At 46.0% G+C, this 71,817-nt stretch overlaps 3 protein-coding genes across 5 annotated transcripts; all 3 read right to left on the minus strand.

Annotated features, from left to right (window-relative positions):
• Positions 1–10,784: 10,784 nt before the first annotated feature.
• Positions 10,785–44,830, minus strand: crppa (CDP-L-ribitol pyrophosphorylase A). 2 transcript variants are annotated; one of them, XR_012963663.1, is made up of 11 exons: positions 44,504–44,830; positions 43,438–43,702; positions 41,100–41,249; positions 38,402–38,506; positions 38,083–38,128; positions 36,578–36,675; positions 32,363–32,440; positions 31,793–31,885; positions 28,571–28,702; positions 12,138–12,666; positions 10,785–12,058 (listed from the first exon to the last, which is right to left on the minus strand). XR_012963663.1 is itself a non-coding variant. In XM_076150262.1 (10 exons), exons 1-10 carry the CDS (start codon positions 44,752–44,754, stop codon positions 12,562–12,564), a joined length of 1,323 nt encoding a protein of 440 aa, XP_076006377.1. In that variant the 5' UTR covers positions 44,755–44,830; the 3' UTR covers positions 10,787–12,561. The 2 variants fall into 2 exon arrangements, 1 of the variants encoding a protein (XP_076006377.1); XM_076150262.1 differs by having other exon boundaries at positions 10,787–12,666.
• A 546-nt stretch (positions 44,831–45,376) lies between these two features.
• On the minus strand, positions 45,377–49,381 carry sostdc1a (sclerostin domain containing 1a). The gene is made up of 2 exons (XM_076150266.1): positions 49,086–49,381; positions 45,377–46,719 (listed from the first exon to the last, which is right to left on the minus strand). Exons 1-2 carry the CDS (start codon positions 49,294–49,296, stop codon positions 46,283–46,285), a joined length of 648 nt encoding a protein of 215 aa, XP_076006381.1. The 5' UTR covers positions 49,297–49,381; the 3' UTR covers positions 45,377–46,282.
• Positions 49,382–53,304: 3,923 nt separating this feature from the next.
• Positions 53,305–58,173, minus strand: ankmy2a (ankyrin repeat and MYND domain containing 2a). Of its 2 annotated transcripts, XM_076150502.1 has the most exons (10): positions 57,988–58,173; positions 57,349–57,413; positions 56,555–56,693; positions 56,364–56,462; positions 56,084–56,244; positions 55,722–55,936; positions 55,493–55,628; positions 55,169–55,297; positions 54,864–54,993; positions 53,305–54,206 (listed from the first exon to the last, which is right to left on the minus strand). In XM_076150502.1, exons 1-10 carry the CDS (start codon positions 58,052–58,054, stop codon positions 54,076–54,078), a joined length of 1,272 nt encoding a protein of 423 aa, XP_076006617.1. In that variant the 5' UTR covers positions 58,055–58,173; the 3' UTR covers positions 53,305–54,075. The 2 variants fall into 2 exon arrangements, with proteins under 2 accessions (XP_076006617.1, XP_076006618.1); XM_076150503.1 differs by lacking the exon at positions 57,349–57,413 and having other exon boundaries at positions 57,988–58,171.
• Between the last annotated feature and the right edge of the window lie 13,644 nt (positions 58,174–71,817).

A 71,817-nucleotide genomic window follows, 5' to 3' on the forward strand; every position in this document is an offset into this window, starting at 1 on the left:
TCTCTCTCTCTCTCTCTCTCTCTCTCTCTCTCTCCCTCTCTCTCTCTCTGCCCCTCTCTCCCTCCCTCTCTCTCTCTCCCCCTCTCTCTCTCTCTCTGTGGCCGTCTCCAGGACAGAGTCTCTCTCTCCCCTCCGGAAGAATTAGGCCCGCAGACATTACCACATGATATTTTGCGGTGCGTATCCTTTCAGAAGGGAGCCGGTCCTGGCTCCACCACGGTCTGAGTCCTGCGGGCCCCTCGGGCCTCTTTCCCTCACTCTCTAATTAGATTAGCCGGGTCCCCAATCTGGCAACCCAGCTTTCCAATCTGGCACTCCGGCTACCTTTGCGACGCCGCAGTATCTGGTCTCCAGCAGAGGAAATGAGCTTAATGTTGGTCAGTCTGGTATTCTGCTACACCCAATGGTGTGCTGACACGACGGCTCGGGTAATGAAGACGTGAGAGGCGGGCGAGCGAGAGAGGACGGAAAGAGAGAGGGAGGATTTACAGCCCAGCTCTAAAAGCGCCGGGCTCGACCCAGCGCCACAGGCTTGTGGTCGGGCAGCCATTTTAGGAGGAGAAGCTGGCAGCAGAGGGAGGTCGGGTCAGATCCATAACAGCCAATTAGGAGCTGAGGGGCTGTCGCAGATCAATAAACATCAGCCGAGCATATCAGTGCTGCTCAGAGACACGGAGACAGAGAGGGATGGAGACACAAAGGGACGGAGACACTTAGAGACCAGGAGATTATGAGTCTCTCTCTCTCTCTCTCTCTCTCTCCCCCTCTCCCTCTCTCTCTCTCTCTCCCCGTCTCTCGTGAGCGTCTGAGCAGAAGGCAGTAAAACATCACAGCTTCTTCCTTCGGGCTGGAGGTCGCCAAGTGAAGCAGCGAGCCAGCAGCAGAATTCAAAGCCAAAGTTTGGGAATAATTTAGGAGCGTCAGAGTCTTAACTGCGTGTCGTATTTCTGTCAGTGAAAATGCTAATTCACTGCCAAGGATGATAAAGAAACAGAAAGAAAACACAAAGCAAATCCCAGCAAACAAAGAGAGAAAAAAAAAAACAGGTCTTTGAGAGTGAGAGGAGTGGGTCAGCGTGGGGCAGAGAGTCCCGCAGTGAAACACATGTGTGGACCCACGCAGCACAGCACTAAATTCCACAGCCGGCCCTCTAGATGGGACGTGACAGTATAAAACAGAGGAGGACGTCTTGAGACTTCGCCGACAGGAAGTGTGCGCTGCGAGCCGTTCGGACTCATAAATCATTTTTTCGGGGCAGAGATGCGGGAAGCTTCCAAGACCTGAGGAGCCCATCCCTCAAAGAGCTGTGTGTGTGTGTGTGTGTGTGTGTGTGTGTGTGTGTGTGTGTGTGTGTGTGTGTGTGTGTGTGTGTGTGTGTGTGTGTGTGTGTGTGTGTGTGTGTGCGATGGCAGGTCGTGATGACGAACTGGCAGTTGTTGTGTTTGAGGTTTTTTCTTTTTTTTTTTCGTTTCATGGTTGTGGAGAAAATAGTTCCAATCCCTCCCGAGGCCCGGCGGGAGCCTGAAGCCGGAGCTCGGGACCTGACGGGGGAGAATCCTGACGCACACACGGAGACATGGGAACCATCAGCTGGGGATTGGTCTCCACGGTGCACTTAGCCCTGTGTGTTTGTGTGTGTGTGTGTGTGTGTGTGAGAGAGTCGGAGCGAGTTTGGAACTTTGTAGGCACTACTACAGAGGAAAGTAAATCATGTTTTGGTTTTCTGTTGTCGGCAAATTCATGCAAAAAAAAATGTGAAAAAACGTGATGAAGAGGAAGACGATGCAGTCATCTAATCTCAGAGAGGCGGGAATCAAACCGTCAACCTCAGTCCTATTTTGCCTGTTTCCTTTAAAGTAAATGGGCGGAATGAGGAGAGAGAGGTTCCATCCTCTTCCTCCTCCTGGTGTAAACATGTCCAGCAAATTCACTCTGAAGTGTTTGAGTTTGTGTCTGAAGGTGCTTTTCCCAGATGAAGGTCCAGCTTATATGTGCACTGGAGTCAGGAACGCCTCTGTAGGATGTAAGCGTTGCTCAGCAGCTCCAGGTGGCTGTGAAGGAGCCGCTCTGGCCGCTCTGGGATCTTAGTTTGGAGAATAACGACCCAGCCAGTATTTGTCTTTTCCTAAAGCAGTGAAAGCTGCTGACTGACGAGCCAGAAGAAAGCAGGACGTTCACACTCGCAGATCCCGGCTGAACGCCATCACAGGGAATTGTGGGAATGTTCCTCAGCAAGAAAGCTCCCGCAATTCCCACAATCCTCTGTAGATACTCTGTAGTCAGGACTTCACTCCTGTGTGGGAATATGAGGAGGAGCCCATTCACACTCACAGAGGCAAAGCAGCGATAGAGACCGCTGGTTTCCTTCTTACCTTTCCTTCCTTCCTTCCTATGGGGCCTTTTCCTCTGCTGCTGTCCTCAGCGTCGCTCGTTCTCTGTGACATCATGTCATGCTGATGCTCCCACTGTAGGTCAACAAAGAGAGGGAGAGCAAATCAGGAAACAAATAAGGATAAGGGTGTTGGACAGAGACGGACTCTGCAGAGGACAGAATGGACGCCTGAACGTCTCGTCCTCCACAGCGTCTGAGTGCAGATTTGTGCGTTTGGTTTCAGGTTGCAGGTTGAAATTGTCTCAGGCTGTGTTTCTCCTCTCCACCTACACACTGGATGTGTTTGTGTCCTGTGGTGCTCAGGTCCAAACACAAAGAGCCTGGATGGAGAGGCTGCTGCGCTCACAGCAGCAGGGCCCAGCACTACCTTCCCCACTGAGTCCAGACCGCTCATTAATGCTGTTTATCTCATTCAACCACTATCTGAAAATGATGTACGAGTCCATCAGAAAGACAGAGAGACACAGAGACAGAGAGACAGAGAGACAGCTTCCTGCCTTCCTTCCTTCCTTCTCTCTCTCTCCTATTGTAGATAAAAACATTATTTTTCTATCTATATACTGTATTTATATATATATATATATATATATATATATGCATATAAAATTAGTTATAAATAATACAATTAAAAAGTAAATAAAAACAAGTAAATTAAGTAAAATCTAAATTAGAAAAAAAAAAAATCTAAAACATTTATTTAGTGTATTTTGTGTGTGTGTGTGTGTGTGTGTGTGTGTGTGTGTGTGTGTGTGTGTGACATTGATGCTGTAGCAGAAGAATTTCCTGCACAGGATCAATCAGTATATTTAATCTAATCTGTGTTATTCTGCCTTTTGTATTGTTTTGTTTTTTTTGTTGGATTCTCATTAAATCATTCTTCACTGAAGCTTTCAGCTCGTTATCTGTTTGCCAATTTACTTTATACACAAAGAGGGACATCCTCATCTGCACACACACACACACACACACACACACACACACACACACACACACACACACACACACACACACACGGATGAGTCACTCTCCCCTGCTCTGCACCTATGATGGAGCACCCATCACCCTGAGCCTCCAAACACAAATAATCAGCGCTGATGAGAGCTGATCACCGCCGTGTCGTCCCAACGACTTGATTGAAGATAATTGTTGGATCTAATTTGGGCCGATTCAGGCTTTTTACCAAACTGAGCTCCATCTCATGCTGCCTTTGGCTCCAGCATGTGGAGACGGACAGCAGAAGCTTCATGGAGATCAGGATCACCACAAAACTACACATCTGGATCTGTGTGAATTAAATCCAATAAAATCCGAAATGTAATTATTTATATGTTTTAATCTGAGAGGCTTGGAAAAGCTTCATTACAACACACACACACACACACACACACACACACACACACACACACACACACACACACACACACACACACACACACACACACAGCAATAGACTTAATTTGATTTATTGATAGAATAAAGAAATGTTTAATCTTTTTCCACAGCTTCTAAATGTTTCAGCTTGTAGACTGTTGGAGGTCAAACACACACACACACACTCACTCACGTGGTGGCGGCAGGCAGAGGTCAAAGGCCGGGACTCGGGTGACAGAACCAAAGAGCTCAGCAAAGATCCATTGTCAGAGACCAGAACTCGGACTGGAACCCAACAATCAGAACCAAACAAGCAGAGCGGGAACGCTGGGTAACCTGGAGGAGACACACTGATGGGCTGACGGGAGGCAGGTGTGCAGGCCACGCCCACACACACACGGAGAGAGAGGATTTTCAGAACATCAGCAGGATTTAAGTCCAGATTTATCCTAACATCAACTCTTTTAGATTTCCTCTGATTTATGTATTATGATGTCATTAATAAATTCTCTGTGGGGTGAGATATTTCCCCTGATTGACGTCTTTATGTTTTGCTGCATTCTGACTTCATCTCACAGTTTTATCTTCAAATCTTCAAATGTTTTTCTCCGTCGGACGCCAACTCTTAAACATCTCAGGGTTTACAGGAGGAAACTTAACTTTCATATGGAAAATATAAACTCTGAATGTTGTAAACTCACACATGGCTTTTAAATATTAGAGAAAGAAAATCCTTAAAGCTTATTTATAAAAGTTTTCATCTTTTCTTTAATATATTGAACCTCAGTTTTATGGACTGTGGAGCAGAAGAAGTCTTCATTTGCTCTTCACTCGTTTTCACTCAGCAGCAGGTTGGCACACCGGGAGTCTGGGGGCCCCGCTGCATTCTGGGGGCCGACGGAGCTTCACACTGACTGACTGCCTGGCTCAAGGGTCGCCTGCCCGACTGCCTGCCTGAGTGAGTTTCAGATGCGGCTGTCAGCACGAGATCCCACGCCGACCGGGCCTCAGCTGTGTGTGTGTGTGTGTGTGTGTGTGTGTGAGTGTGTGTGTGTGTGTGAGGGGCGGGGGTGTGTGTGGAATTCATTTGGCCCTCAGGAGCGGTCAGCTTGTGGGGACGGAGGAAACATGCGGGGGTGTGGACGGAGGACTGGAGGACGGAGAAGACAGCACAACACAGAAACACAATGGAGTCCAAGCTGCCAGGTTTCTGCTGCAGTCTGGGATTTCAACCTGCATCACTGTGATCCAACACAGACGCTCACAGCTGAACACCAGCCGCCGGCCCACGCTGCTGCATTCAGGGCCCGCTGGAAACAACCACACTGCACTGTACACACACACACACACAAAAACTGCACTGTAAAAAAGAAAGAGTAGAGAGATTCTGGACGTTTCTGCACCACAGAAGAAGAACATTGATTTCTTATAGCTTTATTTATGATTATTATAATTATTAATTCTTGCTGTTTTGTATGTATAAATTGAGATTCAGTGTTTTAAGGATCTAAAAACCTTGAACGTTTGTTTTAAAAGCTTGAGTCACGCCACAAAGCGCACAGTTTGAGAACCACTGACAGACAGACAGACAGACAGACAGACAGACAGACATGATGGTTGGTTGTACAGTTTACATACATATGCGTGTCCTTTCAAACTCCTCTATCCATTCACCACAGGCCACTTTAACAACATGCCTTGCTCAAAGGCCTCGTACTCCTTCCCGCTCTCCTGTCCCTTCCTGGAGGCCCGGCTCAGGCTCGTAAACATAAACACTCTGATCTCAAGTCCATCTGTTCCTGCAGTTTGATGAATGGTTCGGGAAAAACCTAATCGGAATTTTATAGCACCAGAGATCAATTAGCTGATGTCAGCGGCGTTGCTGTAATTGTGGCTGTGAACACGACACACACACACACACACACACACACACACACACACACACACACACACACACTGATTACACATGGTGGTCACGGTGCTGATGGGAGTTTTTAACGACAGCCAGGATTTTTTTGTTTTATCCAGCAAATTAAAATCTCATTTCCACCAGATGGCACTGTTGTCCTCAGCCGCTGCTCCTCTGTGAGTTTGAGCTCCATGTGTTATTTGTTTGAGAGCTTTAATCCAGAAGTGCAAACATTTAGATTACATTTGTAACAACATTCTCAGCCTTGGTGGGAATCAAACCTCCAACCTCAGCAGCAACACAGGAATGCTTTCAACTACATGAAAAAAAAAGAAACCAGTGCCAATCCACTTGGTTTCAACCAGGCACAGTCACGTCAGAGCAAATTCTGAGCCTGATCACTAAGAAATCAGTCCAAGCCAAGTCAGTCCATGCCTCAGTCAGGTCACCCACTGACTCCTGTGATGCCGGGCTCAGAACTTATCAATCAACCGTTCTAAACTTCAAATAATTGTGTTAATTAATGAATAAAAAATAATAAATGTGTACATTTGCCGCAGCATTGTTCAGGTGCAAGCAGCACACATCTGTACAAATACACACACACACACACACACACACGTTTACACGACTATCACACCAAAACAAACAAATCCACAAGAGAAGAAGAAGAAGAAGAGACAATACACATGCAGTCAATGATGGATACAGAAAACGTTACAAGTCCATTTATGTCTCAAGTCTGAAGCAGAATTCTCCAAATAAAGACTTTGATTGGGTTGTGTGGCGTCCAAAGTGCTGTCACTTTTCTAACGTATGCATGTTTTACTAAACTTGACTGTCTGAGCTGGAAGAGTTACGGCCGCCAGCGCCGTCACCGCAGCATAACGCCGGCTTTAATGGAGGCTCTGTGCTCAGGCTGACACGATTTACGACTCGGGCCTCTGCTGAGGAGCGAGAGCAGAGAGGAGCTGCTTTACTGTCTGAAGGTGGCAGAGCTTCAGCATTTCAGCTCTCTTCTCTCTCTCTCTCTCTCTCTCTCTCTCTCTTTCTTTGTGTCCCATAAGCGTCTCTAATGTTCCACTCTCCTCTCCAGCTGATATCAGTTTATTGCAGTCAAGTCAAACCGAGCCGCGTTGCTCTCCGTCCTCACATTCCAGGACAGCAGATGTGATGTGAAGCTTCCCAGTGACTTCATGCCGTCACATTCCTGAGCACCTTCCCTCCTGGACTCCCGGCTGCATTGTTGAGCTTGGCACCCCGCCTCCCGCTGCTTCCTGACACGTCTGAAGTCCTCGGATTCTCCCGTCTGCCCTCCTGACCCTTCTGCTCTGTTTGTTTTTTAGTCTCCAGGAAGACGCCGCTCGCTTCTTGTGGCTTCTCTGCGCCTGTTGGGCTCCGCTGCCATCGACCTGCCACTCTGTGATCCAGACTCGGGGATCCTTTGGCCCCGGTGAACCCCAGAGTCGCATACGTGCACTTTCATTTCTTACCCATGCATGCATGCTGTAGAGTGCTGGCAGGCAAACACACACACACACACACACACACAGAAAACCTACAATTAATCTATGGAAAGGCCCAGTAACACACACACACACACACACGCCGCACACACCTACAGGGCCCAGGGGTGTGTTACGGTGCCAAGGCCATAATGGGAGCTGCGGTTGGTTGGCCGGCGTGACGACGTGCTGTCTGAGCCTGGCACAGTCGCACCGGCAGCCGCGGCGCTGTCGAAACAACGGGCATCAGCCAAGCCGCTGCTTAGCATTGAGCTAACGAGGCCCTGACAGAAAACATCGCAGCTGCTACGGCAACCACAGCCCAACGACGGGGAGGAGGAGGTTTCTCAACATAGGAGTAACATGGACACTGCAGCAGGTAAACATACATAAACAACAGAGCAGTCAGAGCCAAACCTCCCCCAAGGCTGAACATGCCTCACTATTACTAGTTTAGGAGCAATTAATGGAGATCAACCATCAATAATGTCTGCTCTGTTCTGGATGAAGCTCTGTAGCTGTCACAGATGAACGATGAATCACTTCTTCTGTTGATCTGCTGCCAAACACACACACACACACACACACACACACACACACACACACACTCACACACACACTTATCGATTCATTACAAAGGTTGAGTTCACATCATTGATCAGGATTTACTAATGAGATCTAAATCATGAGGATACTGAGGATCAAATCATGACGTCATCATTCATTCATCTTGGCCCAGAATTTAACATTTGTACATACAATATATTTTTGTATTATAGTTCGAGTTTAAACTCTCAGGTTGCAGCTGCAGCGTCGTAAGAAGCTTCTGCTCTTTGTGCGGGTTCTGATCCTGGTCCAATGACGCCCCCCAGTGGATGAGGAGCAACCACGCAACCAGGCCGTCACATGTGCTGCCGCCGGTGGCCACTAGGTGTCACTACAGTCACAGATATACAAGCATCTTCCTCACACTCACTGCTCACTACAGACTGATCAAAGCCTTCTGAGATGAGATGAGATGAGGAGACTACATTTACTAACTTTTACTAACTAAGTAAATATGAAATACTACATTTTAAAGTATGATTAAATAAATAAAACAAAGCAAACTATGGGCAAAATATTCTAAAAAATCGTAGCGTTGTTAAACAATGGAAATATTAACGAATACAGCAAAAAATAACACAGAATAAACCAATAAATGAAAAAATACAAAACTAAATAAGAAATAAAAAAGAATACAAGATAAATAAAGCAAAATGAAATGAAATTCAGTTGACAACAAACATAAACCTAATTTAATCTATCAAGGACTGAAACATCTTCCAAAGCAATGAGACCAAGATAGATGCAAGATGAAGCCTGGATCATTCTGGGGTCGCTTCTCTTCTTCACCATCAGACTGCTGTGGGTTTGACCTGTTCCCTGTTAGTCTCTCTTCTAATGGGGTTGATCATGTATCACCCTGGGAAGCACTTAAAGTTGTGGCTGGTTAGAGGAATCTGAGGGTGGAGACCCTGGTGGACCTCCAGTAGCCCGAGGCTCCGTGTCGACAGCTGGAACTCCTCTGGGTGGCAGAGGACGCCGACGTGCAGGAAACTGGAGAAGCCCTGGAAGTGAGAGAGAGGCGAACACAAAGCACCAAGGCCTGTGCGGAGATCTCAGGAATGCTCCGGCATCCTCACTTTAAAAGACTCTTTGATGTGTGAGGCTGATTTCTTCCCGCTCGTGTGACAAATCTGTGATCCTGAGGGACGAACCTGCTCACCTACATCAGCCAGCTCGCAGAGTTAAGAGTAGCTCCCCAGACCATTTTCATAAATTTCCATATAATATAATAATGGAGAGTGGAAGCTAATGAAATCTGCAGTGCTGGCATGAATTCACCCAGAGGAAGAATGTTCACGTCTCACACCTCATGCACGTTCACTCTTCTGCTGAAGTCACAGAAATGAGAACCAGTCGCGTCTTTGAAGGCGGGAAATCTATCTGCTTTGGAAAACGTCCAGCAAAGTGTAAACTAATGTTTACACGGGAGGCAGTAGCTCAGTGGGTAGAGCTTCCGCTTGGGTAGAGCTTCCGCTTGGGAACTGGAGGGTCGCCGGTTCGAGCCCCTGCCGAGCCCCTGCCGAGGTGCCCCTGAGCAAGGCACCGAACCCTCAATTGCTCCCCCCTCTGCGAAGGGTGGTAATGAAATGTAATGTAAGTCGCTTTGGATAAAAGCGTCTGCCAAATGAACGTAATGTAATGTAATGTAATGTGTGTGCCCTTCCTGTGTGTGTGTCGTTAGAGGGCGGAGTCATGCTAACGGCTCGTCTCGTGTCATTCAAGACGCAGAGAATCAGAGACCAGATACAGACGAAGTGTTTCTAACTCATGTCACCACTGAAGCCTGGAGGGAATAGTTCTTGTTCTACGGAATTAGACTTTTCTGCCCACAGGGAGGGACTTCTTCTAGGTTAGGACAGTAACTATCCCCCCTTTAATTTGCCCAGTGTTACAGCGCCACTCAGTGGACAGTCTGGGTCTTTGTGGACAAATTAGTTTTATGATGTTTAGGTTTGGGCTTAAATTTGACCGCATCAGAGAAAGTTTTTTGTTTTCACTCAGTGTGCACAGCTCCGAAACAGATCAATGCAGGTTGTTGTTTGCACATTAAAGCATTGCGCAGCTACGTTTAGATAAGAATGGAAATCTGAACCAAGCCAACAGCACTGCCCCGCCTGAGGCGTAACTCCAGGAGAAAGACCTCCCAGCTGTGGTCACCACGAATGTCGGCCAAGTCAAAAAGCAACAATCTGGGAACGCTTTACCTAAGAGGAGGATCAGCTCTGCCCCTGAAACCTCCTTTGAATCCCAAACTCTGGGATAAAGCAGATAACCTCTAATGACAAAGCCTCTCTGTGGGTTTGACAGTTGTGGACGTGACGCACGCCTGCCGAGGCTCCACCGCTGCTACCGAGACGTCAGAACCTGGCTGCAGGGTCCGCTGGTATTAGAGCAAGTTTACTGGAGGAAACAAGAGCCTCCTGAGGGCTAAGCTCCTTCATTAAGGGCTCCAGCCACACACGGGGGCCACAGACAGACGATCAGACCTGCACCTAAACTCCAGCAACTCTAGAGCACTTCAATCGACTCCACAGAACTGCACCATGATCCGGAATTACACCTTCATCCCTCTGACAGCAGGTTACAGTCACATTCTTTCATCTCCTCAATTTTGTTTCATTCTCTTTACTGTATGTGTCCTTGTATTTGTCATATTATGCTTTGTGTAAAACACACTGAATGATCTTATCTGCAGGAAGTTTGTAGGTCAAGAAGTCGTCAAGAACTCAAGACCCAGTTTGTCCCCAAAAGCAGAGTTCCTAATGAGACCAAGGGTGCAGATCTCTGAGGAGATAAACCCGATTAAAGACCAAACTTTAGGTTTGACGAAGAGGCAAACCACTGCATCGCCTCCTACTGGTCATTCAGGGCAGCTGCACACAAAAAGGAGGGAAATGAGCTCAGGGAGAGAAAAATATGAAAGTATGTTTTTATTCCATCACTTTTTAAGTGAAGAAGTCAAACGAGTTCCAAAAATACAGGTTCCATCTCATCACATTAGATAAGCAGTCAGTGATACGGCTCAAATGACAAGACAGCATTAACACAACACCCCCCACCGCACACACACACACATACTGGTGCTCGCCAACCACAGTCTCACCAAACAGACTCCAGGAGAAGAAGAGGGGGAGGTTTGAATCCTCTCCCCCGCAGGTTCAGAACCGTAGTTTCTTTAACGTTCCCCTCCAGCTGCTCTCGCCTCGTCACAGTCAGATCCTGGACGTTTGGATCTCCGGTGGCGGCGACTTGAACCTGCTTCTGCAAAGAAAACACTGTGGCTAACGTTTAATCTGTGAATGTGCAAGTAAACACAAACACACTACAGACACACACTGGTTATACTGCATGATACTGTCTGTGCCACAGATCTTAAACCTGCACGTTGGTTTGGATGAAGGGTTGGTGATGAAGGTCACATGACAGAGGCCAAGAAACAAGCTGCATCATGGGAGAAACATTTCAGCGACACGCTTGTAAAAAGTAGTTTTATATTTTGCTACGATTCGCAACGTTTCCATGTGACTTCCTGCAAGAGGCTTCACAAGGAGCAAACACACACACACACACACACACACACACAAACACACACGCACACACGCTGACACTTGAGTTGAGTTAAAACAGCCTCGTTTCCATTTTTAAGTCAAAGAATTTGTGAATGAAAAAAATGGAGAAAAGTTTGAGTTTGACATTTTTGGATGTAGAAGTTCCAGTTTTCCAAGTTTTCATTGATCCACATCTAATAGAGGCCAAACAGTTTGAGTTTTAGAGTGGATGTATTGACAGATGGACCATCATCATCGTTTCAACGTCTTCATTCATGACACAACTCCAGTTTGCATCTTGTTCTGCTCAAACTGCATGTGTGTCTCATGACATCATAACAACATAAACCTTTCCTTTCATCGTTTAACACAATAAACCGTCAAAATCATTATGATATCTTCAAATCGTTGCGGTGGAACAACAGACTGCCGCGGCCTCTGTGTCTGCAGCCGACGGCTCCCATGCGTCGGACTGTCAGCGGCCCCTTCTTCTAAATAAAGACCACGTGTCCCCGTTAACCGTGTGAGGCCCCATTGTTCCGTGTCCCTTTAAAGACGAGCACCGACACACTGGGAACCATTCCTCTGTCAGCCGCTCACCGCCGAGACCATCTGCCGTGGGCTAAGGACCTTCTCTGTTGTCTGTCTGTGCCTTCAGCCAATCCCAGAGGTCCTTGTTTTCCCAGCGGGTCGCCTCTTTAAACACTCAAAGACGCCGTCTGTCCTGTAGGACCGGTGGACGTTGGAATAAGATGTACCTGACAGGATTCTAGCTGACAGTGAGTGAAACACAAAGCATTTACCCAGAATGCTTCAGGCCTGGGACTCGTCCTCGCCTCTCTGAGGAGCCGACCCTCCAGACCAGCGAGGAGTAAAACATGTCTACTCTCATGTTTACAACGATTGAATGCCCGAAAGATGTGAGCTCATGTGGAAACACACGCAGACGTTGAAAAACAGTATCAGTGTAGATTGTTTTCACTCAGTGTGATGCATAGACTTTATATTTACTATTGATAAGAACGTTAAGCTCTGGATGGTTACAGTGAGGTCGTTCTTTTGGACTGAGACAAGGACGGAACATCACAGGTTTCAGCTTCAATCTTTCACTTTCACTTTTTACCAGCAGACAAAGAGTATGGAACAAATCCTTTGGCACTGAGTCAGAACCTAACGGGGGCTGTGGGGCTGGGGGGCTGGGGCTCCTGATGTGGCCTCTGCCTCCCTTCATGACTGCAGTATCTGTCCAACCAGGGCCGGGCTCCTGTCCCGGATCAGGGTGGACGCCATCTCTGCCGCCCTCTGCACCGACCTCTGCCAACGATCGCCATCCTGAGAGAGGAGGAGGAGGAGACGGAGGAGGAGGAGGGGGAGGGGGAGGGGGAGGGGGAGGAGGAGGAGGAGGAGGAGGAAGAGGAGAATGGTGGCCATTAGTTAAAGAGTTACAGACAGACAGGACAGCGGCGTGGAGCCACACACGCTCACATTTGGTCACATTTATCTTCTCGCTCTCCACTCACGAGACAGCGGCCGGATCGAACCAGCAACAAACAAGTTACATCAGGCTCATACCGTCTTAGCAACGCTTAAAGATGACTTGATATTGTCTTGCATGCAAGCCCCCCCAAACTGCTGACGTTCCCTGAGGGGTAAACACCCCCCACTGCTGTGTGTGCAGACGCTCACTCTCACACACGCTGCACCTAAACACCTTTAATCACATGTGGCAGTTCAGCCATCGTCACTTCTACAGAGAAAGTCTTTGCTTTGCTTCTTACTCGGATGAAACCACACAGTTGTGTCTCATTAGCGGTGAACAGTCCAGCAAACAGTTCAATCACGTCCATGCTGTTTCATTTGGGCTTAGAACACACACACACACACACGCACACACACACACAGCCTGGCTTCACCACTATGAGCTCAATGCACGCCAAGGACACAGAGCAGGTGAAGCTCAGCTGCTGGAGAAACATCCTGATTCGGAGCTTTACACACACACACACACTCAGTACTCCCAAGAAGCAGATACACAGAGATACACACTGCTGCAAACACTCCTCAAACGTCCACTGAACGTATTTAGTTCCAGTTGTTGTTGGCTTGAGTTTCCAGGTTGAGAGTCGTGCGTTCTTGTTCATGTTCTCCTCCAAACGCCACATCTCATGTTCAATAACATGAACGTATCATTTCACATATTTCTGGACTCGGATCGACACAAACCCTCCAACCCTCTCCCGTCTGTCACGCTTGGTCACAGTTGGTCCTGGACTTTGTGACACGACATCATGGGTCCTGAGGCCAAACAAGCTGCTGGTACACTAAAGCTAACGTGCTCACGGACTGTCGTGACTCCCGTGTTGCTCCGTCGACAGAAGGAAGCAATTTAGAAACGCAGGGAGAAGCTAAATGCCACAGAATGAAGCATTTCTTCCCTTCAATGTGCGATAATTTGGAGGCCTGTGAAGCCGCTGATCTAATAAAGTTCCTCTCAGATTTATGCAGCATGATATTGGACAGATCTGCTCCAAACATGCCCCACACGTTACACGTTCTCATTTGTTCAGCGTGTATTTCTTAATACCAAAGCCGATGTTGTGGTTTCTCTTCTTTCATGATTCTCTCCGCTCGGCGTCTCTTTCTTCTTCTTCTTTGGACGCACTCTTAATGGTTCTCACTCGCCTGATTCCGTTCCTTAGGCTACAGCGACTCCCTGCTTTGATTTGGTTGCTTGATGAGGCCTGAGAGCGACCTGGTTTCCATCTCTGGGAGGCAGAGCCGTTCCATGCCGAGGTTGATCTTCGGCTTCAGGCTCTACCTGGACTTTCTCACATATCGGCCTTTTGATGTGGCGTCGCGCGTGAGGGAGAATCGGTTCTTTAAAGACTGAGAGCAAAGGACGTCTGGGGTAGATTTCAGTTTGCTCAATGGAACAGAGTCGGTGCTCGTACCTACTCGTGACTTGTACGCTTCAAAACCAATCAAATCAAAGGGGATCGGATCTGATGGAGGAGAACCAACCGTCCTGACGTTCCCTCCTCAGGGTCTAATAACCGAGCGCTATCTGCCACCAAATCCAGGTACAAGTTCTTCTCCTTGTCATCTCTGGACACATTGGAGCAGATATAAGAACCTAAAACCCAACACTCCTGACCTACACCAGAATGTTTTGAATCAGAACCTGATTGATCAGGGTCCAATGTATTTGTGTCTGAGTCTGACCCGATTCAACCCAGAGCAGAGAACTTTGAACATAACCCAACAAACGTAAACCAGCAGGCAAACAGAGACAACTGCTGGACCGGACCTTTGCCATGAAACCCAAACCTGAACCAAGACCCTAAATAAATGTCAGAATCTGACTAAACCCATTGTGAACAGCTCCATCAAGCTGCTCCACACACTTTGGCTGGACTGGGCACCCGGAGGAGAACCACACAGACAGGACCGGGCCTGACACGGAACACAAACCCAGCAGACGGCGCCAAACTTCACCAGCCGGCTGTCGGCGGTCCAGCTGGGCCGTGATGGGAAAGGAACCTGACGAGGTGCGAGAGCGATGAGCGTGGAATCGGGCCTGACCGTGGTTAATGGGAGTGAGAGACCTTGGATCCGGCTCTCCTAAAGTCCTCCTGCCTAATCAGAACCAGCTCAGAGGGAATGAGATGCCACGGATTTTCCAATACCGACTCAGTGCACTGCTGACTCTCCTTCTAGTCTCTTCGAGTCCGGAAAGTCTGAAGGCAGTGAATTCTACATCTTCCTCATTCTGATTGAAGACTTTCACACTTTAAGACTTGATTGCCATGTGACCCGGTTTAGATTCAGCCCCTCCCGACAAACAACATGGAAAGTGCGTCAACTTTGCACTTTGAAGACCAGCAAAGGCTTGGAATTGGTTTGTTATTTACTGTTTTGTTAGTTGTGATGGTTTTGTTGGTTGATTCTGACTCAAAGCAGGCGGAGCTTAAGGCCTCGACACCAGAAATGTCCACTAGATCACGGTCAGAGGGTTCTACGCCCAAATCAAATTCAAAATCCCAAACTTTTCCACACACAAACATCAGAGAAGATGAAATAAGAAGGAGATTCCTAGAAACAAAAACATTGTTTTCGTTCTCACTGTTTTCACCTCTCGGTCTCAAAGTCACAAATTTCGATGATTTCATGTCCAAAACTTGATACATCACCATTTTTCATACAAATCCCTCGACTTTTCCAGCATTTTTACGACTGTGGAAACCTCAGAGGATTGAGTTTCTTTGTGCAGTGTAAAGATGGAGCCCAGATCAGAGACTTCCAGCCTCTCATTGATTAAAGAGAGCAAACATGTAAATCTGAGACGTTGGAGCGTCTGTGTCAGCATCTAAACACGCTCGCAGATTAACATTTGGCCTTTGAAGAGTCCAGAGGAATGTTTCTCTTTACGACGCGCCCGAGTCGTCGTCGCTCTGTAGCTTAATTACTGCTACCAGGGCAGGGGGGGGGGGGGGGCATCTGTGAGCAGTCAACACCGCTCAGCAGATCAGATCATAGTTCGTCCTCTCGATCGGCAAAGCGCGAGAAATCAAAGTCAAATCTGATTGCATCTTTATTGTTTGTCAGATCAAAGCATTCCTGCCATTGTTATCAGAAAGCAATCAGCTCCTCACACGGAAAGTCTGCCAGACGTCACGTCTGTGTGCGCGGAGGCCTGGAGACGCCGCGGGGATGATAGATGTGATGAGCGCCGCCGTCAGCCCCGCTTCGCTTACCACCCAAGAGCTTTGACGAGGACCATGGGAACGTCACGGAGCGCCGGGCGTCTCGGACATATTGAAGACAGCTACAGCCATCAAACCGCAGCTAATGACTCTATTACAGGCTCTGCTCTCTTACAGGCAGAACAAACACACACACACACACACACACACACAGGCTGCACACAGGGACAGCAGGAAAAAGCAAAAAGTAAAAGTGCAGATCACCAAGGAGGATGAAAGTCTGAAGCCCGTCTGAATGATCTCCACTGCAGATACGCCGCCTTTGAAATATGAATCACGCTTCATAAAACCTGCTTATTAAATCAAGTAGTCGCTCGCAGAGTGGAACACAAATACGACTTCAGCTTCTCACCGACTCGTGGCACAGCTTTAAGCAGTCCCAACTGCCGCTCAAACTTCAAATGTGGGCCAGAAGAAGAAGACGAGGATGAAGACGAAGAAGAAAAGAAAAAAAAAGGCTACAAAAGGATAGAATTACTTAACGACAACAAAGTGTGAGGCCTCGCCGCACATTAGCATATCTAACTGCAGTCAGGCTGAAACCTATATGAGACCGGTGAGAGCCAGCCGGGAGCCGTGGCGACGAGCCGCCGCCCTCCAGCGAGTGGATGGTCCTGACAGACGTGACGGGTTCCCTCTCCTGACCCCGCCGCTCCGTCCAGCTCCCGTCTCCTCTTTCCACTGAGGACCATCCAGGACGAATAAAGACGCCGTCTAATGAGGAGCTCGCTGGCTCGTCGTCACGCGTAACGACGACGGATGGTGGCGAGGAGTACACGTGTTCGGGCGCGCGCACGAGAGCGTGGCAACCTCAAGGGAGCGCACGCAGGGAATCACACAAACACACACACACACAGAGGTGGAACGTGATCCTGGAGGGATTTGCGTGTCTCCAGATCTCCATCATAGTGAGGAGTCCATGTCCTCCAGCGCCGACTGAGACTCTTTTCCACCGTCTCCGGCTCAGCGGAGGAAGCAGATGGAGAAAACAGTTTTCAGGAGCGCTCCGGGCCGAACGTCTCTCACCGTGGCAGCGCAGAGACAAACAAAAACCCCGGCGGGACGTTGGACAGACATGAGACGGAACCTAAAGTGAAGGTGTAACTGAGCCTTCGAGGTAAAACCGCAGGTGACTCAGCCTGATTGATCTCTAGCTGCTTGAGCTAATAGGAACTCCTCACCTGTTCTAAGTGTGGAATCCATCTTCATTTGTTCCGACGCCTGAAATCTTTCCTGTCGCTAAGTCTGAGTGCGGCTGGCAGGAGGACGTTGGGCTTCTACTCCAAATCGGTCAATTTTACGAGATGGGCTTTGCTATTATTAGATATGAGGGAGCTTCACTTTCCACTTCATCATGATTAACTGCCACAAATCCTCACTTAGACGTTTCGCCGGCCAAGAGCATCATCATTTATTCACATCATCGGAGGGACCGTCCCCAGTAATGTGAGACAAATTAAAGGCGGACGTGGACACATTTACATTTTTCCACCTCTGCTACATCGATTACAGACGGGTCCAAGCGCCCGGTGGCCCACGATGCGTTTACGTCCTTCCTCTTGACAGATTTCACATTAAACCAGAAACTGTCAGCAAACAATAAAAGAAGAAACGGGCAACCGGGGGAAAATAGAGACGGGAGACGCGTCCCAGACGGACGGCGCTTCGGGGACATTTTTATTTAGATTCCGGTCCAAAAGCTCGAAGGTCGTTTTACCAAATTATGTAAATGTTTTTACAGGAAAACAATCCAATATTTCACCATGAGACTGGGAAGCAACGACAAGGAGGAGGAGGGAGAGGAGGGAGAGGAGGGGGGGGAGGAGGAGGGGGGGGGGGGGAGGGGGGGGGAGGAGGAGGGGGGCTAAGCTTTCAATCACTGCCATGTGTGTGAAGGCACAAACACATGCGACGGCCTTGTTATTCCAAACGCCGACCACAAGTTTATGAAATGGAACTTCAATCATTAGCGTGTATTTTTTTGCTTACTGTTTAAAGGGAACGTTTTGACAAGACGTGAGGCGACGGGTCTTTGAAAGGCAGAGCGGCGGAGGGAGGGGGAGGAGGAGGAGGAGGAGGGAGGAGGACCACACAATAAGCAAACTCTCCCTGCTCTTAAATGCCACAGACGCCGTCGACCTTTCTGCCTGAGTGAAGTGCCTACCAGCCCTGCTGCCACACAAGGAGGCTGCGCTTTGATGCTCAAAAGGTTTCAGGCAATTAGGACCTTTAACAGTGACAATTTGCACGCCTCTGTCATACTCCTGAAACTCCAGAGCCCCAAGCGCCGCCGCCGCCGCCGCTGCTCTGCTCTGCTGCCTTATGAAGTGCCAAAGGAGCTCTGGGTCCTAATTGAAAAACAGCTTATGGAAAAGCTTGGCAGGGGTCCCGATCCCAGAGAAAACTGGACAGAGTTGTTAGAATCACACCAGCTACCCTAACCAGAGCAGCCAAGAACGTTTAGAAGCCTTTTATCGCCTCTTTTCCTCATTCTAACCTTTAACTGTCACTGTATTTTTCCTCGGGCGGCACCAAAACTGACGGCTCCGGCATCCACATGAGGGCAGTATCATGACGAGCAGCGGGACTCTTAAATTCCAGCAACCCAGCGTGAACCTCACTGAACGTTACTTTGACTTATTCTTGTGAAAAAGGTGAAGTCATTTCTCAGTACAAACTCTCCCCACATGACCTGAGCGCTGGATCCCGGCGACACAATCCGGCTAGAACACGCGGCACTTTGGTCTGAGAGCGGATCGTGTTTCAGGGCTCCTGACAGCTCGTCCCCCCCCCCCCCCCCCGTGTGGGTATTGTGGTCCTGCTGCCCTCCCCTCCTCCCCCGCTGCTTGAAGACAGGCAGTAGCTCGGGGGGCCAAAGTGAGCAGAGAGACGAGGGGAACAGGTTCAATCACTGGCCGGTGCAGCAGCCTGATTAGAGCCCCAAATGTCTGGGCGCTCTGGTCTGCTAGAGTCTCATCAAACACACTGAGCTGGTGACTGCTGAAGCTGCAGGAAACGGAGAGACCAGAGGAAACACGATGAGCTGCTGAAGTCAATCACCAAACTGTGCCAAAACCATAATAAAGAAATGTGAGTGTTGGAACTCGATGCGTGTTGCTTCAGCTGCACCGGTGTCATATAGAACACACACACACACACACACACACACACACACACACACACACACACACACACACATACACACACACACACACACACACACACACACACACACACACACACACACACACACACACCTGGTCTCACATGTGATGGTATAGGATGAACACAAGCACACTTGGTAAGGAGAGAGAACATACTAAGGTTCCTTTTTAGTGTGTATTTGTAAAGCCAAACGTACTTATGGCAACGTTACTGAACCGACACCCCTCCTGTGCATTCTGGGTCATAGAGGGCCGGATCGTATCCCAGCCGTCCGTCACTCTACACCAAATGACCTCACCTGCATGTCTTTGGAACGACACAGGGCCTCAGTGGGATTCAAACTCAGGACCTTGTTGCTGTGAGGTAACACCGCCACAGTCTGAACTCTGAGCGCTGTCTCCCATGAAGCACACTGCCGCCTTTAACCTTTGTCGTCAGGGCCAACACCTTCCAAGTAAAAGACTTGGAATCTGCATGTGAAAGTTTCCTGTTTAAGTGAATTTAACATTCCCTAGAAGCAACGGCACATCGGGGGATTGTATTTCTTTAAAGTGCAACTTCAGATCTAACAACAACAGCAACAGAGCCACGGTAACAATCAACATGATCTGGGTTTGCAAAACCTCATGTGAAAATCTGGACAAAGCAAATCAGCCAATAGAGTGATTTTCGGCAGGAACATCAGCGGCGACGGAGCCAAGCGCTGCTCGAGTATCAGAGGTACAATAAAGTTCAAGTGGAACAGAGAGATGCCCGCACACTTAGACGCAGCCGGTTTTGATATTTGCCGCGGCGCTTCTGCTCTAAACAACCTCCAGAGGATACATCACACTCGCACCGAGAGTTCAGCCATAAATATGACAGCGGCGTGGAGACAGAGGGTCGACGTCGACGCGCAAAGCGACGACAAAACCGCTTCTTTTTCGAAATCGGCACTTCACAGAGCCGAGGGCCTGACTGGGGAACGCGTTCCACTGAATGTTGGAGAGCTTTCCCCCCTTGTTGCCTGGATGTCTGTATTTTAGATACTGGTGTCGTTCCCACTCTGCCTCACTTCATCTGAAAGGGGGAAAATGAATACGCCTCAGAGTGTCTGCATCCCACCCTGCTTTTGTGCGGCTGTGAATTCTCTCAGACTTTCCAGCCAGAGGAAGAGGAGGGGGGGGGAGGGGGGGGGGGAGAATGCACGTTTGTACTGATAACTGCCTTTCAGACGCTATTGACAGAACAATCGCGGCCACAGAACTCTTTCACGGTACACCGGCGAAGCTCTTTCAACATGGCTTTCCAAAATATCCTGTCTAGGGGCTTCCACTGGGCAAACAGAGCAGTTTGTTAGTCATGTCTAATGTCTGACTTCTCTTTCTCGGGGTAAGAATGGGATGGGGGGAGGAAGAGGAGGAGGAGGGGCGGGAGGGCCCCGATTTTCCACTGGATCCCCTTCGGTGTGAACGCTTCGCTCTCTCGACAAGTTGCGCTGAGTGATGACCTTGTTTGAATCCGACCCACCGACAGACATGCCTCAAAACACTAACCGGGGACAATGGCGCTTTAGTTGAGGAGGTATGAAGGCATGGAGGCATTGGGGAGGATTTATGAACTGGGACCTACCAAATCCCACATGCGGCGGGAGAAAGCCTCGCCAGTAACACAAGCTTACACACACACACACACACACACACACACACACACTGTCCGCAAATGCATCATTTGCTTATCGCACTACATCAATTTCACAAACCGTGGAAGCAAAACACAGCCCGTATCCCAGTGCATCTAAGGTCAGGCGCAGGTGCAGGAACATTTCCCAACAGTTGCTTTATTATTCCCGGGATTTCTGCAGCACACCGCGAAAACAGGAATTCCACAAAGTCTCACAATCAATCTTCATTAGAGCTTATTTCTTCTTATCCAAGGTAAATAAGCACCACATGTGATAGATTATTAGAGCAGTGCTGAGATGTTTGCTCAAGTATTCAGTCTTCAGCATGAGCAGGATTCCTACACATTGGACATTGAACCTTCCGGAATAAGACTTTATTCTAGAAGTCCGTTCTTTAATTTTCTACAAAGCCAGATTTTGCTTATTTCTCGAACCTTTTCCGCAGAACAACCTTTCCCACAACAAGCTGCTTTTCAAACGACTTCTGGTGTGTGCTATGATAACTCCAGCGGCCTCCAACCTCATAAAACCTGGAAAAATCTGTGATCGTACAAGAACAAGGGAATCACATGGACGTAAAAACTGGATCATTGTTTTTGAAGATGATGAATGAAGATCACTATGGAAATCTATGCGATACGTCAACATTCTCCAGGACTTTGCACGACAGGGTTTCCCTCACAGTAGAAACACTGGGAAAGTGAAACTGGATCAAGTTGTTGCCAAGAAAACAAGACGGTTTTTGAGAATCAAAACAATTCTTCAATCAGTTTGAATGTTGAAGTGCACAGTGAAGTGATTTCACTCCAAAAATATTCAAGAAAAATCAACATTTTCCAGGAAATAGAAATCTGTCAGAACCTTAAATCAAGAGAAAATAACAAGAATGTTTCAGAGAATGGTCGCGCACTGGGCAGGTTTATGATAGCAGAAGGCGTTTCAACTTCCATTCTCAATTGGAGCATGGGAGCGTAATCTCAGACAGGATCTCCCATAGGTCAAACACACAAACACGGGTGCAACACAGTGTTTTTGTATGGCTGTCAAAAGAGAAGCAGCCTGCAGACTAAACACAGGAGGGATCAAGTCTGACATGTGGACCGACAGAATCTGAGGCGTCCACCAAGAGAGACCGACTGCTCAGGGAATCCTTTTGACACTATTACACTTGACTTCCAGGATTCTCTCGAACTTTGTGATTAATTTGAAGACAGTAACCACAAGAGCAGATTTATCTACTGAACCCCATCTTGGAAAGTTGCATATAAAATGTATTTGTTACTTTCTAAACTTCCAATTTGGGCAGGAGATCTTTTGTTTGCCAAACCCTTTCCAGACGTGCCCGCCTAACATCTTTAGATCATCGCTTACAACGTGCTAATGGCCAGAGGAACCTGAGTGTGGTTGTTAAGGTGGAAGGCTCCCAGGACTCCCTGATAAAGACATGAAGATCTATGGATCTGGAATGCTGCCAAGGCCTCTTTGAAGGCTGGGACAACACCACCATTTCCAAGATCTGTTTGTTTGCTCTTTTGTAAATCAAACCTGGATTGTTTTCATGGCGTGACGTTAAAGCGTAATCCCCGCTGAGCTCCGCACCCCACGACATCGCTGCGGAGCTGTAAACCCAAACCAGGACTACTGTGGGTGGTCAGAAACAGCTCATAAACAAGCGGTAAAACAAACATTCACGTATGATTTCTCGTTATTCCGCGTGATTGAATGTTTACAAACCAATTGCGAAGAGCCGCCTCACATTAATCTTCCCGAAGAACGTACCGCCTGTTCGCACTGCTGCCAACTCTATCTTGGAATGTCGTTCCCAAACTGGCTGTAAGGGCCTGAGTCAAGTCACATCAGCACAAACAGGGCGCTCGCTGGTCTTTTTAATCTAGGAAATCAAAGCTGAGTAAACACCACTTTGGTATGCATAATTCCTCCAGCCAAACTCCAGAGGTCGGGTTTCACACATACCAACACACATCTGGAGAACTCTCTGCATGGAAGATCTCGCTTGATATCCTGCACATGTTGCGGCAGTACAAGGCTCTCGCGCTAACACTACAAACACATCGCTAAGGAGACGAGTGATCCACCGGCTTCTGTCTGTACGGAGGAGTCAAGGCACCGGGGGGGGGGGGGGGGGAGCCAAGGTCTCTCCTACCACATTTCCAGGGGGATCTTAGATAACGTTTAAAGACATAATTGTTAGAACAAAGACAAACACTGAGGCAAACAGCCGAGGAAGGAGTGTGTGAATGGGCCGGGAGGATTTTGGAGCTATTTTGATGCTAAGTGCAGAAGATCCATTGGAAGAATGGCCTAATCTGTCAGCCCTCCCAGAGACATTTTTAGGGTAACCAGAAACAGCTTCACTAAACCAAACATCATTTCTCATCAGTGTTGCCTTTTGAAAGTGTTTTGATTAACTTATCTAATGTTCATTCAGTAAGCACATATTCCAAAGCAGAAACCTGATATCATTAAAGCTTTTATTTTTAATCCATGCCTGGTCTACACTGCCAAAGAGGCTAATGCCGGCACTTTCAGCGACCACATCTGGCTCGGCGTCTTGTAAGAAAGATAGCGTCTCGTTTTTAGAAGCTGGAACGTGGACAGACTCTCGACGTCACATTAAAGCTCGCGGAAAACAACACGGGTCTTCATTCATCGGCGGGCGATGGTTGGATTGTCTTGGGGGAAAGTCGTCAGTTTGCAAAGACCGCAGTCTTCCTTGACGTCGACGTCACAGGGGTCACAGCGAGAAGCTTCAGCAGCTTCTGTGGTGTTTCACCTGCCTGACCTCTGGACCTGAACAGCACAATCGCTCTGCTTGAGAGTAAACAGGGTAATTGGTCCCTGGAGAAATAATTTCCCCCCTCGACACTTCAATAAAAAAAGTTCTCCTCAACGACGTCATCCGTTCTGAGAACAATAAATCTCCAGCTTTCAGTGATGGAACAGTAAAGTCGAGAATGCTCAGCAAACTCTTTTCCAACTATTTTCTTGGTTATTTGCCGAAGTAGAAAGTAGACAAACACAGCAGCCACAGAGCCACCTGCATGCATGTCGTTGTTCTGAGCTCATTTCAACATTTTTCTTGAAGTACTACGCAACTGAGCTCTCCCTCTGCATACCCGATCCCTAAAATCAAAGGCTGTGCCTGCAAAGTGATCCGCTGCGACTTCAACTCACCCAGGCCCGACAAAAATCTCACCCTGGTGCATTTGAGCTCAACCGTCGATAAATATCAGGCTAAAGAAGTCGTATTCACATCTTCACATCCATTTTTGGATCAGAGAATCAGACTTGTGGGCGGGTTTGAGTGCTCAGACCCTTCACACATTCAGCGGGGGATAATTGTTGGATTTAGCCTGAGAAAAGCCAGGATTGTGCGAGAAACCACAGAGGCGGCGGTCGCCCTGATCTCCTTTGACCCCGGCGAGGGTACAACTCCATGGGTGTCACAGCAAGAGCTTCGGCGGGTCGTGTACAGTTTCACCTGTCTGCCTTTCGGACGTGGATCTGAACAGGTAGAGGAGAATAGACCTATAGAGCTCTATGCTTCTCTCTGTTCTCCCTCCCTCTTTTCCTTTCTCTCCCTCTCTTTTCTTCCCGGGCCGGCTAATCTCTTCTCAGGTTTAGGATTCCCGGTCTGGGTCCTTTGAGGAGGAGGAAATATGGGGTTGGGTAAACATCAGGGCTCTCACTGCAGGGATTACAACACCCATATATCACCGTGACAAGTCTCCTTTCAGCCCGATGACAAGTCGCCAGGACCCTGTGTGAGGAGGGATCCAATGACACTTCCTATCATCCACTGACAGCGTATACGCTCGCCGCTTTCACAACATCATATCGGTTTACACTCTCGCCTTGCCGTTCCTTAGCCCGCGTCTTTAGGTGGGTGCCATGTTTTCACACATTATCACACAACCGGTCAGTTTGCATCTCCGGAGTGGCAACAGCACAAGCACTCTGCAGAGGAGCTTTGATCAAATGTGGCTTGGTAAACACAGGCGCTCGTTGTCCGTGACTCCATTTTACTCTCTGGCCTGAGCTAAACACTCCGCTGCGTGCATTGTGTGTCAGTGGCTGGGTGTTGCTCGCAATAATGTGAAAACCGCAGTCAGGGCTCATTTCGGAACATCCACTTTTTATCCAAAAAGACATAACTAAAGGTCGATGAGGTGGATCCTTTCCCCCTCTGGGACGATACCATTTCATGCTCTCATGTGTTTCTGCTGTTTAAAACTCAATTAGCCAAATGAGCTAAACACACGAACACTTTTTCCAAAGTGTTGGGTGCGTCCAATCATTCGTCAGTGCGATACATAACGAGCGGTAAGGAACACTTAAATGTGCCTCACGCTTATTCTCCTCTGCCATGTCTCACTGTTGTGCAGCTGACAACAAACAGAGAATGAATCATTGAGGGAGGAGCGGGGAAGGAATTCAGCGTTAATGGTCAATTATCTGTAACAATGGTGGGCTTGAAAATACGTGAAAATACCCAGAATATTGATGTCATGCCATGTTTTACCGTCAACAGTGATTTCAAGCCTTCAGACATCTGAACAGCTGCAGAATTTTGATCTAAGTTGTGGTGGAAATGCATTTAAAAATCAATCTAAAATAAATGAGATTATGGCAGTTTTTTTGTCTTGGTTCTGGCAACCGCTCATCATCAAGTTTCCTTCCATGATCTCAGCCATTACGTTCTACAAAAACATCTCCGCAAAATAAACAAAAATACCCCTCGTTCTTAAAATATCTCTAATTGTAAAACCGCTTGAGATCTTTGCGTGTGACGGGCCAACGTTTGACAACACGACAGACCAAAAACCAGAGGATCATTTTTCAGGATGTCATCGGGCATCGATGTTTCCATGCAGAAGGTCTCACAAAGCTCACTTTCTGGGCTTTAACACCACAAAGAGCTTCATTTGAGTTGGACACTAAATCAGTGTGGCAGGGAAGCACAGTTTAAACGTCCTTTACAGTTAACACACTGCGGAGATGTACGGCTCAAACAAATGGTAACATACAGTCTGTCTAGTCTAAATGTTGGCGAACTTTTATATGGGAGATGCCAGCATAGGTCAATAGAAGTAATATCATTCTGGAGAAATTCGGCTTTGACTTCCCGGGTCTGTCGGCCTTTAAATGGACTCTTATGAAGCCACGACGCCTCTTCTTCTACAGCGCAAAAACAGAATTTAGGAAATGTGTTCTGCTACGATGACGCCAATTCTTTAGAAAACCTTTTTTTCCTCTGCATGTCCAAATTTTCATCGTCAAAGGTCAAATGTCATGAAAACAATCAGGCAACAGGAAACACATTTGTATCCAACCAAGCTGACGTGTTCCGTTCATGAGTGACCCCCGATGAGTGGGAGGTCAATATCTGAAAATTGTGCAATCGCCGGCGCATCACTTCAATAGAGAGGAAACTGATGAGGGCTGCATCACTGCAGCGTTTGTGCGTCTCAGTTGGCTTCACTCATCCAAACAGGAAAAACTCGATTTCTCCTCGGATGGAACATTAAATGTGATCCAGACCGTCCTGTCATGGTGCAACCACAACATGTCAGCCTACCTACTCCTGACCAAGCTGAAAATATAAACATCATCTGGACCTCAAAACACAGAGTTCCGTGGCTAAAGCGTACACAAACGTCCCACCTTGTACTTGGATACTTGGACACATCATTGCTCATATAATCAAAAGTAGCAGTTGGGGTCAAACGGCTTTTGTAGAACAGCTGCCAGAGGAAATGTAGCTCATTTAATGGTTTCTTTAAAGTAGCAAACACGAGGAGAAAACAGGAGAAGAGAAGGAGAAACATTATTTTTGATAAAGCACAGCCGGCTATCAGCACAGATGTACTGCATCTTTCATCAATCAACGCCGATTGGCTGAAACCGGTCCTGCGTGTGGACCATTGCTTACTGTCAGCTCTTTTTATTAGAGCCAAAGAAATAAAGCAAACTCGGGAGTTATTGAAATATATGGTCACGGCTGACAGAAGACGTGTTGGCAGCCATCTCCACGTGTATGAATAAGGCCATCTGGGAAGAATTATCCTCATTATAACAAGAGGCTAACAGTGATTTATACAGGCCCGTATTCTGCTGTTCCACTATCTCATAACGATAAGCATTTTATCATGGTGGAACACACATTATCCCCGTCCACTCCTGTCCCCCTTTCCTCTGCGCTCTCATAGGAGTTGGAGCAGGATGACTAATTAACGGCATTACTCTCCATAATTCGGTGGGGAAACCGTGATGTCCAACATCCGATAGTGGAATCAAACTCACATGTGAACTCTTGGCGCATCCCAGGCCTCGCTATCCACAATACCGACCATCTCGTTTTAATTAGAGGACGCAGCGACGGCAAAGTCCCACGCACGCTGCCCCGAATCCCCCCGAGCTCAGTGAAGGCTTGGCCTCCGTCTCCGACTCCGTCATTTAACGTTTTCTTCCACGGCGACATTTGCATTCAGGTTTATGAAAAAAAGCGACCGGCTCGAGCGCAGCCTGGGGCACGGAGGCTTTAACCATTGATTTGTGGAATGATGAAGCTGCCAAGACGCCTCATTTGTCACACTGTTAGTCAGTCATGAACATAAATCATGAAGGCTGTCATACTCAGGCCAGAGCTGCTATGAATATTCAACGCTTGGGTTTTGCTCCGCGCGTCTGGCCCCAAAAGTCCTGATTGAACGTGACTGCTTTGGTAGCATGAACGCCGACATCTTTCACTGCAAACGATGAGTAATTCCACTTTATATAATCCCATAATTACTCAGCAGTCAGTTATGGATTTCAGATTAACTGCATCGACTCTGATGACTTGGGCGCACACACGGCCGCCACACATCCACCCTGCAGACGGTTCTCCTGACACAGGGCCGGAAAGTTTACCAGCAAAAACTTTCATTCCAACCAAATTCAGGCAATACATTGATTTGTTTTTGAAACTTCGTATAAACATCAAAATGAGACGGAAATCAAAGCGTTTTCCTCAAGGTAGCAGACGAACATTATGCTGACCACTTCCCACTACAACAAGATTTGCATTCCAATCATCATCCAGTTTTACAAAAGCTCTGTTTACATCTAAACTCGGGGTGAAAACTGAATTTAGTTGACTTCTAAGGTTTCTATACATCATCCCTCCACGTAACACCCCCCCCTCTTGTGGATGCGTAGATATCTGCGAGTGGATAAAAGAGAACGCCCACGTGGACATCTGAAGAAGGCAAGCCTGGATTTGCATCGGACAAATAATCGACGTGTGGCGTGTAAACAAAACGAGTGTTACCGTGGTGGTCCAGCCTGGGCGTGGGAAGGAAAGTGAAAAGTTGATATCCTGTCCTCTTCATCGCACGTATTGACACACCCATTTATGCTAACACATAAAGCAACGTGATAAAAGACAGCGACACTGCCTGGAGCACAAACACATGACGAGACGTTGGAACCAGAGACCTCAGACGTTTCCCATTCTGTTTGGTTTGGCGTCCCTCAAACTACATTCCACAGGAACTCTGAGCTCACTTCGGCAATACGTTAGAAAAAAAGAAACACAAGAAAAACAACGGCCGGGCCGGCGTGGAGAAGACAAAGTGCCTACCTCTGACTGATGAAGCTGGATGCCATACAGGAGAATATTTCGCCGCTTGGCTGCCGAGGCCAGCTCCATGATCGCCGCTGGCTCTGCCATCCTCCTGCCGACGGACGGCACATCCAAGCCGCACAGATGCACCTATCAAAACAAAAAGGCAACGCCGCACCGTCACTTAAACGTTTGCCAGTGCGGCGGATCTCTTACCAGAACAACAATTATACCCCTTTGTCTGGAGTGATGACGCATCATTGTTCAAGCAGCCGTCATAACAGGTTGCAACTCAATAGGCCTGTTAATTGAAGGGAATCGTGTGTGTTGCTGTGATGGCAGCAAACACAGCCCCGGTTGATACGCAGCTCTGTCAGGGGAGATGATAGCTGGAATTCCTTTAGAAAGCTTTAGGGCCCCTGGGGTTTATTTTTTCTCAATTAAAGCAGCAGAATCCAGACACACTGGTTGACGTTATACCGTGTCGTCCTCAGGAGTCTCTGCAGCCCGGCGCATTTACCAAAAGGTTGCGTTGACAGAAGCTTTGCTGGTGATTAATTCTCTACAATTATTTTGCTGTAAATGCTCAGAATGCGTGGCAGAGACGCCGAGCGGTGGGGAGCGACGATCAAATGTGCTAAGACAGCTGGTTTAACAGGCGAGTGTTACCCTCGCAGTTTAATGTTGTAGCCAACGCTGTCATCAGGTGAACCTCCATCTCATCATTCATCAAGCGAGCAGCTGGAGCTCCGTCTCCTCGTCTAAACCAGACTCTTCAAACACAGAATAATAACTAATAACCATGGGTACATGAAGTCAATACTTTTAAAATCCTGTAGAGGTTCCTTCCTTCCTACACAGTGGATTCAACTGCAGTTGACCGATCAGAAGTGCACATATAGAATTCCTGCTGGGATTCATGTTGCCCCGCCTCTCTTCAGGCTTCCTCTGCTCTCTCATTCACCTTCGCCACCTCAGACAATTTGAGATCTAAAACGCCGACCTTCCGCCCTCCTGTCTGCTTCTCCCACCTCGAGGCGACCGCAACCTCAAGGTTTCCGCCACCGCCAAACTCAATTATCCCCCCAGTGATCACTACCATGTGACGGCGTCTTCGGACCGCCGATGGAAACCTGCCATAAATAACAACACAGGTATCACAACGCCAAGTAAGCAGACTTTGATGATGAATATCAGCTCGGAGGCGTATCGCTTACGAGTGTGAAATTCCGCCGCGCTTCACGTTTCGCGTCTCCTAGTCACAACTTCCTGGAGTGACCTTACACATTCTAACATGAGCGTGAAATCAAGTTGGGCCGAGAGGTGAAACTTAACTGTGCGTTTGATCATCGGAGGGTTTTTAAATGTTCTTTATCTGAAACAGTGTTGATGCTGCAGCTTCCATTCTGGTCTTCTCTCTCCTTCAGTGGTACAGGATAGAATTCGTAAATGCGTTCATCTTTGCTTTGACTTATAGGCCAAAGACATCAGTGGTCCTTCAGCAGGACTTGTGGGAATTCAGACGAGCTTTTCTTCTGGTGTGTCAGCGAGTCAATCCCAACCAAACCCCGACTCCAAGCCAGTGTGTTTACACGTGTGTGAATCCATGTGTGTGAGTGTGTGCGGTCCAGTCTTTATTGAAAACCAACATGAAGGAAAGCAGAGGTTTTAATCCAGGAAAAGCTGCGTGACAAATGCCACCACCCAAAAATATCTGTGGAGCGGCGCAGCAGCAGCCGAGGGCCCCTCCGGTCCCGCCGCACGGTTTGGACCCTCACACTCTCCTGGCACCTGCACTCTGCTTTATTTGAAAAGGTCGGTTTGGTAAGTAAGCAGCCATTTCCCAAATATTTAAATGTTTCTTGGTTGAGATTGGATCAGTTTGTTTTCAGCCTCTCAGGTCACAGCGAGCGCGGTGGAGTCTGTTCTCTCTCTCTGACAGGTGTCGGGTTTCCAAACGGCAACGAATCTCCTGGAGGGACGCGAGGTGGACGACGGGTGACGTTTTTTACAAATGGAGGAAGAAGAAAAAAGTGAAGGTTTGGCTCATGGTGTCGTACGTTTACCGCAATGAAACCCAACCCGTCTCTGCCAGATGACTGCATTCATGAACATGCATAGAGAAGTTCATTCAAAGTGTGGGAACGACTCGCTGTGCATCGCTCAACGTCCGTGACAGCCAAAGGAACGAGCAAACCTCTCAAGACGACGGAGGGTCGGGTGTGACAAGTACACACAAGTGACACGTACACAAAACAAGATCACAAACAGATGAAGAACATCCAGCTCTGCCTTCTGTGGTCCACATGCAGCTGGATCCTGACCTGGATGACTGAGAACTTTACTGAGGTTGATTTTGTCACCGGCCGGTCAAACAGCAGTCCCTGGACTTCATATTGTAAAATAGATTACAAACTTTAGGTTCAAAAAGATGAACTTACCCTTTAAAACACTGCCAAAGTTTAAATAAGTGAAAAATACAAGAGGAATCTGTAAAACCTGTCACCTTTACTGAGACGACTGAAGAAGAAACTCATTACTTACTGCTTGCTTACTTCTTTACACTTTTCAAGAGCAGATTAGAAAGTAATTACAATAAGATCGACACCAAGCTTTAATTGTGATGTGAGGGAGACGAGCATTATCCCGCCATAATGAAACGTGCTGTGTGTGTGTGTGTGTGTGTGTGTGTGTGTGTGTGTGTATACAGCGGGTGTCTATTTTAGCTCCAGTGAGAGTGCAGCATAAACCAAACCAGAGCTTTAATAATGTAAGGCAGTGTGACATTTGCACTTATTAAATTGGGAGTTGTTGTCAGCGCGCATACACACACACACACACACACACACACACACACACACTCACACACACACAGAGTTTGCTTTAGCGCTGCTCCTTTACGGTACAAAACCTTGAGAATCTCTTTTATAAATTGGAGAAGTTGCCGTAACTTTTCCCGTAAACGTTGCGTGCCAGAGTTTCTGTCGACAGCTGAAGCGGCGACACTGGATAGCTTCTGCAATTATACCGACACGAGAGCGCTCCTCGTTCCTCGCCGCCCTGTCCTTCAGACAACACGGCCAACTCAAAACAAGCAATGGAAAGAGCCGGGAGTGTGGAGAGGGAAGAGGAAATGACTATTTCCACTACTTGGGGAGCTAAAGGACAAATTTGGATGTGTGTGTGTGTGTGTGTGTGTGGCTTTCTTAACGTGAATACAGTCTCGTTTCGTGAACTCACCCAAATGACAACCAGAGGGTGGAGAAGAGCTCGATTTGCTGCTTCCAGAGTCGTCACCAAGGCCTCGGCCTCAGACACGCAGGGACGATCCACCTGGAGACGGACAGCAGAGGGTTAAACATGACAGACGGGAGCTGCTGCCCTTTACTCCATGATACAGAGCCAGAACAGCATCTACAAAGGTCCCTCACTCACGAGGGGTTTCATTTGAACCAAAGCTGAATCCTCCTTCCCTCCCTGTGTGTGTGTGTGTGTGTGTGTGTGTGTGTGTGTGTGTGTGTGTGTGTGTGTGTGTGTGTGTGTGTGTGTGTGTGTGTTCCCTCTGTGCTCTGTAGGTAAGGAGATAAAGCCTAGATGTGATTTTGCAATGATCGAGATTTCATATTTAGCAAAAGAGTAATCTGATTGTTCTTTGCAAAAATACAGAGAATGGTGGAACAAAATCTTCTTTAGACTCAAGGCCAACAAAGTCTCAACCAGGAGAAACCAAACCTCCTCCTGATCTGCATGCAGACTGAGACCTACATACACGCCTGTGCCTTTCTCAGGCTGGTTAAAATGGAAACTTACGGAGATCTGGATGAAGTTCCATTCCTTTAACAGACACCTGGCGTTGTCTCCCAGCAGGTCCGGGACCAGGTCCAGCTCCTGTAAGATGGAGTACGGCGATGTTAAATCAGGCGTCCTCTCGGCTGACACTGTGCTTGTTACCGACTCCTGTGCGATAACGTCTAAAGCAGGTGCTGCCGTACGAAGGCCCTAACGCATCTGATGTATGTAGTGACTGGCCCCAGAGGTCAAACAGCCGTCTGGTTTCACTTTCTGACACTTCTTTTATCATTTAGAAGTGAGAGTTCACCCACCTGCTCTCCTGTCATGAATCATTTTGAGATTAGAGGGATAAAAAATGAAAGTATAGGTTGGTATCGGTTACTTTGGTTCTTACAGCTGACTGACTGACTGACTGACTGACAGCGCAACTGAGTTTCTCGTTTCCATCAAGAGCAATCAGAGGCTTATTAGGACAAATGGAAGACGTGAAAAAAGAAACCATTTCTAGGCTCCTTTATACTTCTGAACTGGCAGGGAAGCTGGAGTGAAACGCAAAAGCCGGAGGACAAAGATCCGACGCCGGCCAACTCAAATTTCATTACGCTGCAAATTGAGTGGAAGGACGCCGAGCGGCCAAGAACCGTAAAAGCTTTTTTGCGCGCAGAACCCAGAACGTTACAGGTCCTGAACTTTCCGTTTGGATTCCACCCTGGCACGCAAGTGACGAGGGGCAACCGGAGAGCAGGGTCGTGTCCATCAAGACCTTTATGCATTCATCGTCCTGTTGTTTTGCTCTATGCTATAATTTTACATATAGAGCATATAAACACTGAAACAAACATCCAGAGTCTGCGTTTGGCAGACGGACACAGGTCTCTTAGCCTTTGCAATAACAAAAGAAATTGGGAATATGAAATGGTTATGGAAAACACATGTCAGAGAGTTAATTGGTCTTGAAAGATAACCGACTGTGGCTTCAGGAGGAAAATCATTTCAGTCCGAAATGCAGATTTGCGCAAAAAAATCTGACATGATTTAAACCAGGTTGGGCATGAAATCCCAGAGCAGGAATGTTTATTTAAATTTAGACACGGCCGGGAGAGCGGAGGAGCCATGAAGCCTCAACGACCAAACCACTCCAAGGACAGAAGGAAAACAAAGCCCGCTACACGCTAGCGTGGACGTGAAATATGTCAAGGAAGGGAAAGAGGTTTAGTCATAATAGAGTGGACGGTTTGAAATGTGGTGTTAGAAAATAGAAAAGGCTTATCTCATAAAAGAAAAGAGGAAATGCCGGGATTTTATGTTAGCAGAAAGATAAAGAGCAGCTGCCGAGAGAGAACGTCAAACACATTGTCTTTGTTTATTAAGCAGGTCCCTTTTCCCAAATACGTCTACATATTGTTGCCATGTGTCGCCATCCAGCAGCCAGAGCAGCCAGAGCAGCAGCAGCAGCCACCAGCTCAGTGTTGATGCAAATGAAATTTATGAGCGCAACCGATTGGTTTCTTCACGCTACCCGATACTTTGGAGGTGTGATTTCCCACATTCTCCTGCTTCTCTCCAAGCGTTTGACTGGAAAACTTCAGAAAGTAGCTGGTCAGAAGTTCGGAGTCCCTCAGAAGAAGAAGAAGAAGCTCCATTCGTTGCCTCGTTAGCAATGCGTCTTCCTGTCTCCGTGACAGATGGTCGGTCTGGAGGTTAATCGCTGAAGATGTTGCGCCGGTTGATCGATGAGTCGGAGGATCCTCTTTGATCCGAGCCGGATGAGAGAATAACAACGCACATCAAAGGGTTCACATGCAGAGGTGATCCGCTCTCGTTTCATCAAATCCTCCTCCCCTCTGTTTATGTCTTTAGAGCAAACATAAAACAGGTGCTCCCTCCAAAGCTTAGACAAAATCTGCTGAAGACAAATGTTTTAATAAGTGGAGTCTCGTAGCTTAGCGGAGATAAAAGAGCGAAGGCCAAAGACGGCTCTACGTGAAGGAATCCGTCTGGAGTTGCGGAAATCTTTAAATTCTAGACAAAGAAACGGTCCGACCAACTGATATGTGTTGTTGAACAGCGTCTCCCTGTAGGAATGCACCGTTAAGACGACGGCCTGAGAGCTTTGTTTTGATTGGTACAAGAAGGCATTTGAATGTACTCGTTACACACAAACAAGTCGTTCACTAAGTACAACAACAGCAAGCGAGGAGAATCGACTCTCCAGAGGTTTCTTCCTTGTACAGGTGTTGGTGGGTCCTGGTCTTCCTGAGAGCTTTGAGCGGGTTGTGACCTTTCTTAGGTTGTGGGCCTGGAGAGACGTCGTTGTGATATTGGGCCTTAGAATTAAACTAGACTCAACTTGATCCACGCAACACCCGAGTAGAAGGAGAAGTTTGGTGCTTGGTGTCGACACCGATTAGTCAACAACTGACTAATCAGGTCCCTCATGTCAGAATAAGGGTGGGAAAGAAATAACGGAGTATAGAACATTTATATTATAAGAGGAAAACATGAAATCCTGTCTATATTAAATCCTTCAACATAAATACAGAGTCAGTATTTTCATTTGCCTTCTGTGGCTTCACACAGATCAGATGTGTGTTTCAGGAAACATCCTGCCGAGTAAATCCCTTAAATCATATTCATACTGTGTGTCCTCCACACAGATACACACACACACGCTGCCAAATCCTCCACCTGCACACACACTTCACCGGGCTGTCAGTGTTCAGCTCAGCCGGCGCGGCCCAAACTCACTTATCCCATATTAGGATTCACGCCATGGCACGGGGACAAAGGTAATTCCTCATCTTCCGCTTCTCCCGCTCGCCTTTCATCTCCCTCTTCCTTTCTTCCTCCCCGAACGCCCTGAAAAAAGGATGTATCTGGTCCCAAACACGCTCGCAACCGGAAAAACAAAGCCCCGGCGGCCACCTGAGTGCAGCCCGGGAACGTCTCCAACCGGCCCGACCTTCTCCGGGGCCCCCGTGTCCAGATCTGATTGACACCCGCTGATGAAGGACTTGGAGCGAGTTCAGAGGAGGACGAGCCGTTTGGATCCCACAGTGACATGGAAACACACAAGGCAGCCCCCCAAACTCCCCGTGTGGGGGCCAATTTGTCTGATCTGTGAATGAGTAATAGGTGGCGGGGGAGGGGAGACGTTAGAACATATGGGGGCGGACGACATGTCATGAACTCCGGCACAAACTAATGTAAGACAACTCAGCAGCTCAGAGCTCAGTTCATCTGCCAACAGGAGCTTAGCACACATTTATCAGGATCAGCATCAGTTTAAGTCTTATTAATCTGACCTGATCTTATTAAGTCTTATTGTATTGAGTTCTATTCTTTTTGGGGTCTAAGGTCCAGAAAAGTCATTAAAATGGGAATTTTGATGAGTTTTTAAAAGAAAAGTGGGAAGTTTGGAGTTTAAATTCCTCCTCCTTGTCTCTTGTAGCAGTAAGCAAGGTAAATTAGCAGGTATACGGCTTTGCTCAAGGGCACTAAGGCAGAGAAGGGAGGAGTCAGATGTACAGACTCAAGCGTCTTTTTCTGTCGACTTAAAATGATTTGTGCAACGTGAGCTTTGGATAACTCTGGAATTGGATTTGCCTCAGAAAGATTGAGAGGCGTAGTAAACGTCAGAGATCTAACCGGCCACGACTGGACCGAGGAGGAGGAGGAGGAGGAGGAGGAGGTAAGAACTCATCACTAACACTCAGTTAATCAAGGTAATTCCCGTGGTATGGGAAATATGACTGCCATCTGCTCTGCTGCATGCTGGGAGGGGAGGGGCGGAGTCAGGGATGGAGAGGAAGAAAACCAGGAGGAGGAGGAGGACAGCATGATATCCCAGACAGCCTCCATTAGAGGTCTGACCGCAGATGGGAAGTCTCACCACCGGTGGCCACCCAAGTGGAGCTCAGGCTGCGACTGAGGGGGGCGGGAGGAGCAGGACTGAGGGGGGCGGGAGGAGCAGGGCTGAGGGGGGCGGGAGGAGCAGGACTGAGGGGGGCGGGAGGAGCAGGACTGAGGGGGACGGGAGGAGCAGGGCTGAGGGGGGCGGGAGGAGCAGGACTGAGGGGGGCGGGAGGAGCAGGACTGAGGGGGGCGGGAGGAGCAGGAGCAGGAGGGGAGAGAGCGACAGGCAGGTAAAACAGACACCATGAACTCACAGGGATCTTCAGCAATTCAGACATCATCAACGCGTAACCATCATCTCATCTGTCAGCGTCCTACCATGTCCAGAGCTGCTGTGGCCTTCTGGAGAGCCTCAGCCAGCGTGGAGGCTTGGGCTGATCCTCCCGTGATGACGCAGGCAGAGCGCGATAAAGACTCTGAAAGAAAAGGAGGAAGATTTGCCCTCAGACTCAAGCAGCTCCACGTTTATGAGTGAGAGAAAGCATTAAGCACGATGTAATCACACACACACACACAACACACATAACTCTCAGTCTCACCGTGTTTTGGCGTGTGGAGCAAACCGCCCAGCACACGCTAACACAGTCCAGACTCTCAAAACCAAACTGGCCTAGCTGTCAGCTCTCTTTGCTCTGTCAGACTGGACTCTAAGTACTGAACCCGTGTAATGTTTACCACATTTGCTGTGGATCGGCAGAAAGCGGGAATCCTACCAACCAAAATCAGCTAAATGATCATGTTGTGTGTAAGTTGTAGCCTCTGGCAGCGGGAAACAGGAAGTCAGCGGAGGAGTTCACTGGTGCCAGAGCTTCACCGTGACTCCCAGCGTCCATGACAACGAGCCAGCCAATCACAACATTACTGCTGGAAGAGCACAGAGATGAATCTTGGGCAGGCGTCGGGTCATATCAAACGTTTAGCCTTCGTGAGAGTGAACGCCAACGTGTCCACAGTTAACTGACCGGGACCTCCAACACGGCTGCCAGGCGGTGCGGGCCTTTATTGAGAAATGAAACAGTCACACTTGTGGACAGGATGTGCGAGTGTAAGCACGGGGCGAGCCACGCTTTCTCATCCTGACAGACGTGGGAGCTTTTTCCAGGTCTTTCCCAGAAAAGCGACACAATGAGCTCATTCACGCCCGGCGTCTCTGGGCACAATCACTGCATCACCTTACGTCACCATCAAACGGGTCATTGTTGGTCCAGGTGCTGGTCTGGGGTGAAACCTGGGCCTGCCTGTGTTGTGTGGACCCTGTCCTGACTTGCATGAACCCTGCCTGCTCTTACGGCACCGACAATGCCACAAAGAAGCACCTAACCCCCCCGGGACAATGAGGGAGCAGTTTGGTTCAATGGCTCCTATTCAACTGTGACTCTAGACTGCAGCACACAAAGAAACAAAACCATTCTGAGCGTGCGTCCTGTTTGAGAGGAGCCGCTTCCTCCTTGTCGCCACAGACCCCATGAAGGGATAAAGAGGCGACCAGGTGGAGAAGGTCACTGCGGTGTGTGTGTGTGTGTGTGGGCATTGTGTGGATGATGTCGTGGTCAAAGCAGGCCCCGCCCCAGATGCTCGAATGCTCAGAGTCCCGCGTGAAATCCTGCTGCAAACAGGAGGAGATGGGCTCCGACCCTCACAGCAGGGATGCGTTCACTGACCTATGGGAGCTCAGGTAAACGGAGCCTCTCTGGCACATATTAAAAATGATGGATTGTGTTTTGTCAGTTTTGGTGGCTGAACAATCTGATTACAACCGATCAGAAGAAACAACACTTGAATCTTTAAAACAGCCTTTTTGTGGTAAATGAAAGCTGACTGACCTTTGATGATGGACTCAGCAGCAGCCAGGTCTCTCTTGTAGGTGACCTACGGGACAAAACAACTTTAAGCTCCCCAGTTCAGCGCAGCTTGACACACCGCCCGTGGTTGTACATTTGCATTTCGTCTCATTTCTAATTTGGTATTCTAAACGTCACATTTAATACATCGGCGTTTCCTCTTTGGCCAAAGCTCATCACTTTCGATTTGAGGCTCTTCTTTGTGTCCGTAGGATAAATCGGCATCAGTCATACAGCTGTGCGAGCAAAATGTCACCAGATCCTCCGCCCGGGCCCAAAGGGGGGCCCCTGGCTCGCTCACCTTCCACAGAGTTGGCGGCCCCTCCACCAGCTTGGCGTTGGTGCCACAGTGCTGCAGGACCAGATGGAGGCACTCGGTGCCAAACTCAAAGTCTGACTCACTGCACTGAGGAGACAAAACACACAAGCGACTGTTGACAATCGTGGACAACAATGTATTTCCATCACACTGGCTGTTACCATGGTGACACATGTTACATACTGCATACTGACCCATTCTGCAGATTAGGCAGTAAACCTTTGAACATGTTCTGCACTTTGTTGGCATCAGGCTCAGCCGCTCGCTACATTAACCCTAAGATCAGAGCTCAAAACCTGAAACCAAACACTGAGGACTTTCTGCTTTCTGTGGCTCCTGACCAGCAGCGAGGCTACAAAGGTGCCGAGCAAAGGTCACGAGGTCATTCAGGACCAACCGTGAACTGTGAAGCACATGTATGGAGGGAAGCGTTGCTGCAGCGACCACCGCTTTCAACGAGCCAGGTCCTCTGCAGCTGTGACCACACCCCAAATCATGGATTGATTGATTGATTGAAGGAAATTAAAATATTGCAGCTCTCTACAAGCAACGAGGCTTCCGTTTGGATTTCTCATGATACACAAAGAAATTCATTCAGCCAAGAGGAGCAACTCAGATCCTCCATTTGGCTCAAATGTGGATCTACGTATAACTCTTGCAAGATGCGGCAAATGTGTGTGTGCGTGTGTGTGTGTGTGTGTGTGTGTGTGTGTGTACCTTCAAATGTTGATCTTGTTTTTAAATTCTTACCCTGGGACCACCGGTTTACATTTCAGGCCTCCAGGAAAAAAGTGAAAGTGTGTGAAAGTGTGTGTGTGTGTGTGTGTGTGTGTTTGTGTGTGCGTATTCGGCGGACACATGGACTGAGGCGATGAGCTCATTCGGTTCAACACACACACTCTACAACTACAAAGGCTCCACCTTGCCACCTGAGATTATACCTGAGTAATATTTTATCAGGCTATAAAAGAGCGAGGGGTCTTTTTTCTCCTCTCAGACCCTAAAGAGAGAAATTTTCAGGACAAACACTCTCTCGCTCTCTCCTGGTAATTTAACCTTTAGCGTTTTCTCCCGGTACAAAAGCTTTGGCCCAGGCGGGGATAAAGTGTCTCCCTCTTTGTCCTTTGGGCCTGGAGTTCTTCCCGCTCTCAATGGATGTCAAGACGCAGACTGGAGGTTTTTCACCAACATGTCCTACAGTGCTGAGCTGACAGACACCTTACACTTTCACCTCCGTTTGAAGAGGGCGGCGGTAATGCTCGCTCTCAATCAAGCCCCCAAACTCCTCCCCCTCCCACACCGTCGCTAACTACACCAACCTCGGCTATTCGTCTTCATTTTCGCAGCGTGACGAGCTTTTGACACCGCACGACAACTGTGAGCTCACTCTCTGAGAGAACGCCAGCAGGGCTCCCGAGTAATCTGAAGATTTGTGTTTCGCCAGGAATGAATATAACTGCAGACAAATTGGAGGCATTCTTCAGCTCTGAGCTCAAAGTTTGCGGCGTCCTTCGAAAACCCGCCGATCGGGAGAACCGTCCAATGGAGACGAGGCTGAAATAGCAAATTCAAAGTGTCTGAATAACAAATAAGTTTGATTTGAGCGACTCTGGTTTCACAGTAAAGAGGCTGAGATTTGCCAGCGAAGTCTTACCCATAAGCCCCTGCTTTCGGCTTCGTCTTACATCTGCAGATAAGTCTTTCCATTTTTCCAGGTACACCTATGAAAACACCTCGGAGAACATTAATGGAAAATCCTCCTAAATGTGCCGTGCACCTCCAGCTCTCTCCTCCATTTTTCCAGCGGAGCCTTTGTTCCCTTTCGCTCCGCACACTAATCTGCTGCGATGTGGCAGAATGTATTAACGCATCATTTCTTTCCCACACACACACACACACACACACTGGAGGTGACGTGACGATGATAGCGCTCGCACCGCAAACCCCTCACGCTGAGACCCTGCAGGTTCTAGCACATCTGCCGAACAATGGAGGCCTGTGAAAGCCTGGTGTGATGTATGAGAACCATAAAGGCCTTTGTTATCTGCATGGCATAAAATTCTGCATCGTAAATCTCAAGCCTGACAGTGGTTTCATAACATTTGAGAGGCCTTTTAAAAGCATTTTTCTAATACCAAGGCTAAGCAGCACATGCCTGCACGACTGAAGGAAGCTTGATTGGTCCCGAGGTTTAACATCACAAAGACTTAAGAAAGCAAAGCTGTAAACTTGGATTCTACCTCACATATGTACACGAACACCGTCAGGATTCCTCCACACCCTAACAAATCCCCGTTTGCACCTTCACTTCACTTAAGCCGACATTTTTCTGCCTCTGCGTGTTTGTGTAGGTGTTGCTTCTTGCGTTGGTGAGGACATTTTGGAATGAAATCAAGACGTGTCACAGCCATCATGTCTGGATTACATCAAGCAGGACATTTACATTCACCGCAATCCTGGTTTGATCTTAAAGTGGAACGGACCAACGTTAGGCTGTTGGTGTTTTTGTCCAAGCATGTAAACATCAGAGGAAGCAAACACCGCCATCATTTCCTCCATGAGAAGACTTCATACTCCCCATTATGAAAACTAATCATGTATAATGGTGGAATTCTATCAATACCATTGTGGATGTTCTTCATCACAGGTTTGTGTACAGTTGCCGTGTAAACGAACTCACCCTTTGATAAGCTTGATAGATGACGTCATAGGTGAATCCCTGCGGCATCTCGCTGGCTCTGTACTTGGCTCGCTCCAGAGAGTGGTCCAGGTAGCCCTCCGTCGTGGTGGCTATCACCGTGGAAACAAGAGGTCGGATCGCTCCAGCCGCCTTGTTGGAATAAGGAAGAGAGTGGGAACGCGTCAAGTCTTTTCCTTCATTCCATATCCTACGCATGGATCCTAAGATCATTTTCTCAACATCTCCAAAAAAACAGGCGTCGTTTTCTCACAATGACACAATGTTTCTTTTGGAAGTTCTCAAGATGGCAAGCAATGTGATGTAATGATGCGTCGCTGTCGTTCCTGCTCCTCCGGCGCGGCTAAAGGGCGACGACTCCAACATCACAATCAGCCCACTCTTGGCTGCCGTCCTCAGTTCTAAATAATATTTGGATATTTATTATTATTCTAGGCAGTTGTCAAGTGCATAGTGAAGTTTTTATAAATTCTCCTACATTTCTACAAGTCTGTGTCAAATGAAGCTCATCCAAACCCTCCATGCAAAACTAAACCATGGAGGAGAGGAGTTCTGATGCATCATATTGTTTCCTAAACGACTGTAATCCACCTCAGGGACTCACATTGAGATCATAAGCTGTGATGTCATCTTAAAAACAGTTGTGCCATATTTGCAGCACTTCTTCTCATCTTTAACATCCGTGTAGTTTCCTCCGGCAGACAAAATAATCAACATTTCTGGGGTCATATTTTCACGGCGTTGAAGCAGGACCCAATACAGGATCCCAGGGGGACCGACGCTCCGCCTGTGCGGGCAACAACGAAACCAAAGCAAACATGTGTTCTGCGTGTTACACATGCTGCTAGAATCAAAATTAATCTGCCGCTCTTCGCCAGAGAGAGCCGCTCTGTCACGAGCGAGGATACTGGCAGATAATGAAGACCAGACCTCATGCAGTAAGGCGCACACACACACACACACACACACACACACACACACACACACACACACACACACACACACACACACACACACACACACACACACACACACACACACACACACACACACACACACACACACACACACACACACACACACACACACACACACAGCTCAGAAACACACCATAAATGTTGGGCCGGTGTCAGGGAAGCCTTGGTTCTCCCGACGCCCTGTGCGACCTGCGTTCAACAAAGTCTTCCATGAATCATTATGAAATTAATCTTCACGTGTCTTTGGCGGAGCAGCCGTGACTCTCCGCCTGAATGTTTTCCATCCATCACTGATGAAATAAACGCTACCACCGGGAGCGATGGATCTGTCAGTCTGATAAACAGTTTATGAAATGATGGAAAGGCTGCTGTGTGTGTGTGTGTGTGTGTGTGTGTGTGTGTGTGTGTGTGTGTGTGTGTGTGTGTGTGTGTGTGTGTGTGTGTTCGGCTCGCTTAGAATGTCTTCACAAGAACAGTTTGTCTTCTGTGGTCTTAACCCGAGTGGAAAAGTTGACTTTGTTGTTGCATTTGGTTTGTTTACTTTTACGCTAGCCAATGCAACAGGAACCGCATAGAGAGTAAACAACATCATCGTCATGCAAATGCAGCTAAGCTGTGGTCTCAGCAGGTAACGGGTTCGCTGCCAGAGCCTGAACGGGATGGATTTGTTTACCAGGCAAACAAATCGAGCCCGAGCGTCAGATCACTGCTGCACGATCCAAGCACGAAGACACGTCGGCATTTCAGAACCGTTTGCCCAAGGAGGACAACAAAGTAGGTGATTTGGATGCAACTTTCATTAAACAACGTTGAAATGTTACAGACTATTAACACTTGAGGAGATAAAGAAATAACTTCCTCCTAACTACCTCCTTTTCTCTCTGCTTTAGAGTGACAGATGTTGTGTGTTGTGGCGGTCGACTCGTGGACATGGAGCGCACAACCAAGCAGGAGGCGGCGACACTGAGGAGCCTCATGGGGAGAACGACATCATCCCAACACATCCTGTTCAACCATTTTCGGCTTTGAAAGTATTTTTGCACCCTCAGACTTCACCTGTTCTCGCTCGCCTGTGTTGACGAACATGAAGATACTTTCAAACTATCTAAGTGCCGTTTTTGACAAGATGCAAGAACTTCAACGCAAAGGCACAAAGGTGATTTGGTCTAAGGCCCACGTCAAGGCTCAGTACTGAACCTGAGTACTGAATGCTCCTTTACATTCTCTGTGTTCCTTACACTAAGTGTTCGATCAGAAAATGATTAAATGAAAGAAGTGAATGCTGAATAACTTTACTTGATCAAACTCGCGCTCCAATCCCGACAAATGATCAGAGTGTTTACCCCTTGGTCCTTGGCAGCCATGGCGATCTTGTACAGGAAGTCCTCTTCAACAAACGGTCTCACTGCATCGTGGATGATGACCACCTTGGGCTGCCTGTCCCCTGGCTCGCCCAGGGCCAGGACTCCGTTCCGTATGGACCTGTGACGGGTGGAGCCGCCCAGCACCACCTGAACCTTCCTGTGCTGGAAACGCTGGACGATGTCTGTCATCAGGTCCCTGCTCTCTTTGGCAACCACGACCACGACGCTCTGGACCCAGGACACTCTGGAAAAACAACACGGGACTTTCAGCAACCGCAAACCACAACTTTGATTTGTAAAAGTTAACTTTTATATTAAATTTGGATAATAGGGATGTTTACTGTGACATTTTACAAAAAACATCTGTACGATTGTGTGCAAAACGACATCCGAGCTGTTTGTGCGAATGTGTGTCAAGCAGAAGACTCCAGGCGAGGTTGCTATGGTGATATCAACGCCACATTGTTTTTTCATCAGAACAGGAGCGATTGAAACGATAGCTGACATAATTCAGTGATTGTTCAAAAAACGTTTTGTGTTTGTTTTCCAAGACCTTTTCCCTATTCCAAGGCTTTTCCAGGATTTCCAAAACAATATGAACCTTGAACGCTCCATCATAGAACTCAAGCCGAGTAGGGGCGAGGTTACATATAAATATATAGGTTTATTGTTTAAAAGATATAGCATTAGTATGTAAAAACTGCAGCAATGTCATAATGAAATCATTATGTGCCGTTAGGAAATCTGACTTATTTGTTATTGGTACATTTATCAATCAGTACATTGATCAAGCCAATTTAAACTACACCAAAGCAGATTTATGATTTAAAAACCACATATTTAATGTTAAAAACTCATTCACAAGTAACTGTAGGTGACTGCAGCCAACAGATGAGGGTAGTAGAGTAAATAATAACATTTGGAGCGATTAAAATCACTAAATGTCCTAAATAAAAACTCCTAAATACTAATTCAGTTAAACTGACGCTGTATGTGTTTTGTCACACCGATAAAAAAATAGATTTATATTTAATACTTTAAATACCTCTCAAAAGCCTGGACTGTGTAGCTAATCAGCGGTCTACCGAGAATCGTGCAGAACTGTTTGGGTGTCTGCAGCCCGGTTCTCTCTCCGGTGCCGCCGGCTGGAAGAACCACAGACACCGGGAAGTCCACGCTGCCTCCCGCCGGCTTGCGGTCTCTCATTCCAGCCTCGTGTGCTGGGAAAACCCCAGGATCGGCCGGCCTGTGCGGATCACAGGTGTCTCCCTGCGCGGTGACGCTGCTGAGCTCCATCCGCTGGAGGACGTGGGGTCACGGCGGGTCAGACGCGAGACGCCCCGCTCATACCTGACCGAGGACCGTGATTTAGGGGCGGGGCCCGAGGGTAACGGCAACGTGGATGGCAATTTGGGAAAAATGTCGTCGAGCTACAGGAATGAACTTTTCTACTTCCTTTTTGATTTTCAAAATAAATCTCATATCTGCTCGATGAAGCGAATACCACATTTACCTTTGTGTTATATTTGATTTAAGCTTATGTTTACTTATATTGCTGCACTATTTATTTGCATGTGCTTGGAAATGTTTTGTTTAATGCAGAGTAAATGCACGTTTGTTTTGGGTGAAGAAGGGATACATAAAGTGCTTAAATGGGGGAAATAAATACTCAGCTCTACTAATCAAATGTATATTATCTTTATTGTTTTACTGTGATGAAAAACACCATTGAAAATGTTTTACATTCAACATTGAAAGCTTCATAAACATTTCACCAAACTAGAGAAGGGTCAAGTTCTGATAAATCCCTTTCAGTTCAGTTATCACATCGGAAGCGCCACCGGTGAATGCGTGTAGATACTGAATGTACCAAAAAATGCAGGAATCATTTTGGTACGTTTTTTTTGCCACGATCAGCTTTGATTTTGAAGCTGAAATATCTTTACTTCCGGTCACATCGAAGTAACTTGACCAGCTTTTGGGAAAAGCCTCGGCTGCTGCTTCGTCTTTGAAGCTCGTCTCAATTCTCGCGTGATGCCAGGGGAAAGGCCTGAGGGCTCAAAGTCTTGCGAGATTACAGGAGACACTCATCTTTCACAGGAATAAAAATGCAACATTTACCTCTTCCCCTCCTGAAGATAGAGATGAACTGCAGTACCAAGCCACGAGTTCAAAAGTTGGACATTCAATAACAACAATAAATGTGATTAAGAAGTGATATTTATTTGATATAAAGTTATTACACCAAGGACCAATGATAAAGCTTTTTCAGGAGTGAATCTTCACCCTCTGCCAAGTCAAAAACGACAAAACGTATCATCATCATACGCTGCCACAGAAAATATATTACATCATGAATCTTACATAGTAACATTTTATACACAGGGCCATAATTCAAAAGGCAAGTAGGATTTGATATATATATATACAGAAGTATTTACACTTGATCTGATCTTCTGAGATGTTGAGTTTTGTGTGGTTCACTGGTGGTGTGTGACGTTACAGGTGGAAACCATCTCTGTCAAAGGAATATAGGAATGCATGCGACTGGGACAGTGTGGCCCGGCTCCAGAAGCTTCTGCAGACCGGACACCTCAGCTTTGTTCACATTATCTTCAACCACATGGATTAAAATGTCAAAGAAAAGTCCTTAGCATGCTCTTTGGAGTTCTCCATTATCGCGAGGAACCCGCTTCACCCAAAATCTCGTCCCAGTCACATTGAGAGATAATCCACAACTGTGAGTTCTAGATGTTGTCGACGCGTCTGGGCTGTGATCGCGTTAAAACGTCACCGGGTCTTTGTGGATCCAGAGCGACGCCTCTCACGGCTCGGCTTCGTGCCAGTTGTCGTTCTGCCGGTTCTTCCCGAGCCTCCTCTTGCCCTTGGGCTTGTGCAGAAGCTGCGGCGGTGACATCGCGGGCCCCTCAAACTTGTTGCCCGACTCGTTGTGTTCCCTCGTGTACCTCTTGCACTTGCAGGAGGTGACCACGGTGATTTTGTATGTTCTCGTGCTGCCGTCCTGGCACTGCAGCTGGATGCGCTGGGTGCGGGTCTTGTCTGTGACGCAGCGCCAGTCCTGGTTGCTCCGCCGGCTCCAGAACTTCCTGCCGTAGCCGCTGCCGATCCAGTTCTGAAGCATCTGAGCGGGGAGACACTCGCCGGCGCACACCAGCTCCTTGATGGGGTTGATGCTGGTGCAGTGGCCGTCAGAGATGTACTTGGTGGATCTCAGCTCTCTGCAGCCGATCTGGCTTCTCTCTGTTGGGACAGAAACAAAAAGGCAAAGTTCAGTTGAGTTGGAATCCTGGACTTGATGAATAGAATCAGTACTTTGGATTAGATGTCTACATTTCTCTGGCCTAAAAATGACATCCCGTGTGGTTTCCGGAGGCCAATCAGAGCGCCTCATCTCCAATTCAACACAGCCAATCTATCCATCGCCACATTCTGACCCTGTCAAACAAACCAGGAGCCAATCTGAGGACTCTTGAGGTGCATTTGCTGCCCTCAACACCAATATATTAGCAGAAGAGACAAAGGTGCCAAAGGTGATTCTAGCTAACTTATAGAGACGAACACAGAAGCAAAAGCAACAAATCGGACCCGAAGGTCAACACCGCTTGATTGATCACTGATAGGATGGTTACAGACCAACACACTAAACAGACGCTGTAGCAATGACCTGGTCCGGGCTGTGGAGGGGTAGAATATGAACGGTTTGGGTATCTACGGGTTAAATTCACATTTTCCACTGTTTAATGCAGAAAGTCCCGAGTTAGAAAATTCCATCTAAGCTTTTAAAAACCCTAGTTTATCTTTGTGTTCATAAGTTGGACTCTGACTGGTTTCCTGACTGAAGGCTCCATATTAAAGCTGGATTTCGCTCTACAGAAGGATCGAAATTCACCACTCTGCTCTTTACCTAATCGATGTCAGATTCAATTAACCGATAGATTCAAACCAGTATTTGCTCTCCAGCGCTAACGCAGCCAGCAGACTCCTGTATCGCTTTCCCTCCCTGTTATTCCAGAGTGATTTTAAAGGACGATAAACAACACAGAGCTCTGCGGAGGCATGAATGGATTTACAGCCTCTGGCAACTTTGCAGCTCTCTGCACGGCCTTTTATGTCAAAGAAGACGCTCACTACAATGACATCTCGACCTTTACGGCTCATCAAAGTTGAGGTGTATTTGTGTGCGTGCCTGTGTGTGTGTGTGTGTGTGTGTGGCAGGAGGGGCTTTTGTTGCTGAGAGTTTTATCCGTGTCTCAGGGATTTAATAGGAGGATTATGTCAGTGCTGCAGCAACGACGCCATTGTTCTCTGCCGCCACTGTAACCAGAGCTGGCGTCCATTCATCCTCTCCATACAGCGACAAAGCCCTCTCCTTCTCTGTGACATAGTTTGATGAATGAACAGGGGAGAGGCCCTTTCACTCTCCCTCCCTCCCTCCCTCCCTCCCTCTCCTCCTTCATGGTCTGCTGCTGAAGGAGCTCATGCCAAACGGAGACACAATCGCAGGCTTCCCGCGCACAGAGGAACACCTCCATTCAGCCGCCCTGACACCCGCCCGGCTGCCTCTGGCCCCGTCGGAGCCTCTCTTCATCCCCGCCTGGCCCTCAGCCAGCCAGGTGTGCGTTACACACCGGCCGCAGTGACGGGCAGGTCAATAGACTCTGCAGGGAGTCGCCATCACACGAGCAGAGCTGTGATCTCGCCGGCTGAGGCTGTCATCGGTGACGGCCTTGTATTGGATTGCATTGGTGTCTGATTGAGCCAATGGTTAATACGGAAAATGACCATAAATTTGATTCGCCACCTCGATAACAGCATCAACAAGAAGGGAACATGCTGAGCTTTACACAGACGGGCTTAGATTCACTCACTGAGCTCAATCTACAGAGCTTTTAGAGTCATTTCGGGTTTTTCTGTCTGGCATTTGTGGTTTAGGTCGTTGGTAATTGTTGTGGTGTGTTGGTCTGATGTGTCGCTCTGAAATGATGAAGATGATGAAGATGAGGACAACAGGATGAGGAGATTAAATGCCTGCGTATGGAGTTTCTCCTGTGGTTGAAGTCGATAAACAATGGGGCAAAGACAGAAAGGGCAAAGTTTAAAGTTTCTGACGTCAAAAACTGATTTCTTTTTTTTTTTTAAGTAAAGATTCCTCCAGGATTGGTTTCTCATCATAACGACTCAACACATGTGAATAAGCGTTACTTTACATCACAGTTTTGATACAAACACGTTGACGTGATAGAATGTGTGAAATGTCAAGTTTTATTAAAGCATAATAAGATATTTAGACTTTTTAAAATTAGAGATTATTATTACACTATGAAGACTTAAATCTGTTAAATTGTCACATTGAGCTCTGACCCTGGATGAGTTCATGCTGCAACACACACTCATTTACCCCTGAGGAGCATTAAAGTTTATCTCCATCAGTCATCCAGTATTTAAACATGTCTGATAAACTGACAAATACAACAACAAACAATCGAGACGAACTAATTCTGCAGTAGTAGAAGTCGATGTTAAGTTTCTAAACAGATTGATTCGTGGATGGAGACGTTGAGGACGCTCGGAGCTCCGGAGCCCCCGGTCCTCCTCCTCTCACTCACCGCCTCTGTCGTGCGCCGCGCCGGCCGCTCCTCTGCCGCCGGACCGCGCTCGGTTCAGGGACACGTTGCCCTGCGGCTCCGGCTCCGGCGCCGGTGCGTTGACGTGAGAGAAGAGCAGCTCCGTGGCGTCGTTCTTGAAGGCTTGGCAGCTCCGCAGCACGACGCACAGCAGCAGGAGGCACTGGCACGACTCGGAGGCGCTCAGGTGCATGGCGGAACCTGCGGGAGGCGGGACGGAGGCGGACTGGAGAGGGACTGAGGTACCGGCCGGAGGCGCACTGATGCGGGGAGAAGTGCGGGGACGCCGCTGCGGCTCCGCTGCATTTATAGGGCCGCTCCGCCTCCGGGTCTGGCAGCCGCTCAGGTGCGTCTCACTCCGGGCGAGCTGATTGGTCCGCCTCGACACTTTAACCCCGCCCACCTAGCTTACTGTCAGAGAGTTGAGACTTTGATCCTGGATGCTGGAGCTTTAGAAGAAGAAGAGGAAGAAGAGGAAGAAGAAGATGATGATGATGATGATGATGATGATGATGATGGTGAAGAAGAACTAGAAGAACTAGAAGAAGGAGATGATGATGATGATGATGATGATGATGATGATGATATTAACAGATTGAGTAATTAGTCTCTTATAGGTTCCAGGTTTGCAAAGTTCCAGGTTTGCAAAGTAACTAATCACGTTTACTCAAACAAACACTCATTTTTTTCCAGGTCATTTACATCAGAATGAGATCACTGAGACGGCTTTTTCTGTAAACTGGAGCATTCCGGAGATATTTGGCGTTGATATCTGGAGGCCTTCTGGACCCGTGTGGATCTCATGCATAGCGTTGCTAAAAGTTACATGAAGTTATAACTTTAGTCAGACACAGATGTCACAGAAGGTGTTTCCCTAGGACATTTTATCCTGAAACATCTGTATCTTTAGCATGAAGCAGCAGAGGGAATGTTGTAGAGCCAGCATACATGCAGGGCCTTGTCAGGGAAAATTCCACGCAAAGAAAATGGATTTTACAAGGTGTCACCATCCTCATAGCATAAAACTGTTAGGTTTGGGGACCCAGAAGATTCCCTTTAGCCTTTATTGTGGCCTGTGCCCTGCTGGAACACCACAGAGATAGACAAATATCTCCAGAATGCTTAGACCTACGAAACATGTCAGAGACCAAGTTTATGTGTGAATGAACTGGAAAGTATCACTTAACCCCACTGACATGATTTGATGTTTAAGAGAGTAAAAACTTAAACAGCAAACAGAAACACCTAAAGTTACATTCTTCCATCCTGAAATGTGAGGAATGTTCCTTAACAAAGCAGTCCAACTTTTAAATATCAAGGAAATCAAGGACGATAATGAGAAACCTTCAAAATGTCAGCTGCAAACATGTGAAATGAGAACTTTCTGTGTTTTTGCTATACTGCTGCGACTTTGTAATTTTTTTTAAGGGGAAAACCTGATCAGGCTCTATGAAAAGGAGTCACCAGGAGTCTCCAGGTCTACTTCAGTCCGCAGCCTCATTCTCTCTTCTCTCCTCTGAGGCAGGAGCGGCGGTTTGCAGTCATTAAGTCGATGAAAACACAAATTGCTCTCTTCAGAATCAAAAGAGCTTTGTGTATGAAGATTTTTCCAAGCTGGAGAAAATGAAGCTGAATAAATCTCCTTGTTCTTCAGAATAAGGATTTAGATTTGGATCAAACTTCAGCTCTAAACGTGCAGGCTTGTGGAAGAAAGGAGACTTCTCAAACTGAACTAACTGAATGGGATTTATGCAGTGAACGGGAGGCGGCTTTGCTTTGGTGACTCCAGTCGGCCTCAGGGACTCAGGGACCGTTTGGCACCTGCAGCTCTGAACATCTCCAGGTCAAAGTGTGTGTGTGTGTGTGTGTGTGTGTGTGTGTGTGTGTGTGTGTGTGTGTGTGTGTGTGTGTGTGTGTGTGTGTGTGTGTGTGTGTGTGTGTGCTTCTAAGCTCTTAGTGACTCCTGCTGTTCTTGGACCGTATGAGTGTTTGCCGCATTTGTCTGTCTGGAAATCCAAATAGTTCAAAATGTCAATGCTGGTTTGTTTCTCTGGACCAATTGTTAAACTCTAGCCAGATAAACATGAACATAAAGCTGTTCTGTTAAAGATCAGAGGCCTCATCACATCTTTCGTTTGTTCTCATCTCATCTCGACTTTAATCTTCCAGTATAAACTTCACATTAAGCATTTATGTGAACACACCCGATGATTTTATGATAACAACTCATGTTTTGAATGTTGTGTTATGAATCTCCTGCTCAGCTTCTGGTTTTGATACGATCCACGTCCTGACTTGCCTTTGTCAGACTCGCACTTAATTCAGCAATGAAAGGCGATACGGCATGTGCGAGTGTAACCTGCTGTCTGTCTGCGCCGTTCTCGCCTCTCCATCCATGTCAGTTACACGTCTAATCATTCAAAGTCGAGACTAACTGGAGTCTTTGTGTGTCCTCTGTCCAAAACAAGGACGGATATAATTACGCTTGTGGGGGAACATTCAATCCAGGCTTGTCTCACTGATTTGAAAAGAGGCGTCGTGAAATAGACACTAATTGTCGCTCGTGTGAATGAAAGCCGATATGCAGATCGCTGAGCTGAGATTGCGGTTTTAGGCCCAGAGCCCAAACCAGGAGTGACGTCTGCCTTCAGGACCTGAGTCTCAGATCCTCAGGTACTGAAGAGCAAGAGAAGAAGAGCTCACATGGGGTTCTGTGATAAAACGTGCTTTTCACGCAAGGATTTATCTTCACAAAACTTCAAAACATCATGAAAGTAACAATGCTGTCTGTAGCAGGGGACACAAATGTTTTCAAATTTTCAAATTTCAAGAGAGAAAGAAAGAAAAGGAAAGAAGCAAAGAAAGGAAAAAATGCAAGAACATTCAAACTCATAGCAAATACCTCAAATTTGTACTTGAGTACTCTAGGTTTTGAATGAGCGATGCTGTTTTTTGCTGTCTTTTGTTTCCGTCTTTCTTTCTTCTTTCTCTTCACTTCCGACTGAAAATAAAAGACAACATGGCCAAAGCGTCTCGCAGGTCTGTTTACACTGTGTGAGCCTCTTATGTGCCGCCCAGCTCCATGAATGCAGCCAGGCGAACACGATAGGCCTCTGCTTTTGTTTAGCCACTCTGTGAAGAAACAGAAACTCCCAGCATTCACCTCTGCGCTGGCCCTAAGCCTCATGGGAAATGAAAGGTGGCCAGGTTAACAGCGTATTGACAAGAAGGACGGCAGGAGTGTGTACATGAGCAGGAAGCGCCCACATGAAGTGACAAAAGGAGGGCACAACACCTGGAACGCAGCCAGGAAAGAAGGTCGCCGCGGCAACAGAGTTTGGAAAGGATCCCAAAGGAGGGAAGACAATGGACGCAGGCTGTGCCTCATCCATCTCTACCTGAGTCTGACTCGCAGCTGACTCAGTCTTACCTGCACAACTGCTGCTAGGACAGAAAGGATCACACATCCAGTAGATACAGAACTTCATGGCTTTGAAGGCACTGAAGTTGGCTCGCTTGGATGGATGGAAAAGCAAACAAACTTCTTCAATCTGTCTATTTGAGTTGAAATAAAAAGCAGCAACTAACTTTATCTCGTGTTGAATGTAAAGTCGTTCTCTTTATCTTACTCCCCTGAGATGTGCAATACAAATCAAAGCAGAAAAACAAAGTTAAAATAGCTCGCTAAAGTACTTTAACTGTGTTAATTGATACGTCTGTGAAATTGTAGTTACTTTCCAACTCTCCATTTACTTACGGATGACCTCTACTGACATCTGCTGGTCATTTGTGGGAACCACAACATCATCGACAGAACCGATCCCTCCCTGTTTGACTGCGTGTTTATTCATTAAATCAGCTGTTATAGTTGTCTGCAGACCGCGTTGGCAGATTCCAGTGAAATGCAGCCGTCTGCTGGACATATGCATGCACTGCACATCAATGCTCGATTTGGCATTTGCTCCACAACCTCTGAGAATAAAAATATTGTTGAATGCTACAAAAAAAATGGAGGGAAAAGGATCACGTGTGTTCCGTCCCAACAATTAAACTATAAATAATATCAAGATCCCACAACTTCAATTTACATGTTAGTAATTGCTTCCTTTAACCGTACAGAACTCCTGATCAACAGATGTTGCATTCTGGGAGAAATCCTGAGCATCTTCCCACACAAAAATGAGAAAGAGCAGACGTCACATTCTTTATACTCCTACTGTTTTAATTTTGTTCAAAATATACATTTTTGGTCAACATTGCCCAGCTGGTTTATCCATTAACAATCAACGAGGCTGCAAGTGCCAAATAAGAGACAACTGTCAGGTTAAATATATTTAAGTTTCATTCTTTTTCTAAATATGGGAGGAATGTTGGAGGTTAGTGAATTGTTTTGTTGTTCATTTTCTCCTCACATTTGATTCCTTGTAGTCGGAGCTGAGTCTCCATGTCCTCCCGTCTTCTTCTGGAGGAAGGAAACAACTTTGAAAGTGTGAAAATCGGATTTTCGTTGCCCAACACGTGTATAATTCTAAAACAATGAACCTTAAACACATTCCAACCGCCTCAGATCTGACAGGCTGCGGTGTTTCCTCAGGAGGTGAACCATGAGCTCTTCAAGCTTTGTCCAAAGCACCTCATACTCACATCTATCACAAACACATTCAAGCTTATGCAGGTTTCACACTTACAATAGAGACAATACTCTGAAAAATCAACGTTGAAAAAATGTACCAAATAGGACGTAACGCAGGAGGACAGCTGTGGCACAAACCTAAACATAAGAGTTTATGTGTCACCGGCCCGGCGGCGACCTCAGATCTTTTGTGTCCTGCTGGGTCGGTCCAGAGACGTGGCTCCGTTATCAGTCTGGATTTCAGTCTGGAAGCCGGTTCGCTCTCCGTCTGCGGTTTATGGATTCTGGAGGTGGAGATTTCTCAGTAGAGGCTGTGTGTCGTCTTCTCCTTCTCCCTCCTCAGTTGTCGTCGGGGTTGAGGGTGGGACTTTCTGTCAGGTTGGTGGACTCTGAGGACGCCGCGTTGGCCTCCACCGAGAGGCTCTGCATGGAGTCTGTGGCCTCCTGCGCCGCCGCCGCGTCACTCTCCTCTGAAACACAAACAGGAAATTATCTTAGGATTCTACCAACCAATGTGCCACCGTGAGAAAAGAGCAGCTGCAGACGATTGTGCGAGGAGAGGTGCCTCAATGCAGTTCCTCAGCTGACTGAACCTGTGACTTAAAGGTGAACCAGAATGAAATCCCTGGTGCCAGGTGGATCGAGCGTCATTGGTCTGAACCCAGGACGAGGCCTGATTCTTACTGCAATATTATGAATGTTTATGATCATGTCGCAGTTATGTTAGAATATTACAGTAGACACCAGATAATGCGTTATAGGAAATTCTATTGTGTCCTACTGATGTTAGATGTATTCAGGCGATGTTTGTAGTTGTTCTTAGTCAGCAGGTGTCAGTAACATTAAAGGAGGTCATTCTCCACTGCGATCGATCCGTCGATGTGCAGAGTGTTTGCATCAGTTTTCCCCGAGATGTTGTAGCGTCATACTGTCTGAGGGAATCTAACAGCATGAACGCCCTGAAGAAACCAGAACAATCAGGACCCTAACTATCGTGGACAGACATTTACAATATAAAAAACGTGATGTCGACGGCCGACCTGGTGCAGGCCTCCCAGGACCTTCTAGCTCTGACCCAAACAGCCACATTCCATCTTTCTCTTTTATTGTTCCTTTGTCCTTCGTACCGTTGCTCTGCTGCATCCTCAGTTTGGCTGATTCGGCCTCTTGCTCCTCTCTCTGCTCCTGGAGCTTCTTGCAAGCTTTCTTATGAGTAAACCAGTGCATCTTCTGACAGTCCTGGTCACAGTAGATCACCTGGGGCAACATTTTTAGATTGCACATATTAATCTCACTCACACACACACACACACACACACACACACACACACACACACACACACACACACACACACACACACACACACACACACACACACACACACACACACACACACACACACACACACACACACACACACACACCCCCTACCATTTTACAGATGGAGCATCTCTTCTCAGCACCTTTCTCGCCACAGACGGTACAGAACTCTGCGTCCATGAAGCCGACCTGACCCGTGATGGCCTGAGTCAGCACGGACAGAGCTGTGGGGTCGCTACCCTGCGGCGACAGGAAGAGAACAACCAGAGGACTTTACCAACAAGCGCCAACACACCACCCGTGACTGAAGTGATTTGACGAACTCTCTCAAACTTTGTGAGGAAAAACCTTGATTCACATAGACACAGGGGTGGAAGCTAAAAACACACAAATAATCCAAACGGTTTTCATTTTCCACACAGGATTCAGACTCACGATCTCCACAGGAGCGATACTCCGGACCAGCTGCTGCAGCAGAGTGGCGTCGCAGTAGGGAAACTTACGGATGCATTCTCGCACAAACTTCTCCTGGTACAGCGGGAAGCCGTCAGCGTCGCGACCCTTCAGCAAGCTGGAGGACAGGCGAACGTTTCAGAACGCTTCGTATCTACGTATGTACTGACTATGACGTGCTTTCAGTATCACACACACACACACACATCACCTCTTAATGAGGCCGTCCAGCTTGTCCTCGCGGTCTTTGAGGAAGGACGCGCACTTCCCAAGGACGCAGCTGATGAAGTGCATCTTCATGGCCAGCACCTCGTTCATGTCCTGCTGCTTGATGCACTTCTCACAGATGAGCTCCATCACCCGCTGGCACTTACCCAGAGCCTCCACCTCAGCCAGCAGGGGGTTCTCCTTCACCAGCAGCACCATCTGGAATCACGGCACACCAATGAACAGAGAGATCGTCTCTCGTCTCATTTTGTGGAATGAAACACACTGATATGAATTTGGTTCTACATTGCGATCATGTCCTGCTCTCTCTCTCTCTCTCTCTCTCTCTCTCCCCCTCTCTCTCACCTTGACAGGGTTGAGGTTGGTGCTCATGATGACCTTGTGCAGGGGTCCGGCCAGTTTGGTGGGCAGCTTGGGTTCTTTCTCCAAACCCTGGGCCTTGGTGTAGTAGTCCAGTCTGGCACGGGAAAAGAAATTGTTGATGACCGTGACGCAGTCGTGTTGCCCTGATGGTGGGAGAGAGGAGGAGGGTTTAATGTGCGGCGTGAATGTAAAGGCTTTACATAGTGGAGTAAGAATACAATACAATACTCTTTGACACGAGTTAAACTCCATTCTGACTTACCCACAAAGGCAGCCATCTGTGCGGCCGTCCTCCCGACAGAGTTGACCACGTCCGTCTCCGCCCCGGCATCCAACATCATCCACGTGATATCGGTCTTTCCTACAGGCACAGGGGGACAAACAGACTGTTGGGACAACTGCTGTTATTAAATCGAGAAAAATCGGGAATATTTCACCACGCAAGCGCCGTACCCGACAAGCCGGCGAACATCAGCGCCGTGTATCCGTGCTCGTGTTGGTTACAGTTCACGTCGGCTCCGTGCTGCAGCAGCAGCTTGCACATGTCCGCCTTTCCTTTATAGGCGGCGTGCATGAGAGGCGTCATGCCGTACTGCGGAGGAGACAAACACACACTAAAGTTACACACAACTACAAACACTTACAGTGCAAAGGTATAAGACAAACAACGGAAAACAACAAACTACCAGAAACGAGACGATGAACATGAAGACAGAGGTCGGACACTTGCTAAATTAGTACGAAGACATTCACATCCGATGAATAAATAAATATCAACAAAACAACACAAATTCTCACAGCACTATCTAGAGATTTCCCTGCATGGAGACCAAGAAGAGTTCAGTCAGTGAATCACCCGGATCAAACCATTATGATTTGCACAAACAGGATGTACCACTTGCTCTTCTTCTTTATGTAGTTTGTGTCGAACACTTTGGTGCACTGAGAAGCAGGAGGGGAAACTAGACGATATTAAATCCGTAAGGGTCACTTTGCTGTAAACGATGGCTTCTACTGTGATAAGAGGTCAACACCTGATTCTGACGGGGGGGGGGGGGGGGGGGGGGGGACAACAGACTGAGCTCATATGAAGGAGGCCCTCCATCACCAACAAGCCCTCATGTCAAACACACACGGCAACACACAACAAAGGGGGGATGTCTTCTCTTTGTAGCATGATGTCTACACTACAAAACTAACACACATTGGATTTATGAAATTGTACATAAGAGACTAAACCCTTGTACCTCATCCAGACAGTTGACTCTGACATCTTTACAGCCCAGCAGTCTGGAGGCTTCTTGAACATTTCCTTGACACAACAACAACATTATGTACCGTTAAACACTTACAAAGACTAACGAGTAGAGGAAATCTGCGTGACATCACATAAATAAAACTAAGCAAGCTTTTTGATTATATACTATAGTTATAACATGAGGTTACAACATGTCAGAATCAGGTTAAATAACAGTTTATTGCACAGCACTATATGGAATAAAAATAAAATAAACGGGAAAAATAAATAAATAAAGAGAAGACTTAATATGAAGACTGTGAACAATATAACTATATTTATTTAAATTTAAATTTCACATTGTTCAAATAAACGTTAAAAGCATTAAGACAGAAGCTACACTGTAAGTAGCGTTTGTTGAGTTGAGGTTAACGAACAAGCAGAGATGACGACATTACGTAGACTATTTTAACTATATATTCTGGTAAAGTTAAGAGTGTGTGAGCTAGTGTAACCAACACACACGTACAAACTTGTCATCATTAACCTATACTTTGAGAGGTAGTTCAACACAAGAAGCTAACAGCTACACGGTCCGCTCCGTGTAGCTTCCTCGGGGATTAGCATTGGCTCTCGCGAAGAAGCTTACCCGATGTGATAACCTCAAACAATTCCTTTTCGCTGGAGGACAAGTCTCCCTTCTTAAGGGCGGACATGTCTGCCGTTGGTAGGTTAGACTTGAACCGTTGCGGTACGAGTAAAGCGCTGAACGTGGACGGGAAACGTGAACACGAATGCTAGCTCTGATGCTGCGGAGTCATTCGGAGCGTACCATCATGTCCTGTCAGTAGGGGGGGGGGCAGCGGAAATAATTGCGTTTTCAAATATGCTATACCAGCTCCAGGTTTCTTCGTGTGTATGTATTAACTACAGAGTAATAAAGAAATAAGTACATTACTTATGGAGTTTGGTTATGTTTAAAAAAGAACAACCACTGGTGTTCTCAAATGCATATCAGACGTCGCCCCCTTACTGTAATCCCTTGATGGTCAATTCCACGGAGGTCAAGAAAGTTCCAGACCTCCAAAATGCTGCAAAACCACGTGTTGTTTAAAGACGCGATTTGATCTACAAGGTGTTAGTCATGTATTCAAAAATCTTACAAATAAAGTCATGATGGAAATAGCCATGAGATTAGAATACTCATATTTACAAGAACTGATCTTATGGAGTCTTTGTAATTATACTTAATTTGTAAGAAATGTGCTTCATTTCCTTGCTACCTCCATTTGAGTTCAACAGCGTCAGAGTCAATGTTTTGGTCAACAACATTTGATCTGAGGAGAAGTGAAAAAAACTAATTTGGCTCCCGATGCAACAAGAGAAGAAGATCAAACAAGAACAAGAGCTCGCATCAATGGCCACCTGTCATTACTGTCTTTCTTTGAAACCATCCAGTCAGGTGCAAACTCCAAAGGCTGCGAGTCTTCTGCGTTCCAGTTGTTCAAGTTCTTTAAGAAACAACCAGAAGCCTCATGCAAAATTCAAATAATAACTGACCTGACAGTTGGTTAGAAGAAGCATCCCGTCACTTGCTGGTGGGAATGTTATTCAAAAATAATCTAAACATTTTAAGAAAAATAAGATTTGAATGAATGAAACTTCACAGATTTTGTTAGTGGGTGCAAATAATGGTTATTACAGGTGATTTAGTTTTACGTGTGAACTCTTATGGCTCATTGTTTTTTTTCAATCACCACAGGGAACCAGAAAGTGACTTTTGCTTTTCAGACTTGTGATTCTCACCTACAGACAGTCTTGCTGGGATCCTGGGGTTTCGGTTGGCTGCATGAACGTTCGTCAACTCCTATCTCTGTTTTACATTGGATTTTGTTTATTCTCATTTCCCTGTTTCATTACCTAAACAAATGCAGTTCAGGTTAAAGACATCAGGTCTTGTCAAAAGTAAGGCTACGTTCAGCATGGAATCTATGCTTAACAACAATTCTGATACTTTTGCCACCCATATGTAGATTTTGGAGATACCGACTCTTTGGTGCCTCTAGATCTCTCAGATTATTGTGGCATTTGTTCTCCCTCCCTAACTCTTAACTATTTATGTATTAGTTGTGACGTCCCTTGAGAAGAACTCATTTCTGGAAGGAGAAAGAGTAATTGATCTTGTTCTTTCTTTTTGTGAGGATATTCTGGTGTCACGTTATGGTTGCATGTAAGTCTTTAGCAGTCACGGACACAGAGGTCATGTCCTCTGCGTTTTGGGTACATTTTAGGGGAGCTGTGAATATAGGTTGAAGAAAGGAGTTGTGGAAACAGCTTGCCAGGTAAATTATGAAATCCGTCATTTACACACCATAAAATATTTAAAAAAAACATACATGCTGCATATAGCTTTATAAAGTTGTGTATTTTTGCTGCGGAAACACATTCACACACTGCATGTTCCATTCTCCGGTGACACCCACTAGTGAGTGCAGACGTCCATTGTTACGCAAAACTCATGCAAAGCCTGGAATTAGATGTAAGCAAACTGTTTGCCAGGAAGTAGTGAACTGAAGATGACTTCTTGGGAAAATTTGTATAGTTTTCATTACACTCAGATCAGTTTTGTGTATAATGTGTCATTTAAACCTTCCAGTCCTCTGGTACCAAATAATAGTGTTGAAAATTATACAGAAAGTACACAAGATACACAAGAAAGTATGAAAGGTTTTATTCTTTCTTAAATGTTTTATATTCCAACTATTCTGTTTCAATGCCTCTGTGCAAAAGTGGGTTGATTCTCTTTGAGCCAGTTGCTTGTGATCGCCTTCTTTAATGCTGCTAGGACTTTGATGTATGTTTGACATCTGTCCTTGCCTTGAATGTTGTCCTGTGTTAGATTACCTAGATACAGCACAGTACATGACCTGGGAAACTCATACCCTAATATTGCTTTCAACCCTTTCCATAGACCATCTCAACATTTAGACTATGTTGACTATGTTCTTCCAACAAAAAGTCTGTCCACAATCTGGAGCTGGTGGTTCTTTTCTGTGCCTCACATATATTATACCGCTCTTCTTTGGTTATTTTACAACTTAGCTTAATACCCTACTACATACCACTCTTCAAACTTTGACTGTATGTGTGTTACAAATCTCCAGCTCCTTGAAATTTTTGACTTCCCCATTCTTAATTGTTGTGCTTATTATTGTTATGCCATTGTTGCCCATTGTCTGAACTTCTGATTCTAGTGGTTTGAAATTTGTTTCATATGCCATCCAACTCAGAATCCTTATTTCCTTCTCCAGATAATATTTCCCTACTATTTCTTAAACCAAATTTCCATGGTAACCTTCGTGATTGAATCCATCTATTTTCCTTTGTCCTTAAACATATGTTGTCATGATGACCCTGCTCGTGAGCCATGACAAAACTATGGAGAGACATGGGTTAAACTGAAAAGGCACAAACTTATTAAATAACCAACAACAACCTTACTACTTAACGATTATGAGCTGAGTAAATCCGTGGTGTCAGCAAATGGATGAGTGTGCAGTAGTGTGTGGAGTGTTAGCAAAGCTAACCAAGCAAAATCATGGTGCCCGCATGGAGGTGAGCGAGAGAATGAAATGGAACAGCCACATCTTAAATGCTCTTAGGAGACTGTCCAGGTGCTCCCAGCTGCCTTGATAGACTCCGCCCACCAGTAACCTGCAAGGCAGCAGAGACAACGAGCACACAGCAGAAGGCCCTGCCAAGGCAGAGGTCCACCACTGTTTCCATTTGCAATCTTACACTGTACATGACATCTCTCTGTATCTCTCCTTCCATCTTGTAGTATAACTTGTACCACAACAACATACCAAAGGCTGGAACTGTGCAGCATAATAGTATTCTTTAAGGTTTGTTAATGCCAATCGTTCTTGGTTTGAGCCCCTTCCAGAAAAACCTTGAGATTTTTTGTCCCACTCTAAAGATTGTGAGGGAGGAATCCCCCCCCCCCCCCCCCCCCCAGATGACCACATCACAAGAAGGTTCCTGTCCGGAGTTTTAGTGCTTTGATTGAGTTTGGTATATCAATTCTGTGTATTGTTCCCCAAGAAATTGATTCTAATCCAGCTAAATTTCCCCTCCATTTCAGCTTGAGTCCCTTTGTCCCCGCTGCCATTAATGAAAGCAGACATTTCTTCCTCCACATGTAAAACACTCTGACATGATGCAAAGTGTGTGCCAGCCAAGAGCCAAGTGAAGGTGACCTCTGGAGAAAACCTGCATGGATTTTTTTTACATAGATACACTACAGAAGGTAGGGGGCATTAGAAAACTATATACAGTATACATATATAATGAAATAAAATCAACAGAATTCAAGTAACAAAATAAAACAAAAATAGAACATGGAACTAACATGCAAGGTAACAACACAAACATACACACACACGCAGATAACTTTTCAATTAACCCTTGTACAAACTGTTCATAATATAGATGTATGTATGTGTCAAATCTGTTACCATCTGGTGGTAACCTTGGGTTAACACAGATCAAATAATATGAATGGTTGTCTATGGCCTAAAAATAATCCACAAATGAGAACGATTACAAATATCTGCACAATCTAAAGCAGCTGAGTGTAATCATCCAGCTGTGACCTACATGAGGAAAACTTATTAATAGAAAACACAGGAATGTGTGAGACACAGAAGTCTCACACATCGTCTAATTTAACCTAAAGTTGTTCACTCTGTCAAGTTCTCTACCTACATAGCGCTGCTACATGTTGTGTAACTTCATTAACCAGTGTTGTTGGTCTGCTTTCTTCTTTCGTGGAGCCCTGGTGAAGACTTTTCCTTCAGGCAGTTTTCTCCACGTAAGTTGAACATTTTTGGTTTGATTGTTCTCACTCAGCTTCTGCATAATACATGATGAGAGCAGTGAGATATAGTCCAAATTAATTAGCCCCCTAAAGTACCCTAAAGCAGTGGGTCCCAACCTGTTTCTGCAGGGCCCCCTTTACCTTAAACCTTAAAGATAACAAGTTGATTTGAATGAAACATAAAATTCAACTAATTGAACTGGTAGCTTTGATTACACTTTGATTAGACAGAGTAAAAGTATAGAGATGTGTGTCAAGTGCTGTCAATACTCACTTCCTCTTTGATGGCATCAAGCACTGCAGGATTATTTGGGTCTATTGCTGAGTCCTTTGGGTTGAACTGTACTTGAACTATCTTGAAAACGGGGCCTGACGCAATAATACACACACACACACACACACACACACACACACACACACACACACACACACACACACACAGGTATTATGTTAGTTTAATGATAGGGGTATAAACTGAACTGATGACCTCATGCACTAACTGAAACGACTCAAAGTTTGTACCACTCAAAAGTGGAGGAACGTCCTGGATTAAACCTGCATGGATTGTTTTACACTACAGTTAATAGCTAATTATGTTATTTAATACAAACACACATTTGTCTCTTTGTGCAGACAAGCTGCAAAGAGACACCAAAAGATGAGAAGTTCCACTGACCAGAGAGAAGCAGATTTAGATGAACGATCCCCTCCATCACTGAAAAATAAAGAAACACACACAAGTAACACAGTTTGATTGATGGAACCTGGAATACAGAATAAAACTATGACTTTAAATTGTCATAAACATGCTGGTTGTTTGTTTTACCTGTTAACTTGCAGGTCAGATCATGTGATGGCAGAGAAAACAAAGCAGACTCACCGACAGCTTGAGCAGTCAACCTCTGGCTACGTATCACCTCTGTCCCTCTGTCTAATTTTATTCCAATTCAAATTCAATTTGAATAGGAAATACACCAAAGTCAGGGTCACTAATCGCGTTTTGACTCTTTGCCGCACTTTTCTGTGGAGTCTGATTGGAAGTCTCAAGGACAGCATGCCAAGGTTCTCACCTTACACCCTCAAATGCTCCAGGAGATGTCCAATCAAAGCCAGTTCAGCCGACTCATCAACTATTCAAAGCATCTTTCCCCTGACCACATAAGGAAATTAGTCGAGGACTGAGGAACAAACAGGAAGCTCTCGCCACACCACACACACGCCAAGAAGACGGGATTACTAAAAGCAAATGTGTGTCTCCATGACAATCATTTCTCGGGGAAGACAATCCTTGTTGTTTGGCATTATTTGTTGATTCTTTTATTATTTGCTTGTTTTGGGGGTTACGTAATTTTGTCGCGTGGATTTTTGTCGTGCTGCATGTCTTGATTGTAGTTTAATTGTAGTTTAATATATATATATATATATATATATATATACATACAGTGTATATATATATATATATACACGTGATAGATAATGCAACCTCTTGTATGTACACAAAATTTTCAGATTCAAGATACTTTATAAATTGTCATTTTGCATGCAATTCACATGCAATTGAAATTTATCTTGCACCCCTTCATATCACACACACACACACCTGCATTACAGAGGGGGTGCAGGGCAGCCATCATACAGCGCCCATGAAGCAGTAGGGAGTTCGGTGCCTTGGTCACGTGCACCTCGGCAGTGGCAGAGGCAAACTGGCAACTCACCAGCTACCAGTCCACTTCCTTGGTCCATACTCAAACCGGCAACCCTCAGGTTCCCAAGCTGAATACCTATGGACTGAGTTACTGCGCCAAGTGTTGGGCTTTGTTGAATTCTTAGAGAATATGTAAGTCTCTCCATGTCCTATATCTCCTCAACAATGTCCAGGTTCTTAGAGGGTATCATGGAGAATCTGACTGTGTTCTTACAACAAAAGTCTTTCCAGCTGAGTGGTTGAGCTGGTGGTTGTTTGCTGTGTCCTTACATTACATTACATTACATTACGGTCATTTAGCAGACGCTTTTATCCAAAGCGACTTCCAATAAGTGTGTTCAACATAGGTAGAACGCAGGTCACAAGAAATCGTATGTGCATTTCCAAAACCAACAGCTAAGAGCATAACTAGCGCTAGAGTAGGAGTACAATAAGTTAGGTACCAAGACAAATGAGAAAAAGGACAAATTAGAAAACAAATAAGTGCATCAGAAGAGCTAGGACAAAATAGGTGATGTCCTAAGAGGGCGGATCTGGGTAGTGTCTCTTGAAGAGATGGGTTTTCAGCCTGCAGCGAAAGATGGACAGCGACTCAGCTGTCCTGACATCAGTCGGGAGATCTACCACTGAGGTGCCAGAACAGTGAAAAGCCGTGACCGTGTCGATCGGGCGCAGGGGCCGCTGAGCGACGGGGCAGCCAGCCGCCTGGAGGCAGCAGAGCGAAGTGGTCGGACGGGGGTGTAGGGCTTGACCATAGCCTGGAGGTACAAAAGGTGTAAGGTGTAAGGTGTCTTACATAAATTATACAACTCTTCTTTGGTTATTTCACTCCATAGCTCTTTTATCTCTTAAAAACACAAAGTACTAATTTAGTACAGGAATGTAGTACAGTAGAGTACTGTACTGTTATCACTCTTCCAACTCTGATTTGATATGCTTTACAAATCTCCAAATCAGTCATCCAGGTCATGCTATCCGATGAAAAGTAAATCTGAAGCAACAGGATTTGCCTGTTAAAACTTGAAGACTTTTCACCTCTCATCCAAACGGCTACTTGAGTTCAGAACTGAAGAAGTCATCAATCCATTTTTCGTTTGATTTCGACCGTCTCAATTATTGTGCTCATTGTTATGCCATTATTTTTGTCTGAACTTTGGATTGTGGTGGTTTGAAATTATTACTTACTATTTCAAACCATATTTCCAAGGTGAACTTTGTGATTGAAACCAGCTCTTTCCCTCTGTCCTTGGATGTGTGTGCAGTGATGTGTGGAGTGTTGTATCATGTAAAACCTAAACTAACAGGGGCAAAGACAAACAAACTAAATCAAGGTGCCCACATGGAGGTGAGAGAGAGAATGAAATGGAACAGCCACATCTTAAATGCTCTTAGGAGACTGTCCAGGTGCCTTGATAGACTCCGCCCACCAGGAACCTGCAAGGCAGCAGAGACAACAGACAACGAGCACACAGCAGAAGGCCCTGCCAAGGCCCAATATATTTATGTTAATATAACAGCTGAGGTTTAACGCATCTCACTATCAGCACCTCAACATCTGTGGAGAGTAAAAGAGAGGAAGGGGCTCCTCGTTGCCGGGCCGTCTGGAGGGGGGGGGGCTTCTTCAGATCATTGGAGTTCACAGAAGGGTTAATTGTAGTGTACTGTTGATGTGGAATTAACATGTTGTGAGGACACCAGAGATAACACACTGAAGGCACTATAGTCAAACAGTGAAATAAACTCATCTGGCAGATTGGGAATTGGGGCAAAGGCCACATGAATTTGCACAGACATCCCTGACATCCTGCTTGAGACATCAAATATCAATTGTATGTGATTGCTGTGAATTGCATGCAAAATGACTAGAATAAAGTATTTCATCTAGTATCTTGAGATGACCAAATAATAAACCAAACCATGGAACAGCTCTGGGTGCCATTCCGTTATAGGAAGGTTCCCATGTAGGAATGCTGCGTAACTGCTCATTGCTTCATGACATAACCTAAGGTATGTTGATTCTGGGGTACTTTTATTGAGAAGTTCATGTATTGTTGATGCTGTTAGAAGGAGTAATATTGCTAGATTAATCAGACTCTCAAATGCTAAATGTTAAATAAATTGATGATTGGTAAACTTTGAAATACTCCTGGTTACTTGTAATCTGATTGATTTGAGTAGATTCGAGGGTTCTACATTCCCGCGGATTGGGATGGGACCAGATGCTTCAGCCTGCTTGACTCCCAGTGCGGTAGATCTGAGGGGGTACGGACCTGATCAGACGTTAATCACTGACTGGGCGGGACGAACATAGGGGAAGGAAGTAGCATGAATAATGTTTTGTTGGTCTAAGGGTATGATTTGTCAGACACGCACAAAGCAAGAGACAACTTAGGCCTCTGAGCTGACAAATGTGTTACGCCTCCTAGTATAAATGAACTGAAAACCTCTCCCGGACGTGCAGTAAGAAGTTTATAACCCGGTGACTTCTCTTTAAGCGATGTAGAAACGCCCTGTTTGAACGAGCAGTCCAGCTTCGGCGCGATAATGAATGAATAAATGACAGCAAAGCAATCCTGAATCCCCGAGCGAAGATGAGGATCCGAAACTGAACTTCTCGTCCTAAAACAAAGAATTTGCATCTATTCACAGAATCAATTAATCAGAGACTAAAATTATCACTAGCAATAAATAAATTTATCTTACGGAGTCAGAGAAACGAGAATGTTAAACAACAATAATAATAATATCACGCTGCCGAGCTGGGAGATTCCACTAGCCTTCCCCACTGCTATTGGCTCCCGTCTTTGGAGCAGAGGCGGGACCCCCTGGTTGGATGGTGGAGCCTACATATATGTTTTTGGCAATGTTTTTTCCTAAAAACAAATACAAATCCAATTGAATATGTCATTTCCTTTTGAAGGCCTAAAATACTCCCCGCCGCCCCCCCCATGCTATATCAATATTCTGAAATGTTAGCATGTTGACACAGCAACCAGAAGATACTCACATGTCAGATATTCAATCACTTTCTTTTATTTCCTGTATACATTAACAAAAGCAACTACAGAAGGATAACATGTACATATCATATACAGATATCATGTTTGGTATCAGATTCTCCACCCTGTCCTCCTCTATCACCTGACCCACTACGGTCTTTCAACTCCATAACCAAAATTGCTTGCCACTATAAGCTTTCACCTATTTCGTCAGTTTACTGTACTGTGTGTGTGTGTGTCTGTTTCTGCAGTAATTTTGTGTTTCTTCATCTGAGTTTGTGTTAGTGAGATTAGTAGTTGTGTCTCGTGTCTGTGAATAAATATTTCCTAACATTTAAGCAGCTGTCTTTCTGTGGTTTGTGCTCACAAAGTGTAAGTAACCTTGTTTATGAGTACACATCAGTAAATGTTTTTCCTCAGATGACCACAAACTGAAGGTTTTTGTCCAGAGTTTTAGTGCTGTGAGTATTGTTGATTATCTCACTGGACACATTATTTGATTGAGTTCTGTATATTAATTCTATACATTGTTCTCTACATTTCAGCTTGAGTCCCCTCACCCTCACTGACATTAATGAATGCAGACATTTCTTCCTCCAAATGTAAAACATTCTGAAATACAGTAAAGTGTGTGCAGCCAGGAGCAAAGTGATGGTGACCTCTGGAGAAAACCTGAATGGATTCTTTACACAAAGAAACACTACAGAAGGTAGAGGATATTACAATCTACATACAGTATACATATATAATAAAATATATATAATACAATTCAAGGAGAAGTAAGGTCAAATAAAAGTCGAACATGGAACTAAATCTCAAATTTACACACACACAGAGACACACATGTTGATAACTTTTCAGTTAACCCTTGTAGAAACTGTTCATAATATAAATTTGAAATCCGAGGTGGTAACCTTGTGTTAACACAGATCAAATAATATGAATGGTTGTCTATGGCCTAAAAATAATCACAAAATGAGACCAAACACAAATATCTGCACAGTCTAAAGCAGCTGAGTCTGATCATGCAGCTGTGACCTACATGAGGAAACGTATTGATAGAAAACATGAGAATGTTTTTAAGTATAACTTGTTTCTTGACACTAATGTATTTTGAGTAAGAACACATATTTGCACACAGAAATCTCACACATTGTCTAATTTAAACTAAAGTTCTTCACTCTGTCATGTTCTCTTCCTACATAGTTCCGCTTCGTTCTGTGTAACTTCATTAACCACAGTGTTGTTGGTCTGCTTTCTTCTTTCATGGAGCCTTGATGAAGACTTTTCCATCAGGCAGTTGTCTCCACGTAAGTCGGACGTTTTTGGTTTGATTGTTTGCTCTCAGCTTCTGCATGAACTGAGCAACAAAACAAAATGTGATTTTAGAGGCAAAGATCAACTCTGAGATTCTTCTTACATTCTGACAGTTTGGACTCACAACAACTACTTCCAATCACAACACAATAAAGTGACACTTTTACTGTGAAACAACATTTTCTGCTTTCAACAGATTTTCTCTCTTGTCACGCCCCCCTGCAATACCTCTGTGCCCCGACCCACCCCCCAAGAGGCGCGCCCCCTACATTGGGAACCACTGTTTTAGGGTTTATGCATGACAACACTGAGACACTTATCACTAAGACGTAGACAAAATTCATTATCCTGTATAGGTTTTCTTTCACAGTGTAGCTCTCAAAAAAAGCCAAATCAAATGAAAAGTGAAACTATCAAAACATTTAGACTCCAGGGGGTTCATAAACTTAACGACACTAAGATTCACTGCAGTTTGATTCTTCTGAACCTATACCCTAAAGATAAAAAGTTGATTTAAATGAAATGAATGAATACACTTTGATTACACAGAGTAAAAGTATAGAATTCGACTTAAATAACGATTCACTGAATTTGCTCTTTGTCCAATACTCACTTCCTCTTTAATGGCATCAAGCACTGCAGGATTATTTGGGTCTATTGCTGAGTCCTTTGGGTTGAGCTGTACTTGAAGTATCTGAGTATTGAAAACGGGGCCTGATGCAAACACAGACAGACAGACAGACAGACACACGCACACAGGTATTATGTTACTGTAATGAAAGGGGTATAAACTGAACTGATGGCAGTCAGGCCAAAGTGAAGGAATGCCCTGGATAAAACCTGCATGGATTGTTTTACACTACAGTAAATAGCTGGACAGCTGTAAATGCATACATATATAGAATTCACTAAAAAGTGGCAAACAAGGTCAAATAAAAGAACACAGAATAAAGTGCTGGGCAAGTTTACGTGTTATTATAGCGCTAACGCATTAATCAATTATTGCAGACAATTATTTTATCGCGCCTTTTTACATAAAATTAGTATTATTTTGAAAGTCTGTTGCTCTCTAGCTACAGACTGCAGGCTGTAAGTATTATGGATAAGTATTGTGGAAGATGTCGGTTTGAGGAACGTTCTTTGTATCTCAACGAATGACGGCCAAATGAGCCTCCCTGAAGACGCACTATCACAAGAAGAATACACAACTTGTATGAAAAGGAGTGAACAGTGCATTTGACAATGTCCTGGCCAAATGCAGAAACGTTGTGGGCCACTTTAAACCACACACACACACACACACACACACACACACACACACACACACACACACACACACACACACACACACACACACACACACACACACACACACACACACACACACTTAATACTTGATTTGATTACATTAATGTTTGAATTGAGATTTACAGTATAAACATTCCAGCAGCTACTGTGTAAAAGGAAAACTGCACTTATTTATTTACTTACGTAAGTGTTTGCAACCAAATGTTATTGCACTTATGTTCATATTGCAGTACTTTTAAAACAAAGGTGCGCAATACACTACTTTTGAATTCATTATTGAATTACACACACATGCTTCCCTGTATGCAGCTTGTACCACAACAGCCCTGATTGTAGATAAATGGTTAGGATCATATAAACTCTCATGAAATACTGTACGTTCTCTGAAAACAGGATTTAACCAGAACTGCATAGATCAAATAAAGTGAATAGACAAAAGAATTCTGCTCACAGCGACAGAAGAATGGATGTTCTTCTTCACATGCCCGGTGATCCCATTTACCAGATTGCTGGTTTACCATGACGACACATGTGCTATCTACAGTATGAACTGGCACTCCAGGCGCCCAGTATCTGAATGAGGTGTACGTGTTGTCTGACCACTGATAGGTGTCTCCGAAGAGGCCGACCCACGAGCTAAACCATGGATGCAGAGCCAGGATATACTTGCTCTCCTCCTCACTCCTCACACTGGCCAGGTCAGTGTAGTGGGTCCTGCAGTAGTCTCGGGCTGCCATCCATGACATGGCTACTTGAACGAGAACATATTGTTCTTGACCATGTTTTTGTCCTTAAAGAGAAATTTGTTTTTGTGAAATGCAATGTGAGCATCTATCTATACATCTGTTATTATAAATGTTGATGGTGTTTGCATGATTTCATTTACATATAAACACAGGACATTACCATATTCTTCTTTTAATACAAATATTCTGCGGCTGTTTGTGTGTTGCACATTTGCCTCTGTGTGTATGTGTGAGTCACTCACCATCAAAGCAAACGAAATATAGCTCTCGTAAACAGGATGAAGCAACCAGTTTCTCTTGTCTGAAAAATGCACAGTTGTTGATTGTAACAGGAGGATCGGCCCAGTTAATGAAATCTCTCTCTCCCTTTTTGTCAAGCAGAGACCAATGCCACATTCGAGTCCCTCCACTCTTCAGTCCTATCCACGCCCCATCACTGAACTCCTGGACACTATTAAGCAGTATTTCCATCTCTTCCATGTCGTCCACAGTGGTCAGGTCCATGCAATTCTCCCTACAGTAGCTCTGTGCATCAGACCAGGTTTTTGGAATGTTGACAAAGTTGTTCTGGTGTTGGGTGACACACAAGGTCAGAGAGCACAAACCTGTAGGAGAAGAAGTCGTGAGAATGAAACCACAGGCGACGCTTCTTCAGGAATCAGATACGTTATGTTGATGATTAAGTCTGATAACACCTTGGACAATCTTCATCCATTTATATAATAATCAATGACTATTTTACATGACTTCCAACTGTCCACGTTTCAGACACAGGGACACATTTAGGGAAAGACACCACTCCTAATCAAATAACTTTGAGTTACTTAGCACAGCTTAATTTAAGAATCTCTCACAGCTGCAGGGATTACATTTACACCCGACTACATGAGACAGTGATCTGATGACAATGCGGTTTAATTAAGATCACATTTCAGTCTACAAATGTACATCTGTTCTCAGCTTCTGCAGACGAACCCAACACAAACACACAGGGGAGAACCACATAGACATAATCCCATTTATCATTCCATTCCATTTCTCGCCTTTATCTTTATCTTTTTGTTTTCTCAAGATCTTGACACAAAGATGTACTGCACGTCCTCTCTCATCTTCTGTACGATGAGGGAGTTGATTCATATATATAGGTAGTTTACTAACGTAAAGGATATTGATAAATGTACACACATATTGTAAATGTTATTTAGTAGTTTCCATATAAATCTGTCTTTGACTGTGTTCAATATTCTGCTTAGACAGATGGAAACAGCCTCCATGGTGGTGAAAATGCCACAGAGGAAAACAATTAATTCGTCAATTTTAATGATAAAAGGTCAGTGAACATTTTTTTTTCATTAAATGTATTAGAGTTGCAGTCTAAGCCCAACAACATCCAGGTTTAAAGAGGAACCCAACACATAGAAGGATGAGAAGTTCCACTGACCAGAGAGAAGCAGACTTAGACGAACGATCCCCTCCATCACTGAAAAATAAACAAACACACTCAAGTAACACAGTTTGATTGATG

The sequence above is a fragment of the Genypterus blacodes genome, unplaced genomic scaffold (genome assembly GCF_046128005.1).
Source record: "Genypterus blacodes isolate CSIRO-AG114 ecotype Tasmania unplaced genomic scaffold, CSIRO-AGI_Gbla_v1 ptg000052l_1, whole genome shotgun sequence".
Lineage (NCBI taxonomy): Eukaryota > Metazoa > Chordata > Actinopteri > Ophidiiformes > Ophidiidae > Genypterus > Genypterus blacodes.

Bases quoted from the DNA above. Each gene is read 5' to 3' on its own strand.
- crppa (XM_076150262.1), bottom strand. From the start codon at position 44,754: ATGGAGCTCAGCAGCGTCACCGCGCAGGGAGACACCTGTGATCCGCAC. The intron at 36,676-38,082 runs GTCAGTCAGCTT...CTTTTCTTTCAG, and splicing joins TGCTGAGTCCATCATCAAAG to AGTCTTTATCGCGCTCTGCC. The intron at 31,886-32,362 runs GTAAGTTTCCAT...GTCCGTCTCCAG, and splicing joins GGAACTTCATCCAGATCTCC to GTGGATCGTCCCTGCGTGTC.
- sostdc1a (XM_076150266.1), bottom strand. From the start codon at position 49,296: ATGCACCTGAGCGCCTCCGAGTCGTGCCAGTGCCTCCTGCTGCTGTGC. The intron at 46,720-49,085 runs GTGAGTGAGAGG...CTGTCCCAACAG, and splicing joins CGCGGCGCACGACAGAGGCG to AGAGAAGCCAGATCGGCTGC.
- ankmy2a (XM_076150502.1), bottom strand. From the start codon at position 58,054: ATGTCCGCCCTTAAGAAGGGAGACTTGTCCTCCAGCGAAAAGGAATTG. The intron at 57,414-57,987 runs GTAAGCTTCTTC...TGTTGTGTCAAG, and splicing joins GTTTGAGGTTATCACATCGG to GAAATGTTCAAGAAGCCTCC. The intron at 54,207-54,863 runs GTACGAAGGACA...TTTGTGTTTCAG, and splicing joins GAGGATGCAGCAGAGCAACG to AGGAGAGTGACGCGGCGGCG.